The sequence below is a fragment of the Mauremys mutica genome, chromosome 2 (genome assembly GCF_020497125.1).
Source record: "Mauremys mutica isolate MM-2020 ecotype Southern chromosome 2, ASM2049712v1, whole genome shotgun sequence".
In the NCBI taxonomy this organism is placed as follows: Eukaryota; Metazoa; Chordata; order Testudines; family Geoemydidae; genus Mauremys; species Mauremys mutica.
In genome coordinates, this window is record NC_059073.1 from 111,523,476 (window position 1) to 111,595,564 (window position 72,089).

Below are 72,089 nucleotides of genomic sequence, written 5' to 3' on the forward strand. Positions count from 1 at the left end.
TCAGTGGGGGATGGAGGCAGAAGAATTTTTAAAACTCTCAAACAATACAGCACAGTACTATATTTTGCCAGATTTTAATAATTATATTTTTAAAAGATATCAAACAGAGATGAGACTGAAGCAAAACACCAGAAATTCCCAAACCATAGCAACATTCAAAATCCAAACCCAGATGCGGTTTTACTTTTGGCAAATTACCTCTATCATTTGAGTGGGGTGAATGGATACACTGGATCTGAAGCTTGGGGTTGGGGCCATATGATCCCTCCATGGGACACAAAAGTAGTCTTCCCCCATGGGAATTACTAGGAGTGCCTCTTATCCTGCGGGACAGGGGGTGAGAATATGGCCTCAGGGATCCAGTTATCTCAGGAGGGGCCTGTGCACAGCTTCCATTAGCTTCAGTGGTAGTTGAATGCATACATCTCATGGGTGATTGGACCCCACATTCATAGCTGGATTTTCTAGTTTGAGCCCATCACCAATTAAAAAAAAAAGAACGATAAAGGGAAAATCTGAGTCAAGTACAATCAGGAACCTGACTGAAGTTTGTCTTAAAAATACAGCAGGATAACACAGCTCTCTTTTACTATTACTAGACATCTTATAGAAGTCCAGATAAGAAAGATAACACAAGAGATATCAATCTCACTGCAGCAGTGATAATGAGATAGGTAGCTGTGCATAAATTTGCAGAGCATTAATTACTACACAGATAATATAGTGCCAGTGTGATGCTGCCTATCCCACACAAGTACACATGGAGGAAGAGGTGAGCTCAAATCCAGTTTTTCTTCAGCATAATAAACCCTGGCACTTTTATGATGAGCTCAAAGATTTTTACGAACACTAATTATTTTTCAGGTTTGAGCCCATCATCAATTAAAGAGATGAATGACAAGGGAAAATGCTGGTCAGATTTGCACAGTGAGCATCAACGCCAAGCAAACAAGATGCTTGTGAGGTAGGTAAATATTAGTATAATTTTACATAGAGAGAAACTGAGGCAAAGAGCCATTAAGTCACTTGCCCAAAGTTAGACAGCAGGCTAGGAGCAGAGCTGGGAATAAAAACCAAGAGTACTGACAAAGTCTTCCGCTTTCACCACTAGGTTACATTATCTTGGTTTTTTACAAGCTGACATATTTTGTCATCTTCTGTGTGGTATTCTGTGTCGGGAGACGGACACAGAGAGTTTCTTTCCCCATACTCTCGGCCTGATCCATTGTTGCTCTGTGGCAAATTTGAATCAGCGAGGTTCATGCAAAGCGGCCAGAGGGTAGGTACAAGCTAAGGGCAAAATTAAGCGCTTTGCTTATTGTAACCATAAATCCTAGTCTTGTGAAGTGATGATGTAAGATATTCAGTACCCTCAACTTTCATTAAAATCCAGGACATCACAGCCTAATACTGAGTTTTGGTTTCCCTACCTGAAAAAAAAAATCAAGATAATGTATATCTACAATATGTCACAGCAATGTCATAAGACTTCTTTCCGTACTATTTGTGCTGGAAAGTGCTTTGCAATCCTCTAAAGGAAGGTGCTATAGAAGTGTGACACCCTTTCTCCTATGGCCTTCCTCTCTTGGCTGAAGAATTCTACCCATTTCCTATTTGATGCTATGATTTAATATATACTTTTGAGATACGGGCTGTGTGTCTAGTGGTTAGAGCTGAGAACTTGGAAATCCTGGGTACGACTTCCAACTCCGTCACATCAATTTGATTTATGACCTGGTATAGGTCACTTAAGGTCTTTGTGCCCCCGTTTATCAATCTTGTCTATGCAGGAGACACAGCTTTCTCGCATTGGCAGTACTGGCTGTGCTATATTGCTTCACTACAGAACCCCACCACAGTGCCCCACCACAGTGCCTCAATCCTGTCCTGTGGCCAGTACGTCCCTCGGCCCACGCCGCTTCCAGCAGCTCCCATTGGCCCAGAGCAGCGATCCGCGGCCAGTGGGAGCCGCGATCGGCCAGACCTGCAGATGGGGCAGGTAAACACACCGGCCCGGCCCGCCTGAGGCTTTTCCTACACAAGCGGCGACCTCTGTTTGAGAAACTCTGCGCTGTATGATGGTGGTGGTACTTTCAGTCATTACTAAGCTGGTCTGGATTCAAACTGTGTTCCATTACTGTTCTGCTGAACCTACCAACCTCTCCTGTTACAGACAACTCTTATATGTAATCACTGTTAAACACAAAAGTGACTTGAACAATCCCATTACTGCTTGTGATCAAGAAATCCGTTTAGTGAGAGTTTAAAAGAAGAGTCAATGGAAATCTTAATAAATAATAAATAATAATAATAATTAACAATAATAAAACCTATGTTTTCCTTTTGCTCTTTAGTTCCCATTTGCAGATTCTCATCCCTTAATGAGTCATGATCATTAATACAGCACATATGTATAAAATAAAACTCATCTCCTTCTGCCTTTCCCTGGCTGCAGCTGCTTCCTCACCCCCATATCTCATTTTTATTTCCAGACCTAAGTCACCAAAATGTTCCTTGGAAAAAAAACAAAAAACTTCCCTTCACCCACTGTCTTTATTTGGTGTGGATTTAACTTGCTGCTTGTGCACAGAACTATGGACCTGAACTCTGACTGATGATGTGACCCATCTCTTTGCCACACTAAAGCAATCACAACAACCCAGCTTGAAGCAGTAATGCAAGCTGGACAAAAGCTAAAAGGAAAAAAACCAGCAGCCCTTATTTTATTCTGTGATCTTATCAAGGATTGTTCATCAGCAGTGACATCTCTGGCAAACACAGCTCAATGAAATCTGTAATGTCTTAAAAAAGCCAAGGCCAAACTTTCCAGTCGGTGCCTAAAGTCAGTCCCCTAAATCCAAATTATTTACCTCAGTAAGTGGCCTGATTTTCAATCGTACTGACCGGCCACAGCTGCTGTTGAATCTGACTGGCACAATGCCTCCAAAAACTCTCCCTCTGTTACACTGTCCCCCCAGCAGTATTCAGGTGAAAGATACTTTTATTTGAAAAATAAAGGTCAATGAGCCAAGACAAGAGATGTCTCTATTGCTTTCTTTGTAGTGTAAAACAGTGCTTCCCAAACTGGGAGCCAGGAAAGGCTTATGGGGGGGGGAGAATCAATATGCCTGATTATTTTTTATTTTCTGATTAAGAGATTATGAAACCAGGTTTAAAACTCACCTGTGTTTTATCTATGGGTCTGCTACGGCTGCTAGCACTGGGAATCTTTCTGTGCCCTCAGCTCCTGTAAGGGGCCTTTCTGCAGAGAGACTCCCTGCTGGGGGAAGTATTCAACAGGATGTCTCTAGCAGCAGCGCTAGCAGATAGGGGGAGAGGGCAGAGTGAGACACAGGTGTGTCTTATCTCTATAATGGAACAATTTTTACCAAGTTAAGCCTACATGTAGCAAATATTTGGCTGAAGAAGAAAATGCTTTTAAAACTGAAAAGGAAGAAAAGTGGACAATACAACGATAGTTAAATTGTTTGGATTTTTGTGTCTCGTTATAACGGTGGAAAGTCCACAGCCATAATGTGTCATTTGTTTTCATGTGTTAGTAAATGAAAATATGAAGCCAAGGAAACTTCAGATGCATTTAGAAACCAAACATCAGGAAATCCAGACTGAAGAACCATGATTTTTTCCTTTAGAAATAAGAAGAATTAAAGCAGCAAAGAAAAGGTCAGGTCTAAAGCAGCAACTGTTCCTCAGACAGCCTTAGAAACATCATATGTTGTAGCCACACAAATTGCAAAATGCAAACAAGCACATGCCATTGATGAGACCCTTCTACTTCCAGCAGCAATAGACATCTGTAGAATTATGATGGGGGAACAAGGAGCCAAGGCACTGAAAACTATTCCTACATCAAATAACGCCATCCCTCAATACTTTGATGACCTTGCAGAAAACATCCAGGACCAGTTGATAGAACAAGTTAAGAAGAGTCAATATATTGCAGTGCAGCTTGATGAGTTCACGACATAGTCAACATGGCTCGGCTTCTGTGTTATGTGACATTTGTCAAAGCAGTTACAATAGTGGAAAAACTTTTATTTTGCAAAAAGAGATCCCAATCTGAGCAACCTGTGAGGAAATATTTAAGACCACTGATAAATTCATAGTGCATGAAGGTCTTAACTGGGCTATGTGTGTGGGGCTGTGTGCCGATGGAGCAATAGCCATGACAGGAAAGAACAGGGGAGTTGCAACATGTGTAAACAAAGTGGCACCAGTAGCAATTTAGACACACTGCATAATTCATCCCCAGGCTTTGGCATCAAAGCAGTTGCAACCTGAAGTACATGAGGCCCTCAACATTGTTATTAAAATTAATTTTATAAAACTCTAGGCAGTGAACACACATTGCTCTAGTATACTGTGTGAAGAGATGGGCTCTTTTGACTAATATTTTCCTGGAGCTGAACATGAATGTCTAGCTCCCGACTGGATCATTCAAAACCCTATTGTGGCAACAGTTGGTTCCATTCCTACCTTAATTATCTCTGCTCAAGAAAATCTCTTAGAATTGTCAAGTGATCAGATGCTGAAGATCAAGTTTTCAAATCTAACAAACCACGAATTCTGGATTTCTGTTAAAGGAGAGTGCAAAGAACTCGGTGATGAAGCCATGAAAGTGCTGCTTTCATTCACTTCGTTATCTCAGTGAGTCTGGGTTTTCAGTAATGATTTCTGTGAAAACTAAACATAGAAATCATTTAAACTTGGAAAACAACTTACATCTGGTGCTATCTGAGATTCAACCAACACTGCACAACCTTGCAGTTCGAACCAGGCCCATTCTTCTCTCCAAAATCTTAGGTTGTGTCTGAATAGGCCCCAAAAGCCATATTTTCAAATTGTAGTTTAAAAACTTGGCTTAGGTTGGATTATTCAATTAAACTAACTGTATGTAGTTGAATAAAGTTGCAAACCATCCAAAATCTAGTATCCCTCTTGAATCTAGTGTCCTGAGTCAATAAACACAATAACAAAAACTAAACAAGAAAATGTTATTTGGTTGTTGGGAGCCACTGAGTCTTCAAATATCTGCAAAGGAGCTGCAGTTATAAGAAGTTTGGGAACCATCTGTGTAAAGTACAGGGTGGGGTTCATAGAGAAGAACTATGTATCTTAGAAACTGGAATTGTATTGTTTGGGTTTGCTTTCATTACAAGAATCCAAACAATTCTTATTCTATGAGTAAAATATCCTTTTCCAACTCTTTCCTTTCATTATTTCATCTCTTTTTACTTTTGGTACTATCCCATGCTTCTGGCATCTTGCCTCTTACTTCCTCTCCCGTCTTCAAAACTTTAGTTCGGTCCTCTTTGCTACAATATTCCCTCTCCCATCTTCTCTTTTCACTTTCCCCTTGGATTTTTTTCCCCCCAGTCACCCATCAGTTTCCTCTCAGACTTTTATTTCTCAGTTTTGTCCCTCCCATCTCTAGGCTCTAATTGGTGTTTTTTAAGTTCTAGCTTCTCCCATCAATTGTTCAGCAGCAGCAGCTTTCCTATCATCACTTTCTTTATTTTTAGAGCATAGCCAATTATGGTCATTTGTTTTGCGATCACAAGAGGCGTATATCCATTCCTCTTAAAAGGCCTTATCCCACAGCTATGTCAAATTACTAAAACTATTTGTATCATCTAAGATGCTTAACTTGTCACAGCCGAAGTGACAGCCTGCTAGCTAGTAGAGTTTACAGTGATTGATAAAATGGCAAACTTAAGAAGCCATACATGGGACTTTGGATATAAAATTATTCTCCAAGGACTAGTTCATGACCCAGACCATGCACCTGCACAGGGGGTAAGAGCCCCTCTCTATAGGCTACTTCAGGTCCAGGCCTGTAAAAGGGGAACTACTCACCCAATTACTCCCTTCTCAGAGCAGGCTGGTCAGGAAGTAAGAGCAATGGGGAGAGCCTTCGCTGCACACAATCCCTCCCCAAGCTGGGCAAAGTACTTTACAGCAGCAGTAAATTACTACCCCTAGGAGCAAGGAGGATGCAAAAGAAGAGATGGAACTCAAAAGCTGGGACTTGGTAACAATACCTCCCTGGTCTATTTCTGGGTTGATGCAATTAATGAACCACTCCTTGCTGAGGGCTGTGTCAGAATCAAATGTGCTGGGGGCTCCCCTCTTTCCCTGGTTGTTCCAAACTCTTACAAACTTTGAGGAGGCAGGAATTTACCCAGGAATCACTCCAAAACAGAGATCTAGCCCAACATTTTAATTAGCATGTACAAAACCCCACAATCATTACAAAAAGCAGTCAGTCTGTGAGGGTTGGATATAAACCTGTGATATCTAAAGGAATCTCTGCTTCCTCCCTTGGGGCAATGGACAATTCTTATGTCTGCTGCAGGCTTATAGGAACCACATGTTATCTTGGCCTGTTCCCCAACCCCAAACTCAGGCGCTCAACCTCTCGTGTCCCTGCACAATGAGCACATCCTTTCTCCTGCAGCCTGTGCATCACCTTCTTGAATGGCATTCCCATTCTCTTATCAGAGGATAGAGGCAGCAGCAGTAAGTAGGGATGGGGTTTCCTGCTAGCTCTCTAGCCTACCAGAGCTCTGAGGGGTAGAAGTCGACTTCTCTTATCTGTCTATACCCTACCTACCCAGTCAGTGTGTTATATCCTTGGGGGCAGCTGGTTTAGGAAGAAATCACTTGAGGCCAGACAGCTAACAAAACCACCATTTTATTTACAGACTCAGAGAACTCACCCAGCCGGCTGAAGCTGGCTGAGCTATCCCCTAATAATCTAACTCAGTTATCATAGGAACCAAAAACCATGACAACCAAATACACAACATATTCCTCCCCCCCAATAAGAACATCCCCAAAATAAAACACACACTAGACTAGAGAAGGAGGGTAGACTGCCTCCATTCCCGGCTAAACCCTGGGGATTATTTTGCCCCATAACCATGGGTTCGCCCTAGCTAAAGATCCAGCCGATGAGGAGGCCTTCTGTCTCTAGGTGGATTACGGCGAACTTCTGGTATTGTTGCACCTGAAAGTACCATGGGCTCAGGGTCCGCAGCACGAACAGGTGAGGAGGTGGTATCAGCTCGTGCTGGGCAAAGGGGCATCTCAGCCGCCGGCAGTAATGGAGGAGGACAGTCAGGAATAGGTGATTCGTGATTCGGTGTCTCACCAGAAGAGGTGAAGTCAGACCCCTCAATTGCAGATGTGTCCTAAATATTCAACAGAGGGCTTGAAGAATTCACACTTGTCTTTGCGAACTCATAGGCCATACTCTTCCAGTCTTTGTAGGGTAGCCTCTAAATTCTTTAAGTGATCCTCTTCATTTCTTCCAGTGACCAGGATATCATCCAGATAGCACTGAACTCCTGACAAGCCACACAAGATCTGGTCCATAGCCCTCTGGAACAGGGCGGGAGCAGATGTTATTCCGAAGGGTAGGCGGCAGTATCGATAAAGCCCCTTATGAGTCACAATAGTCAACAGCTCTTGGGACTTTTCATCGACGTGCATCTGTAAATATGCTTGACTCAGATCAATCTTACTGAACTTTTGTCCCCCAGCCAGGCCTGCGAAGAGGTCATCGATGCGGGGAAGCGGGTATTGCTCTGCACACAACACTGGGTTGACAGTGACTTTAAAATCACCGCAAATCCGGAGAGAGCCATCTTTCTTCACTATTGGAACGATAGGAGTGGCCCATGAGCTATGGGTAACTGGTATTAGGACTCCATTGGTGACCAGGCGCTCCAGGTCTGCTTCAACTTTTGGCCTGATGGCATATGGCACAGTTCGGGCTTTCAGATATTTTGGTGGACTGTCAGGTTTAATGTTCAATGTCACAGTGATTCCCTTCATACTTCCCAAATGTGTCCCTTTTTGCCACAGTGTCGACACACCAGGTCCTTACACCAGCATTCCGATGCCTGGTGACCCGGCTTACCACAGCAGTAACATTCTTGACTCTGCACCGTTTTGTGGGTCAGTTCTTGTGACACTTTTTGCACCCTAGCGGATGCACTGATGTATTGCGCCTCCCTTGTAGCCAGTTCCATGGAGACAGCAATATCAACAACCTTCTGTAATGTAAGCTGAGCCTCTGTCAGTAGGCGCTTCTGTATAGCTTCACTGTAGAGGCCACACACTAACCTGTCACGCAGGGCATCATTTAACATCTCCTTAAATTCACAGTGTTCTGCTAGCTTTTTTAAAATTGCTACAAATTGTACAACTGTTTCATCTTCCTTTTGGTCTCTTTTGTGGAACCTATATCTTTCAGCAATTACCAGTGGTTTTGGGGAAAAATGGGACCCCAGGATTTCCACAATGTCACTGTAAGATTTAGTCGCTGGCTTAACAGGGTGTAGTAAGCTGCGTAGCAGGGAGTAGGTTTTAGCCCCTACAACACTTAAGAATATTGGCACCTTCTTCGCTTCTGTAATGTCATTTGCAATAACAAAAAGCTCAAAACGCTCAGTATACACATGCCATTGCTCTATATTATCATCAAAAGTTTCCAGTGGCCTGGTCAGAGTAGCCATGATTTTTAGTTTCACTTTCACAGTCAGTGCAAACAAGCAGCTTTTTTGTTTGTTTGTTCTTTACCTTGACTTCTATTTCCTTCTGTTACTGGAGCAGCACCGGACTCCCACCCTCGTCGCCACTTGTTATATCCTTGGGGGCAGCCGGTTTAGGAAGAAATCACTTGAGGCCAGACAGCAGACAGCTAACAAAACCACCATTTTATTTACAGACTCAGAGAACTCACCCAGCCGGCTGAAGCTGGCTGAGCTATCCCCTAATAATCTAACTCAGTTACCATAGGAACCAAAAACCATGACAACCAAATACACAACACAGTGCTCTGAGGGCAAGGGGGTAAGAGCTGCTGCTGCTGCTGCTAATCTGTGGAGTGGGAGCTTCACACTGTCCATTAGTGATTTACACTTCTATGTCAGGCTCTTCAGGAAGAATTCTTAAAGCACACTGGGAAGCCATGGTTGGAGGATCAGTGAGATAGGGATGTGTTGTTCTCTCTACATGTACCAGGAAAACGTAAAGCAGCTGATATGACAATGGTAAGCAGATTGGTATAGGGTGGGATCTTACTATAGTGTTTTTCATCGGTAGAGCTCAAAGCACTTTACAAAGGTGGTCAGAATCATTATCCCTATTTTGACAGATGGGGAAACTGAAGCACAGGTAGCAACACCAGTAGTTAAGATTGCCCAACACCTTCCTCTATATCAGTGGTTCCCAAACTGGGGTTCGTGAACCCCCAGGGGTTCACGAAATGTTACAGGGGGTTCTCGGGAAAAAAATCCCTAATGGCGGACAGAGCTGTCCCTATAAGTTGCTTATAACTTTGCCAAATGTTACTTGTTCAAACTGAATTTTTCCTTGCTGCTGTCTGCTTCGGGTAGATTTTTTTTCCTTTTTTTTTTAAAATAATTTCAGCTAAACCAGTTCCGCTGTTTCTGAGAATGAGATTGTGGGGAGAAAAAAAACAAACATTGTTCTGTCCAAATTAAAAAGTATTTCAAACTGTTTCATGGAGAAACTCTAGTGACTCCATGCTTTGGAGAAAGGATTTGGAAATTTGGTGAGGGATGGGGGAAATGGAAGAGGTAGGGAGGGGAGTAGTTTGCCTTGGTTGGTAGAGTGGGCTGTATTTCAATTCTACCACTACTGTCTTATCCTTCCAGGCTAAAAATCACCTCCACAGTCTGTTCAGCCAGTTCTGAGGTAGGAAAGCTGGAAGATATTGCACTTTTATTGCACATGCTTTCATTGGGTTGTAGGTAAACAGAGGACTTTGGGGCTGTCAGTACAGCACTTGTCCTGAGCACTATGGACTTTAAAACCATGGCTAAAACAACATCATAGGGGAAGTTTGTGCTACTTATTTGGCTGGATTTTACAACCTCTTTGCATAGGCATAAATAACCACCAGTTTCAAGGCAGTGGGGAATCAGGCCCTCGGTTTACAATCCATGCTTAGGATTGCCTGAAGGTTTTAAGGAAATGGACATTATGTCTGAAAAAAAACCAACCAAACACTGGAGGTGCAGGGTCTGCCATGGAGTGCCTCTGAAATCAGTTCGGCTCCACACAAATGCAGGAGTCTGCCCACACATCTTTGCAGGATCTGGGTCATGAAGTCTGAATTTGGGAATATTTATTGATCAGCCCGAAGTGTGTGTGCAGGCTGATTCTCAGTGTTGTAGGCTATGAGGTCATCCCAATTTTTAATAGCTAGGTCAAATTCACGTCTCCTTTACACTGATGCAAACCCTAAATAACTTCATTGGCATCATTCCAGATTTTCACCAGTGAAACAGAGGTAAATTTGATCCATTCTCTCTTTCTCATCTGTTCTGCAACAGCTGCGCCCTGCAGCATTGTACATGTATTCCAAGTCTATTCTATCTATATTTTAAAACAAAAATTAGATGACAATCTCCCATTCTTTGCATGTCCTGCTAATATCTGTTTGTCGGTGTCACTGTAGTGATAATGAAAATCATCTTTTATTTCCACAGAAATGTAGGGAGCTTCCATTTTTTGTTTTGATGTGTATATAGGACAACAGATGCACAATTTATGTAAGGGGTCTGTGTATGAAAAATCTGTTGATGTTCACAGAACCTCTTTGGTAAATTATTACTTTGGATCAGATTTGCCATTATTTTTTATTCAATGTCTAGTCTTAATTCCCACAGCTGTTAGCTGCTACAATCCATCATTTTCTTGGTAGAAGACTTATACGTGCAAAAACAACCCCTCCACCCCCAAACCAGTCACTTTGCTTCCAGTTTCTGAATCTTGGAAGGGGGTTATAGGTACTTAAATGTATCAACAGTTTCTACTGGCAACTGCAGCAGAATAGCATGACACCAGTTCTACAGCTGACATGAAATGCCGTTCCATATGTAAAACCGTGTCTTAAACCCACAAGGGACACTCAAATAAACTTTGTACTTTCTTTTCCTTTTGTCTAACACCAAATGGGTTGCAAAGAAGTGCTGGATGCTTAAAAGAATGCACTTACAATTTTGGATCCAAGCTGTGAGAATACTCACTGGAGACAACTGTTCTCTCATGGGCTAGTCTTGAATAAACAATCGCAGCTCTGTGTGATATTACTTCTTAACCAGATTCTAGCATGGAGCTATTGGCTTGCCATGGTTACTTGCCTTTTAAACCAATGGTGCTTTTTCCTTCCCTTTTGCCAAGAATCCTGCTTACTTGGCAGTGGCTCGTTCTCATTTGAACTTTTGCCCTCTTTTAATCTTCACCAAATTTTAGTCTAAAAGAACCTTTCACGGATACCTTTTGTTGTCCTGAATTTCTATTGCTTGTGAGAACTAACTTGTGGATCTGGTCACTGGAATGAGCTCAAGGGACTGTCTTCTTCCTCTGAGTAACCAGCCCTGACAATGACAGGCATCTATGAGAAGATTAGAAAACAAAATCATGACAGCAGAAGATGCTATCCCATTCCTGAAATACAATTAAGTACAAAAGAAGGGACGGATATGGACACGGACATGCACACATGTATATACATACTTTACCAGGTCATTCACGAGGAGATTTACTTATGCTTGTCAGTTCCAGAAGCTGTCCCACTTAAATTCATCTGAGGATAATAGTTGAAATGTATGTAGAAGCATTGCTCTGCCACATGGGGGATCCAAGTCTAAACCCTTCACTTGTGCTTCCACGTCCTGAGCTAGCAGAACCGGAGGGGAACTGTGGAATGAATATGCTCAGCATGGGGGAAAAGGAAGTGCTTCTGGTTCCTCTTGAGAAACTCTCCAGACAACCCAGGACTTGAACTGACTGGCTGTATCAGGAGGGTGAAATACCTCCTCTGCCAGAAAAGTATTGATTGCTTTGATTTTTAGTGTGCTTATTGTCCTAATATGGAGACTTTTGGGGGGAGAAAATAAAGGGAAAAGGGTAGGGGGGGAAGCATAAAGAATTCCCTCCCCAATCCTGTTCAGTAAATTAAGGGTCTGGATCCTGCTCCCACTGAAGTCACTGGCAAAATCCCCATTGATTACAGGGAATAGCAGGGCCTTAATTACCTATAAAAACAAACGTTATTCTCCACCAAACTGACACATTGTGTGTCTTTTCTGTGTACAGTGGTATATACATATACATAGATTACACATACATAAATAATGGAGTCCTCTCTAACCAATATTCACTTATTTAAGAAAACACATTTTCTTGCATTTGGAACATTTCTGACTTTAGTAAGAAAAGCTATCACTATCCATAAATCTCTCAGGTTCAGTAAATTGGGGTGAATCATCTTTGGCTGGGTTTTTAATCTGAAGCAGGAACCTGTTAAAGTTCTCAGGAATTAAGACATCTTTACTCTGCACTGTCTAGAATGAATCAGAGTAACATATTTCTGATAAATGCATCATATGTGCTGATTAATCAGCCCAGGGACCAGGGTTTATTCTTCTTAACTCTCAGAATAATAATATTTTAACTCCAATTCCCCTTTCTTAGACTAAGACAAGCAAAGGACCAGCTCTTCATCAGTACATCTGACTGAAATCAGCTCTTTCTTGTCATATGAATATTGCCTACTTTCATTCTTTTCTTCATTTGACCAATATTTTTTATGTGTTGGAAGGTTTTAAATGAAATCATACAATTAAAACCAAAAAGAGTCTGCCCTTATGCACACACGTTCATTTATTTAATTTTAGACAGCAACTTTCTTTGCAATAGCAAAATCAAATTCTAAGATAATGTTTCTAGCAGCAGTTTTCTTTCTTGTAAAATTTTATTGGCAATCTACTTCTCCTTCTGTGCTGAAACAGTAAAATGAAAAGAGCATGCCCCTCTTATTCCGCTAGTTTAAAAAAAATAGTATCTTTATTTCCTTTGGCACTCATGCAGAAGATACATTTTTCAGCTCAGCTAAATAATTACCCATCTCCATGATATTTCTTAACATGCAAAGCATCCTGACTGATCAAAAAATCATGAGGTGGTTGTCAGAAGTGTCCCTTATCGGTAAGTATTAGTTATAGCCTGTCTCTCAATCTTCCTGTTTCAGAATTGGGAGCGGACAGTTTGTAGAACAGACAAGAAAATGTTAATACACAATTTAGGTCTGGCTTTATCTGTGGTGGGTACTATGCACTTCCTTAAAGGTGCTGAGCAATCTCAATTCCCAATGAATACAAGGGCATTGAGGGTGCTCAGCACCTCTCAGGAGGGCTCAGTACCACACAGGATTGGGTGCTTAGTTAAGGTACAAAGCAGCTTTCCTGTGTGAGTGATGCACAAAAAAATGACTTCTGGTTGAGTCAAGCTGAAAGCTAATCTATTTTACTGTAGGTATTTCTAGAGCAACAGTCACCATAATATCTAAGGCTTCAATCCTGCAATGAGTCTTGAGAAGCACAGGGGTCCACTGCATGGATCTCATTCTAGGACTTGGACCTAAGCAATTTTACAAGGGAGATGACAGGGATCATCAGATTAAGCAGCCGGAACTATTGTCAAGGGCTCCTCAGTCCATATCAACATGGGATGCTGCCAAGGTCTCTTCAGTCCCAAAGCAGGCCATGCCTGTGACAAGACAAGCGATGGGGAAGGCAGATGGATAGGAGTTTGAGTAGCCCTTTGTTTTGCACTGAAGTAATACAATTTTACCCTTCTCTAGTGCCTCTAATCTGAGAATCTCAAAATGTTTCACATACGTTTTCCAAAAACTCACAACACTGCAGAGAGGGAGGTAAATACTACCCCCGTGTTACAGATGGGACACTGAGGCACAGCAAAGTTATAGAACTTGCCCACAATCACAGAGTGATTCAAACAGAGGCTGGTGGACTTAACGCATCTCCAGTGGTTCTAGTATGCTCCCTTGTTTATCCTGCTAGAACTGCTCCTTTTGGATCACCAAGGTCCTGCTCCAAGTCTTGACTTGAGGCGCATAAAACAGATCCTTCCACCAAATGGGAACTCTACTAATTGATTAAATCCACTTGAACACCTGGCAACTGACCGACAAACACAATTAACATCAAATTATGTGTTGCAAAAGGGCAGGCTGAAGGTCAAATCTTATCCAGGTGCAGCTGCACAGATGGGGCCAAATCTTTCACTGCAATGGGGGATTCACTAAGTGAGCAAAGAACTTGGCCCATTGAGTGCAGGTGAAATAATCCTATATACTGACAACAAACCCAGTTCTGATTGTTCACACCGATACTTACAATAACACACTTGTGCTATTTGGAGTCACCTAAGACTTTAAACGGGGACTTTTCAGCACAATTTAAATGTGGGTCCTGATTGTGCCACTCTTACTCAGGACTAGTACCTTGAACTGCAAGTAGTCCTAATGACTCTACTTGCAGAGGATACTATTCATCAGGCCCCCTTTGTGAGCGTGTGGCCTCATGACATATCCATCTGTAACAATGACCTCTTGGAATCATTTACAATGCTTTTGGGCATCCGTGTTTAAAAACTCTGCTATTTCAATCCAGTGAGAGAGAATCCTTGTGATTTCCACTGTAAAGCTATAATTGTGTCTTATTTGTATTCAAAGATGAAATAAGAAATAGTGGGAAAAGTAAAAAAACATTAAAGGAAATAGACTTAGGGAAAAACAGGAGCTAGAAGCAATCAATAAAATGTGGAATAAAGTAAAGAGAAGGAACCTTTAAAGTGCCCAAGCTTAAATGTCAAGAGTATTAGAACAAAAGAGCTTGAAGCAGAAGTATGTGCGGTAGAAGAATATTCTGACACTCATACAGAAAGCAGGTTTACTCCTGAGGATGGAAAGGAATTTAAACTACAAAGAATGGTCGAGAAAGACAGAATAAGAGATGAGGAAAGTATATATTTTTCTGTTTCTAGAACAACTTGCTATAATAGGAGAACTATGATTGTTTCTAGAAGATTTTGAGCTGTACAATTAAGGAAAAAACTTATCTTCAGTGGTTAAAAGGATTGCCTTAAAATAACCATGTAATAAGCCTCTTTGAACATCTAGTGTAAGTGGAATAGTCTCTATATGCCATAAAATGTGACACCAATATTACATAACCATGTAATATTGCTTACATTATATTATACCAAAAAAGAAACTTCATTGCCAATCAGAAAAAGGATCGCTGTATTTGCCTTACCAATTACACTATAATTAACCATGAACTATACACTTTTACACTTGCTTTATCTTATTCCCTAGGGCAATGATTCAGCAAGGCACTTATACACACTCTGAACTTTAAACACATGGTATTTAAACATGAGCTGAAAGTTAAGCAGGTGCCTTAGTGCTTTGCTGAATCGGGGCCTATGTTCCAATGGATTACAGGGTTAACTGTACATAGGACTCTTGCAACTGGTTATGGTAATAGTCCCCAAAACATTCACCTTCTCCACCTGAAGCAAAACTATTTCCAGTTTATTATGAGTGTTATTCATATAGGACAACAGATCTGTCTGGCACCACAAGCACGTACTGTAAGAAGATCAAGCTGTCTATTCTGAGTTTACAGTCTAATGTATAGAGAGAAACTATTGTGAACTTTTGATGTGCAAAGGAGGGCAGAATTTGAAAAGCCTGCACAGTTGCTCCTGATACAATTTCACAGAGAAGCTGGGGCATGGAGAGAAGCAGGCCAGGGGAGGGGCAGAGACCGCAGTGGCTCTGTGTCTAAGACAGACTGGCCAGTTCCCACAGTGGAGAGGGAACATAATAGCTATAAGCAGTTCTGCAGCCCTGATGCTGCAGTAATGTCTTGCTGAGCTGCTCTGGCAGCTCCTCCCCTGAATTCCTGTGGAATTTCCCACTGTGCAGACCACCTACTCGAGCAGTATTTAGACTAGTCTTTGCAGAAAAAAATTCTCAGGGCGGGATGTGGTCTTAATAAGAGGTTATTACAAAAGATACATCCAGGCTATTTGCTGTTTCAGTAATAAGATGTCATCTAGAATCCACTTGGCCATCTCTGCATTCCAGTGGCACTTAGAGTGCAAACAATGCATTCACTGCAACACGTTGCCCATCTGAGAAAATCAGTGATACGGATACAGACCAAGATTTACCTGCTCTGCCTGAGGAAGACAATTTCAAATTTTTTCTCGAGATTAAACAATTTCCCCTCTTACTTTAAGGCTGGGGATCATGCTATTAGTATGGGAATGACCATACTCATGAGATGGTGTTAAGCTAGCATGTGAGTGACTATGCCGTAACCATAAGCACCGACTCCATGGGTGTTCCAGGGCTCAAGCACTCATGGGAAAAAGGTGGGTGCTCAGTATCCACCAGGCGCAACTGTTTGGCGGGGCCACCGATCAGCTCTTTGGCAGCTGGCGGGAGGCACTTGGGGGGAAGGCGAAGAGCAGCGAGTGTCAGGCGGCGGCACTGGGAGAGAGGGCAGGGCCTCGGGGCTGAGCAGGGGTGGAGTACTCCCGGGGGAAAATAAAAGTCAGCACCTATGTCTGTAACTCGTCTGCCAGGTGGAGTTGGCAAAACCAAGGGCTGGGTTCAATACCTCGGGTTCCTCTTAACAATACAAAACAGAACCCACTCAAGCCTCCACCCAGTAATCTGGGTAAACAAACACCATCTGGAGTGCCTTTGGAGGCAATTCTTTCCCACTCGCAAGCACTGAGACTGTGTATAACAAAAGAAAATTATTAAAGGGGAAAGGGAACCCAGCATTAATTTGGGAAAACATCACAACCACATTCAAAAAGCATGTGACCTTAAGCAAACCCGCCCCACAGTGCGTTGGACAGTGTCCTTTGCCTCAGTTTCCTACCTTGCAGTGGGAAAGTCCGATGAACAACTGCCCCTTTAACACATCACTCTCCTCTGCCTCTGCTGCACCCCACTCAGAGCTGACTGTCCTTAGTCCAGAGGTGAGTTCACAGGGGTTCACCTCCAACTGCTGGGGGAGCAGGGTGTCGAGCAATGCCTCTGCTGCTGCCTCTGCAACTGGTGCACAGCTGCTGCAGTCTCTCTGCCACCACGGCTCACTGCTCCCGCAACCTCGCACGCTGAGGTTCTGCCACTAACCCAGCTCTCAGTGGTTGCAGCAGGTAGCAGAGAACCTCACAGCATGTGCAATCTCTGTATTGTCTTTCACTGTCCCCACACAAGGCTTAACCCCTAGCCCCACTCAGCAGTTCTGTCAGCTCTAGGAATCACCAACCAGAAACACAGACTCTCAAATCTAATCAGCTCTGTCATTAAACATTGGAGAGCAGCAGGTCCAATTATGGCTAGGACTCTTTTGGCAGCATCCACACCACCCACCTGTCCCCACCCATTCTCCTCTTCAGTGGGATATGGCATCCCTACCCCCTGCTTAGCCAGTGAGGTTCAGTTTAGGGTGACCCCCTCCAGCAGGGCAGCCCAAGCACAGTTCTGCTGCCATTTACAGGTACAATAAAATTAACAAAATTTCATTATCCTGCATTCAAATACTAGTGATTTGTAACCAAAAACCAGCCAAAATTGATCATTTTGGCAAAGCAGCTCCATCTGCTACATCCCTAGGCAGAGTAGGCATCTATGCAACCACAGTCTGTTCCTGAAGTCTTTCCTGCCCCAGATCGCCACTAAATGTTGGGGGAGAGTTCATTCAGACCCTGCTTACATTGCTCATACATGTGTGACACCTCTGAGCATGCTCAGTGTGAATTCACTATTTCCAGAAGCCTGATCAAACTCATAGTGAGCTGAGTGCTGCTGCAGCTCAAAGCAGTGTGCGGTGCCTTCCCATCAACAAACCTGACTGCTGACAGTAAAAGATTTTGCAGTGTGTTTCAACACAAAGTTTAAAATCTCTCTCATAAATTTCTGAAATCACCCTCATTCTAATTGTCAGAGTTGACAGCCTTGCTAACAACATTGAGTCGAACGTCTCTTCATCTTCTTGCTCTTCCTTAACTGAATGATCTGTGAACAAACCAAAGCTGACAGCTATCGTGAAGGTAACAAGAACTAAAGGATATTCAGCAGAGGTTTCTATCTTTCCCTGTCTAATTCACCCCAAACAAAATGCCATTGAGTTCAGGAAAAGGTTGGAGAAGCAGAGAGAAGAGATCAGCTGACTATGATTGGGGTGGACTTGCAAGAGTTTCAGAGTTTGACTATTCAGTTCTTTCTAGGCAAGGGCCCTGGAACAGCATGTGGTATGCCAAATAATTTGACTATGGGTCAACATTAATATTCTCTCTTGATTCTAACAGTCCACTCCAGCCAGATGCTAAATGTCTCCAACAAGGTGCAGAGTGCGCACTGGAGCATGGAGTGTTAAAGATGTTCAGCATATCAAAGGAGGTGTACAGTAATTTGAAGAATTTGGGCTGTTTAAAGACCTACACACCATAGTCTCACACCAATGACTTTTTATTGGATTAAATATTTGACCTAAGTTAATATTTCAAACATTTTATGTTAGCTCAAATTTTTAAATGGATTTCTTCAATGTGCTCATACCCCATTTGCCTTCTTTCATTGGATATTCCACCAAATGAGTTTACTGCCGGGAATGTTTGTGAAACAATGCATTTTTCAGTGAATGTTGATGAATATTTGAAGGAAGCCAATTTTTCATTCCCAGATGCAAGTATTTGCACCTGAAATTGCATTCTAAAAGTTATGCTCATTTAATCAAGAAACAGGCCACATAATATGTTTCTCTGTGTCCAATCAAAGCAGCTGAAATTTCAAACATTAGAGTCTCACAATGAACTGGTCACAAATAGAGCCGGGATGGAAACAGTTTTCTCATCCTGCAAATATTTGGGAGTTTGACATTTTTTCCTGACTCGAATCAGGACACAATGTCAACATCTCAAAAATATTTGTGAATTGACAATCCAAAAGGTTTTTTTTTTTGGATCAATTTAAACTTTTTGTTCTTTGTTTTAAAGCTTTTTCTGTCCAGTTAGCTTAAATTTCAAAATGAAAGTCATTTTGAACTAAAAACCCACACAATTTTTGGTTTAGAAAATGTCAAAATGAAAAGTTTCAACAATTTCAAAACCTTTTTCTAAATACTTTTCTGAGTTGGGAAATTCAAAGAATACCAGGGTTAGAAAGGACCTCAGGAAGTCATCTAGTCCAACCCTTGCTCAAAGCAGGATCAATCCCCAGACAGATTTTTGCCCCAAACTTCTAATTGGCCCCTTTGAAGATTGAACTCACAACCCTGGGGTTTAGCAGGCCAATGCTCAAACCACTGAGCTATCCCTCCCTCACCTGCTCCCTGTCTTTTTGTCCAAATCATGATTAGCTGAAAAAATTGCCACTAGTTGGTCACAAAAACAACAAACACATCAAGTCTTCTCCGGGACAATTTGTGAACAGAAGAACAGTCAAAATTAATACAAATTATTCACCTCCCTCTGGCCACACCAGCAGAAGTTATGCTAAAGTTGTCTCAGCTAGAAATTTTTGTATAGCTTACATGTAGCACATTGTGTGATGCTTTTTCAGGGAGCCCAGAACTATGGCTCATCTTGTTACCCTTCTGCCTTAGCAAAAAAGAGCCTTGCTGGGGCTAAACTAGTGATGGTTCCCTATCAACCCAGTCTGTTAGCCAACCAATCTCTTCCAAAGCTGTGCCAGCTTTTGCTTTGCCTAGCACATAACACCTGATGCACTCTAGTTTCCAAACCCTATGGAAGAGTGTTCCTCTGCAGTATCCAGCACATGTCACTGGACACTCACAGAAATTACCTAGTCTGCTGTTTCCAAAGAGACACACCAGCCTATTAGAGCAACAGAGGATTCACTCTTTACTGTTATAATACTGAGAAGAACTTATAATAAAACCAAGAATAAGTTTACTAATAAAGAACAGAGATTTAAGTAATACCAAGCAAAGATAATGGAACAAGATATGGTTACAAACAAAACAAACATACTTTTACAAGACTAGAATTTAACTCTAGCAAGCTAATCTTAGGAAAAACAGTCTCTCACCTAAAACTTTTCTGTAGAGCTTACTGGTATTCAGGCATACCGAATTCCAGATTTTCATCTATGCCCTACAAAGGGTTTCCTCAGTAAAGGGATAAATATCGTAATTTTTCCCCCTCTTCTTATAGTCCAGTACACCTTCAAAATGTATCCTGGGAAGCATCCCCCAAACAAAGCTCCTCTGCCCCGCTGTCTGTTCTTTGGTGGTGTTGACAGCATGCTGTCTGTGTTGTTCTTCTGTTCATTTGCTTTTTCCTGACACCTCAATATGCAAATATAATCCCCATTATCTTTGGTTAACCCTGCTCAATTAACATTAGAGACAGGGAAATAACTACATTCCCTCCTCTTCTGGGGAAAACCTGTTTTCCCCTTTGCTTGGTTACAGAGTTTAAAGCATAATATCAGTGAGCATCCATAATTCCTCCTACAGTGTTAATACATTCTTTCACAATGATATTAATGCCCAGTGTATTACAAGTTTTCATTTGATACTTACATGACAAAATAGATAAATACCATGACAACAAGCTGTTAGGTGTAGTTAGTTTGTCAGGCTGTTACATGACAGTGAACCCTTTGCCCGTAGGCACTGCAGGGGCTCCTAGGGTCACACATGGATATTCTGAATGATATTTTCACTCTAAGGCTGTCCTATGCAACCAGCACTTTCCCCTAAAACGTATCTGCTTAACAGCATTTCCTTGACACATGAGCTGAAGTTACAACTTTATCACACACACACCCTGGTGTACATTATTACTTTCTCCTGCTCCTTACTTGATCAGCTTCACAGAGCACTCGATAACAATGCAAATCTACACTACATATCATACAAGGAGAGAAGGCAAGAGCCGATTGCCCTTCAGTACAAAGGAGCTATTTTGAAAGCTGCATTCCTTATTTCTTTCTGATGAGGCAGCAAGAAGCTCTACTTTCTCTGCTGCAGAGTTTTTCATATACTGTGTATATTACAATGTTCTCCATGCATGGGATACTGAAGGGCTGGACTGTCTCTTTACTTCTATCCAGGGTAAGAAATCGGGTAGGTTAGCAATAAGCTCCTGAGCCTGAGGGCTAGTCAGCCCAGCCTCCAGGCAAAGTAACAAGCTCAGCTGGGTTGCAGTAGGACCACCTGATTGGCCAGCCTGACTGATTGACTGAAGGGAGCCAGCAAGCCTGCTTTTATGCTCAGCAGCAGATGACTGACTGCTTAATGATTATGCATGTGTTTGTGATCACTCCTGTACCTATCCTTTCCCCACCATTGCGCCTATCTTTTTCCTGTTCTGCTCCAGTCCAGCTTCCCTACTTGGTCTGACTCCTTGGTTCTGGCTTTGACCTTTAGGTGGATTCTTGGTTCCCTTGGCTTGACTTCTAATCCTACCACTAGGCATGACTGCCTATGCCCTTGTCAATGACCGTGTGTAGTTATATTGCCCCAGGAAAAAGCCAGAGAAGGAACTGTATAATTCCTTTCCAGTTCTTCAGGGGCAGTAAGTTGCTACTGGAAGAAGCAGATTACTACCCTCCCCTCTCTCACACACACACACACATACACACATCTATTCAGATATTAGGAAGTGGAGCAGAGTCCATGGTTCCATCCATTCCTTCCTCCCTCTGTTCATTCCCCACACAGATGTGCAAGGGCTGAAGTAGTGAGCATGCAGTGCCTGCTCTCTCCTCTGCACCTGCAGTTTAAATATAGGGAAACTATGAAATACCATGAGAGGTCTTACTCCTATGGCATCAGGCCTGGCCATAATCTAGAACCATAACTTTCACAGCTTGTGTATTTTCTCAGAAATTTTAGGGCTGAAACATTCCATGCTTGGCTCAGCCAAATGTTGAAATCTCTAATGGCGGTTTGATTGTTTCAGCCATGTTTTGAGTTAGGTAAGCAACAATCATTAATTATGCTCTGATTTGCAAATTTTTGGGGAGTTGTGGATGCTCAGCATCTCTTAGGAGACGCCACTTTGCAAGGTGGAACCCAAACATGTAATGTTGCAGGCCAACGTGAAACCTTGCCTGAAAGTTATGTGCATTTACTTATAACTGGGGCTGTCGATTAATCACAGTTATCTCACGCAATTAATTCAAAAAAGTTAATCGCAATTAAAAAACCTTAATCACAATTAATCACAGTTTTAATCACACTGTTAAACAATAGAATACCAATTGAAAAGTTATTATATATTTTGGATTTTTTTACATTTTCATATATATTGTATTCTGTGTTGTAATTGAAATCATACAGTATCTTATTTCTTATTATAAATATTTGCACTGTAAAAATGATAAACAAAAGAAATTGTATTTTTCAATTCACTTCATATAAGTACTGTAGTGCAAATCTTTGTTGTGACAGTGCAACTTACAAATGTAGATTTTTTTTGTTACATAACTGCATTCAAAAACAAAAATGTAAAACTTCAGAGCCTACAAGTCCACTCAGTCCTACTTCTTGTTCAGCCAATTGCTAAGACAAACAAGTTTGTTTACATTTACAGGAGATAATGCTGCCCTCTTCTTATTTACGTCTCCAGAAAGTGAGAAGAGGCATTTGCATAGCACTTTTGTAGTCGGCACTGCAAGGTATTTACATGCCAGATATGCTAAACATTTGTATGCGCCTTCATGTTTTGGCCACTATTCCAGAGGACATTTCCATGCTGATGATGCTCATTAAGAAAATAATGCATTAATTAAATTTATGACTAAACTCCTTGGAGAGAACTGTATGTCTCCTGCTCTGTGTTTTACCCACATTCTGCCATATATTTCATGTTATAGCAGTCTCGGATGATGACCCAGCACACGTTGTTCATTTTAAGAACACTTTCACTGCAGATGTGACAAAACGCAAAGAAGGTACCAATGTGAGATTTCTAAAGATAGAAAGACAGCACTCAACCCAATATTTAAGAATCTGATGTGCCTTCCAAAATCTGAGAGGGACGAGGTGTGCAGTATGCTTTCAGAAGTCTTAAAAGAGCAACACTCCGATGAGGAAACTACAGAACCCGAACCACCAAAAAAAGAAAAAAAGAAAAACAGCCTTTTGCTGGTGGCAACTTTCATGGTAAAGAGATTGCACTAGAGTACTTGTATTAGGTGAATTGAAAAATACTATTTCTTTTGTTTTTTTACAGTGCAAATACTTGCAATCAAAAATAAATATAAAGTGAGCACTGTACAGTTTGTATTCTGTGTTGTAATTGAAATCCATTTATATATTTGAAAATGTAGAAAACATCCAAAAATATTACACAATAGAATACCATTTATTTAAACAGTGCAATAAGCACACAATTAATCGTGATTAATTTTTTAATCACTTGACAGCCCTACTTATAACTTCACTAGTTGTACTAGATGATTCTTCCTTAGTGACATGCACCATCATGCAAATACTGAAAGTTTAAAGTGAAGCCCTTTAGGCGTTATTTTTGTACAAAGAATTCTCAATTGTCTTTAAATTGGAGAAGTATATTTTTTCCTGTGTAATTAATTGGAAAGAAGCTGAAAGTACTTTAAAAGAAATCCCTGAGAACTGAAGGTGTTTACTAGGGGCCGTCTCCTGCAAGTCTTCCAGGCATAGATCTCAATCAATTTCCCAGAAAGTCTCCTTGCCTTCACAGGGAGTCTTGGTGAAACTGATCCCTGTGTACAGTGATACCACAAGACCTCTTAAAAGCCCTCAAAATAGCATGGAATTCACCCTCTTTGTGCACAGGGCTTGTAGAATCCCATCCTTGGAGTGCACACAACACAAATACAGAGTTCCATCTCATCATATGGCTGGTGTATATTGTCATCGCTCCATTGAAAGGAAGGGAAGTTATTTTTTTTAAATTGTCTTAAATGGAGCTGTGACAACTCACTCCAGCTTAAGCTCTGACCCATGGATTACTTCCTTCATTCTCTTTTCCTTCTAATTAATTTTCTCCTTCTCTTCTGTTTTTCAAAAGAGAAAATTAAATGTAAAGTCTAACCTGCCTATAATTTAGTATATATTTATGGTGGGTGTGTACACACACATATTCATGTGTTTGTTTATATTACTCTGTGCGTGTATCTATATGGCAAAATACTGTAGAACTGGAAATATTTGCAATAGAGTAATTTTTGCTTTCTTTGTGGATTTGAAAAGCCAACAACAGCTAATTTACAGAGACTATTTCTAGCACCAGGCAAGTAGTATTGCTCCCTAACTGAGATGGTTGGATAGCTTGAAAATAGCTTTAGGCAAATATGTCGCCCCAGTATCCTACAGTGCTTGTATAGAGGGCAAAACCCTGCTCTTATGATATTGCAGAACAGCAATTGCTAAATACAGGGGCCCTGAACTGTCTTCTCTGCTCAGGAGTCTGGAGGAATTGCACTCTGCAGAGCCCTTTAGTGCTCCTCTAAAAACAAGCAGTGCACGCTCTCTCCAATGCCTACGGCCAATGACATTGTGTGTGCAGTGATGGCTAGAGGTCTGGTCACCCCTGAGAGGCTGTGGACCATATCCCCTCTGGGCAATGAAGCACTATCAGGTCCAATTAGCCACCCCCTTAACCACAGTGCTCTGGGGAGTGCTAAGTCTGCCTCACAGCTGCACAGGTGTGCTAGAGAATTAATAGTGCTGCCCCTTTTTGACCTGAGCAGCTAGTCAAATCACAGGGCTTTGGAGATGGTCCAGTTGGAAACAGAAATTGAGGGAGTTCAGTGTTTTCTTTGATGCAGTTGTGACACTGCACCTCATATTCTTCACAGTAATATTATTATGATCTGATTATGACAATTATGATGCATTTTGTACAAGATAAGTCATGTGAGGTGTCATTGAAAAAGTTATGATTTGCTGAATGATTATCCTATTTGTATTCATGTATATGAAGTTATGAATATTGACTATATCAGTATTTAAAATGTAGTTACACCTGGGCAACACCCACTAAACAAGATGCTTTCAGTCTAGATAGATGGCTGGGAAGGGCCTATTCAGGGTAATGAGCCATTAGGGAAAACAACAGTCCTTAGGAGAAGCTTATCTCCCACCTGGTGAGCCTTCCTGAGAAGGCTCCATACAGCTTGTAAGTAATGGCTGCTATGACTCTATAAGGACATGTGATCAGACCACATGATGCTGGACTCCATCTCTATATGTCAGTATTTTTCCACAAACCAGTCTGGGAACCAAGTTTTGAAACCAATGGGTTCCCACCATCAGGGCCGCCTAGAGGGGGGGGGCAAGTGGGGCAATTTGCCCCAGGGCCCACAGGGGCCCCCATGAGAATCTCAGAGGCTCCCCCCTGCCTCCGCCTTCCCCCATCCCCCAGCGCCTCAGCGCGCTGCATCCAAGAGCAGCCCTGGACAGAGCTAAAGTGGCGTGGCTCCAGCGGGGCCTGAGCTCCTTCAGCTCAGAGCCATGTGGTAAGGTGGTGGGGCTGCGAGCTGCGGCTGAGCGGCGGGAGCTCAGGTCCCGCTGGAGCCACGCTGCTGCAGCGCAGTCCAGGGCCGCTCCTGGATGCAGCACACTGAGGCTCCGAGAGAGGGGGGAGGTGGGGGTAAGTGGCATGATAAGGGGGCTGGGACCGGGGGGAGGTTGTATAAGGGGCAGGGAGTCCCGGGGACAGTCAGAGGACAGGGAGGGGACAAAGGTTTGGGGGGGCAGTCAGGGGACAGGGAACGTGGGCATTCTGGGGGTCTGTCAGGACTCGGCAGGGGGGTGGATAGGGGTCGGGGCAGTCAGGGTACAGGGAGTGGTTGGAGGGGGTTGGGGGGCAGTCAGGAGACAAGGAGCAGGATGGGTCAGGATTCTGAGGGGGGCAGGAAGTGGGTGGGTATCGGATAGGGGGCAGGGCCAGGCTGTTTGGGGAGGAACAACCTTCCCTACCCTAAAGCTCATTCAACAGTTTGAGGCTTGCAGACAGCTATTTAACACAAAGAGCCAAGCTGTTATCTTTTCCCTTAGGGCTACCATCCCTTACACTTCTCAAATGCCAAATTATAGTCTACATTTAATTTTAGTGCCATAGGGAGATTCATGTCAGGGGACGGTAGCTTCATTTAAAATTAGCCACTTTAGATTAACAGTGATAGAGCCAAGAAAGCCATGGGGGAGGGATCACATGAGAAGAGCAATATCCTACACCACCTACCTCCTTCCCAACCCTACCAAGGGAGATCCCCCTCCCCTGCATTCCCCAAGGCTCCAGAGAGGTTAATTCAGTGATTCTCAAACTTCTGTACTGGTGACCCCTTTCACATAGCAAACCTCTGAGTGTGACCTCCCCCACTTTATAAATTAAAAACACTTTTTAATATATTTAACACTATTATAAATGCTGGAGGCAAAGCAGGGTTTGAGGTGGAGGCTGACAGCTCACAACCCCCAGTGACCCCCTGAGGTGTCCCGACCCCCAGTTTGAGACCCTCTGGGTTAATTTAATTTTAGCACCCTGTGTCCATTCATGTGCTATTTTGAGCATTTCAGTTTTCACAACATAGGCTCATCCCAGATTCTGGAACAAGCTCAAATGCTCAGTTCGTGGAGTATGTACATAAGCTATACTAAAGACAAACCCACAGTAACCATCTCCAGTTTGTGAGGGACTCCATGGAGCCAGTCTCTAGGAAACAGATAAACTCATGGAGGTTAAGTCCATTAATGGCTATTAGCCAGGATAGGTAAGGAATGGTGTCCCTAGTTAAATTTATATTATGTTTTAATCCAAACCAGTATGCATTTGACAAAGGTGTTTGGGGAAAATCTCTGCTTGGTTACCACAAGTGTGCATTGTTCTCTTCACATTGAGGGAGAGACATTAAACCCATATAGTGGCCAGATTTGACCAGGGCAGGACACTACTGCTCTGGGGTCCTAGGCTGGGAAGCTGGTGGTTAGAGAGCCTGCATGTAATTGCAGCTGGGTTTGTCTCTACCTGTAGGAATTCTGGTGAAAGTGTAGACTGGAGGGCTTTCCAGCTTGTCACAGCAATACAGTGTGAGGGGGAGCCCTGATGGGCTGGTGGGTCAGAGGGTTCAGTGGTACCCCAGTTCCAGATGGCACCCTGGGGGAACCCATCACAGCAATCTTGTTTCATTATAATAAATGTACAAAGTCCTGCTTCTCCAAATGCAGCAGAAACCAAGAACAAAAGGAGCAGTTTTTTGGTTTACCACCCCAAGCTTCTTTATCTAACAGACCCAAAAGTGCTTCCTGTAGCTTTCCTCAGGATCGCACTATGCTCACAGGCTACTACTTTGCTTTCTTGCTTTTTTGCCTCTGTCTATCTCTGTTCTCATCCATTGTCAGTTTGTGCATTCTCTCTCTTACACACACACATGTGCCTGGTCACAATACTCAGTGGAACCTCCCTGCCTGCAGCATGGTGCTAGTTTCATTGTTTTAGGTGTGGCCCCTTAACTGTCTCTTACAACTATCTTAAATGAAGGGCATGTTTGCACAATGGAAAACAATCCCAACTAGACATAAAATGTTGGGGTCTCAATAAGCTGTTACTACTCAAGAAAGATTTTGGAGTCATTGTGGATAGTTCTCTGAAAACAGCTGCTCAATGTGCAGTGCGGGATCAGCACCTACCTCTTGCAAGTGCCCCCTCTGATTGCGTGTGTCTGCATCCCTTCTGTTCTTTTCACGGGGGCAGCACCAACCTCTCATTAGCACCCCCCTCTGGTCCATGGATCTCTCACTGGGTCTTCAGTGACTCAGTTCTCAGGGTGAACCACCTACACTGTCCCTGTAGCCCTTCCCAGGCGCTGGTCCTCATTCTGACCAACAGGGCCTATCTCAGTACCCTACTTGGCCAGCTTACATGTGAAAATTCCTGCTCTGGTGTACAGCAGCACCCCCCACAGCTTCCTGCCTGGGGGATCATTGTCTGCCCTTTAGTCCTCTGACCTCAGCTCTCCAGCTGGGTCAAAACTAGATCAACCCCCTTCCAGGGGATAACAATTCCACAGACAGTCCCTTCCCTGGGCCTGTCTTCAGTGAGTCCTAGAAACCATTCCCTCACTTCCATAGTCCCTGCCAGCAACTAGGCAGGCAGGCAGCCAGGACCACCTTTTGATCCCCCAATCCCTGCTAGCAGACTGATCTAGCCAGGCCCTTTCAGCTCCTGCAGCTAGCCAGTTGCACCTCTTCCTCCCCAGTCCTTGCAAACAGACTGCTCTCAAGTTGGCCCTGCAGCTCCTTTCATATGAGCCTGCTGGACCCTCATTGGCTGCTCCCTGCAGCATCTCTGATTGGCTGCTTCTCCTGCAGCCACTCTAGCCCACTTGGAGGATCTCTCCACTGCTCTTTTCTTGGGATGCGTGTGGCAGGCCCCTGAGGCCTCCAGCAGGGCACCTTTGGGCCTTGTCCACCCCATTACAGGTAGTCAAAAAAGCTAGCAGAATGTTGGGAATCATTAGGAAAGGGATAGATAATAAGACAGAAAATATTATAATGCCTCTTTAAATCCATGGTACGCCCACATCTTGAATACTGCATACAGATATGGTTGCCCTATCTCAATAAAAATAAATTGGAATTGGAAAACATTCAGAAAAGGGCAACAAAATTATTAGGGGTATGGAATTGCTGCTATATGCGGAGAGATTAATAAAATTGGGACTTTTCAACTTGGAAAAGAGATGACTAAAGGGGGATATGATAGAGGTCTGTAAAATCATGACTGATGTGGAGAAAGTAAATAAGGAAGTGTTATTTACTCCTCATAACGCAAGAACTAGGTTCACCAAAGGAAATTAATAGGGAGCAGGTTTTAAACAAACAAAAGGAAGTATTTCTTCACACAATACACAGTCAACCTGTGGAATTCTTTGCCAGAGAATGTTGTAAAGGCCAAGACCATAACAGGTTAAAAAAGGCAGGGCTTTGGAGCAGAGCCCAGAGCTGGAGCGTGGAGCAGCTCCAGAGCAGTGGAGCTGCAGGTTTTTGCCTGGAGCTGGAGCGGAGCCGGAGCACAGCTCCAAAGCCCTGCAAAAAGGAACTAGAGAAATTAATGGAGGATAGGTCCATCAATGGCTATTAGCCAGGATGGGGAGGGATGGTGTCCCTAGCCTCTGTTTGCCAGAAGCTGGAAATGGGAGACAGGAGGATGGATCACTTGATGATTACCTGTTCTGTTCATTTCCTCTGGAACACATGGCTTTGGCCATTGTCGGAAGACAGGATACCGGGCTAGATGGACCTTTGGTCTGACCCAGTATGGCCATTCTTAGGTTCACATTTGTTTGAATGAGATTTTAACTCAAGCCATAACTCAACACAACTCATGACAATAGACTCACTGAGCCCTCTTATACCCCCACTCAGTGCATGTATTGAAGATAGGGCAGGATTTTGCTAAGCGCTTGTGTCAGTGTCATGTATATAAATATATGTGTGTGCACATCTGTATTTGTAGAGGTGTGTATATGTGTATAGTATATCCAGTATAAGACAATGTTCTGTTTTCTACATACAACAGAGTAAAGACATATTTTCTTCCTCTTCAGGTTTTGGGCATAAATCCCTACTTGTTTTCACAGGAACATTAGCTCAAATTTGCAGCTACTGTATGCAATAGATAAAACTGTTGCTTGGAAAGACCATATGTCACACTGAACTGCTCAAGAGGCATCAAGCCTTCCCTGCTTGCAGATCCTTTAAAGATATAATTTTATGCTCAGTTAAAATGGAAAAGAGCATTATGTTTAAAGATAAACCCATTTACTGTGCAACTAGTTTGCTAAATTACTAGTTAGTGAGACATTTGGACTGTCAAAAAAAAGTTACACATCTCCATCTCTGTGTTTATCAGTTGCTATGGCAATAATAATTATGATGTCACAAACAGCCTGATTAAGAACTCCTTCTAGAGGGAAGAAAAGACAAAATGGGCTATAGGGAGAAAGTTTCCTCTTTATTTATATTTATTCTTACCCCCTTTTGACCAGAGCAGTTAGCCACTATTCAGGGTCTTGCAGGTTGTTTCTATTAGGAGGAGAAATTGATGATGTAGGTGGGTATTTTTTTGGTGCAATCCTTTTTATTTATAAAGAAGGTACACAACGTCCTGTTTCCCTGAACACAGTAGGACTCAAACAGCAGGAGTTGATTTCTAATCATTCTAAGCCTCTTTCCAGCCACACACTGCCCAAAAGCCTTCGCTCTGCTTTTTCTCAGGGTTGTGCTACAAGTGCTTCTCTGGTTGTCAACAGTGCTTGCTTGCTGCCTTCATCCTGTCTGCTTCTGTGGTATTTCTGCGTGCGCGCACACCCACCCACCCACACCTCCATCCAACAATTCTCAATCCTTAACCTCCTACATCAGCATTCAGTCCCCAGTGAAACCCCATTGCCCACATAGCTCAAATTACTGACTGGCATTGCACGTGTCCTATATTTTGGTTGTGGCTCCCATTGTTTCAGTTATCTCATTTCCATAAATGAACTTATTTGCTTCTTACGTTTACCCTGTATGAAAGGTGGCTGTTTTGCCCTCTAGCTTCAACAAGGTTTCATATACACCCCCCATTATCATCGTATATTTTCTAAAAGTTGTTTTTAGGGATGTTAGTGCATGAAGAATTTAGTATCCTCAATTATGTCTATAGGCTTTTAGCTCCCAGTCACACCACCATTACTGTACATTAGTACTGCAAGGGGGCAGAAACTCTGTTACTGTTTCATAACAAATGAACACAAAACCACAATGTTAAAAGTTGTGAAGCCTGCAGGAGTAAAATGTATTACGCAGCATTTAATTTCTCTGCACTTAATGTTCTATCCTGCTTTGCTTTCCTAGTGTACAAAAGGGAGGATATAGTACACCTGAGCCGCATAAGCAGCAGAGCAGCATCCCTTCATAATGCAGTGCAAATGCACCAGTCCTGCAGTCATGACCCAAAGAGGCACCGTGTGAAGATTACATGATGTTCCCCCCTTCCCCTGGAACTAGCTAGCTCATTGGGGTCAAAGGGAGTTAGATCAGGGTCCAGATGAGCGACATTGCTACTGCCCTGGGGAGCAGTAAAGTTTTCCATGGCCATCCTTGTGGAAATTCATCCTGGTTGGCTGCAGCACAGTTGCAAAGGATGCACCAAGATGAGGTCTGGTCTACACTTCAAATTTAGGTTGACATTGCTACAGCACTCGGGGGTGTGAAAAATCCACACCCCTGAGCCCCACAGCTATTCTGACCTAAACCCCCAGTGTAGCTGCAGCTACATTAACAGAAGCTCAAGGAGGTGGAGTTACTACAGGGATGGGGAAATCTCTTCCGTCGCTACAGTAGGTATCCACACTATGGTGCTATGGCGCTGTAGCTGTGCTGCTGTAGCACCCATAGTGTAGACGTGGCCTGAATCTCCACTCTCCATCATTGCGTCAGTCAGGGCAAGATCAACTTATACTTGATCCTCAAGTGTAAATGTATATAACAGAAACTGTTTGTTCTGTTCTTAAAGAAATGTACCCCTCAGGACTCTTGTCTCCATCTCAGGTATCTAGGTGTGTATACCAGTCGCATCACCACGGTATCTGAGTGCTTCTCAGATAATGGATGGATTTACATCATATCATGAATTAATATCTCTAGTTTACATACCTACATTCAATTATCTTCATTTTTTGTCTCCATTCAGTGGAGGGTCAGAGGTAAGGTGTATCCTGAAGAGATTGGGAAAGAGGGAGAATGTTCCTCCTTTCTAGTGTGAATCCATTATTATTGAATGTATAGAATTAACACATCAGGCCAGAATCTCCCCTGCTCTACCAGCACCAAGTAGCCCTACAGCTGGCAGAGTTGGCAGTAGAGGAGGATTTAGATATGATGTAGCAGCTCTTACACTGTTCACCTCCAAATCAGCCATATCATTTGTTGGTGACTTACCATGAAGCAGCAATATGTCTGAAGCCTTCACACCCATTCAGATCTTTAGTATCCCTCACTTTGAATCAACCATTTTCAGATTGCTGATTCTAGCTGTGCTGGGATGGACATTGTCTGGCTGATAATAATTCATCTTTTGCTCTCCCAAATTGTTCCAGTTCACAACAATTTGAATTGTAGGAGTGGACTACTAGAAAAGATCACTATCATTCCATAGGCGCAAACCCCAAGTTTGCTATATATGATTTGGTATTTCATGAGCAGGAAGCATTGTATTTTGTTGAGAATTTCAGTTCTATTGACAATCAGACCAACTTATGTCTGGTCCCAGTGGAGTTACACCAGAGGTTAGTTTGGCGCCTTATGTCAGCCTGCATCTTGCCATTGTCTTGCATGTTGTGTAATCATTTACACTTGTGCTAAAGCACCATTATGAGTAAAGAATTCTGATTTGGTAGCATTTTACACCCACTACATGGGATGCAAAGCAGTGGAGGATCAGGCTCCATTTCTTCTACCTAGCCAAGTATCCCTGGATAACACATAGCCCTCCAGGGTCACTGCAGCCATTTCTCCATTCCCAAATGTTTCCAATTATTTGTTTTGTCTTAGCCTCCCTCTACTTTCGATGCACTGATGAAACTTCTGGAAACCCAGATCTATGGAAAATACTTCCTTTCCATTTTAAGCATAGTTTTGTTATGCCACTGTCAAGGTTTTTGATGTTTTGCTCCTAATCCTCATTTAGAACCATCTACTAATAAACTGACAGGTTGTGACATACCATAGTAATTTAGAGCCTTTTCATCTCTGTCTCTGAGTGCTGCTTTTAGTGTTTTCTGAAGGCTTTTATTCAGAGGCCGCATCCCTCTTGAGTTGCTCTCTGAATGTGTTGTCAAGACAGATATATTTTGTATGAATTTTTCCTGGAACTGTATGCAATTTCTCTGTAAAATGCTACAACTCTTGTGGCTGTAGCAGGTCTATTTCTACAATGGCTAACTAATTTGTGTAGCTTCCAGCCCTGCTATCTTAGAATATATTCCAAGAATTTACTTTTTACTGGCTGAACTTTAAATTAATCTGTTTTAGTCTAAGCCCTGTTTTGGTATCTGATTCTCTTTCATTACATACAGATCACACACTAAAGTCATTTCTTCTGTGTTATCGGAGCACTTGTAATATACTCTCTCTCCCGTGTACTGTTTGTTCCATACATAAGTTATAAATACCTGAATCTGAGGAATGGAAATTTGACAGGTTGGATCATCATTATTGTTTAATATTTGCATGTGGTAGTGGTTTACGACCCCAACTGTAGCCTGAGGCCCCACTGTGTTTGGCACTGTACATACACATAATGAAAAAACAGGCTGTCCCCCAAAGAAATTCAATCGATAAAAGGATTCTTCAGTGAATGTAGTTTACCAGTAGTGATAATTGGAATCAAGTGAGTTAAACTCTGGATCCGATTCTCCACTCACCTACACCATTGTAAAACAAGAGTAATTCCATCAAAATCAGTGTAAAATAGATGTAAGTGAGAAGAGACTCAGCCTCATGAATGTACTTCTGCTGGATCTAGTGTTGGAATGTCCAGGTATCCTCTGTCTCTAGCTTTGTTATCTTAGACCAGGCATACCTAGGACAGGGAGTCGGCAACCTTTCATAAATGGTGTGCTGAGTCTTCATTATTCATTCTAATTTAAGGTTTCGCGTGCCAGTAATACATTTTAAAGTTTTTAGAAGATCTCTTTCTATAAGTCTATAATATATAACTAAACTATTGTATGTAAAGTAAATAAGGTTTTTAAAATGTTTAAGAAGCTTCATTCAAAATGAAATTAAAATGCAGAGCCCCCCTGGACCGGTGGCCAGGACTCGGACAGTGTGAGTGCCACTGAAAATCAGCTTGTGTGCCGCCTTTGGCACGCATGCCATAGGTTTCCTACCCCTGCCCTAGGAGAATACATAATTTGCCATGCCTTAGTAATAGAATTCTTTACATTTTATTTCTTTCCTTTTAAAAAAAATCTTCAGTTTTCAAAGTGAACTGAACTTAATTATAAAGGATATCAGTTTTCATGCTGCTCTGCCAGTGTGTTCCAACTGTAAGTTAGAAGTTTCCAGGCACATTCAGGGCCCAATTCTTGGGTCCAGCAAAGCAGCATTTGGCACAGGACTTTATTTCAGGTAGACCACCAAATTGCCATGAGATACAAAAAAACTTTCAGTGACAAAGTTGGGGTTTCATGTCTTGTTACCAGTCAATCCCCTGAGCCAGCCACTCCATCTGAATGAACCTGTTTCCCCCAAGTAAAAAAATAGTAATAATAATAAAAAATAATAATCACATATAACCATGTTTTTCACCAGTTTCTTGATAACTTCATATGACCAATTCAATGCTTGTTTTCTTCATGGTTCCCTGTGTGTTCATCTGTGTTACTCTAGCATTTCATTCTGGAATTACATATCAGGCTAATTTCAGTGAGTATTTGTGTCTCGTGCAAACTCGCTGAAGTCAGTGGGATTTTACATTATTAAAGTCAGCAAAGAATTTGGTGTATCCTATCTCTGTTTTAACCTCGCTGCATTTTTATCATAATTAACTTAGAGGGAAACAAATGAAAGCTACTACTTATGTTGCAGTCTCAGAGTTAGCTCACTGACTTCCTTGTTCCTAAACTCTTTGGCAGGGGTTTCAATGGGAAAACCTATTATACATCTTTCCATAGGTCTCCTATGGGCTGCTAGCAAGTTCTCCTGCACAGTACCAGTTTTTTCACATCCTGACTCTCAGCCCTTGGCTCAGTTTTGGATTTTGGGCAAAGGCCATTTTTTCCCCCACACTATTATGTAGCTTATTTGTTTATTTAATCTAGGATTTTGTGAAACCTTTACTCTGCCACATGGCTTTCTCCCTTAAATGTCTACATAAAATCAGTGAACCTTATTCAGTCATCTCTATTCAGAAGTCAATATTTACCAAGTTATTAAACAGCGATATGTGAGACAGCACAGTTATTTCCTGTTTTGGTTACAAAGGGAGATTGTAAGTCAGGTTGTGTTGTAACTGTTGGCAATTGTTAATAGTGAAACCTCTTGCCACTAATAGCTGGGGAATTAGGTGCTACTCTATTTCCCCATAAAATTAACCCAACTTCTTAGTGAGGAGCCATAACAAGTGTCACACTTTCCAATAATGCACCAAAAAAAATGTAGCACCTTACAAACAGCTTAGTTAATCTTTTACAATGTGTAGCTGCTGCCCAAATGGATCCTGATGTGTGTACAAGTCGTATATTGGTAGGCCATGAGTCCAACCAAACACAACAAACTGTCTACCAACGGTGTCTTAATCAAATGTATTTATAATCAAAATAATGAAGCTTGCAAGAAGGTTTACGAAATTTGATGCCAAAAGTACTTGGAGAACATCACATCCTATGGTAGGACTCCAATGGTTTCACCAAAACAAGGGTTCTCAAACGTCAGTTGCACCATGACCCCATTCTGACAATAAAAATTACTTCATGACCCCAGGAGGGGGGAACTGAAGCCTGACCCCTCCCAAGCCTCATTGCCCCAGGGGGTGGGGCAAAGCCTGAGCCCCCCACCACTCTGGGCAGGAGGGCCAAAGCTGAAGCTCAAAAATTTCAGCCCCTAGTCAGGGGGCCTGCAACCTGAGCCGGGCAGCCTCAGGCTTTGGCTTCAGCCCTGGGCGAATGGGCTCTGGTTTCATCTCTGGGCCCCAGCAAGTCTAAGTCAGCTCTGGTGACCCCATTCAAAAGGGGATCACATCCCACTTTGGGGTCCCAACCCACAGCCTGAGAACAGCTGTACTAAGAAGTACATTCCCCTTTGCCCTCCCATCGGATGTAATATTTCCCAAGTATTTTTGGCAAGTTCATTTCCTTAAATTCTTTGTTAGCCTTATAAGAGGCACTGAGGGATATTAGGATGTTCTAACATCAGTGGGCATTGTTGGTGTTTAGCACTTTCCAGAATCTGGCCTTCATCTTTTGAAATTTAATCAAATAGCCAACTCTTTTCCCAGGAATGTCCCATAATATTTACTTCAGCATATTCAGGCAGAAGGTAATTAAATAATTTGTGCCACTTCAGAGTCTGTACATCTTTTCTAATAAAATCTCCTCCTCTCCCAGATTACAACCTTCATTCCACCTGCCCAATATTTACAGCTCTAACACTTTATAGACAGAATCCATTGCTGACAGCTGAAAAAAAACCCCAATCACTATTTACGGTGTGATTAGACAGGTCAAGATTAATTTCAGCATTGTACATGGATCTGTTACCCAATCATTTTAATGATACACTACTCGAGGCAGCAGTGGGGTCTAGGGTAGAATGAAAATCTTGATTGGAGCTTGTCTGCTGATGATTGGAGCTCTCTATGAAAGAACACTAATGTAACCTTTATTTGCATGTATCGCTAAAGAAAGGGAACTTCAAATCCTTCTGTTGCTACTGTACTTGTAGGTATATATGACAGATTAAAAAAAAGGGACATATGCCAGAGGGGTGTGGTATTATGGGAGTGTCACTTTCCCTCAGCCATGAACCAAACTGTCATGGGGTAAATATACCTCCTTAAGGGGTGTTGGATTGCATGTGGCAAATGAGGAACTACAGCACAAGTGGCTAGAGTAGGTATTGCTGTCCTCGCCTACAAAGCAGGGTGGCCCAGTGACCAGAGTCCTGGGTCAGTGCCCACACCCAATGGTAGGTGTGGGGCAGGGTAGAGGGACCTGGGCCCATGCTACCCCACCGGATTCCAAACCAGGGCCCCATAGCTGCAGCTCAATTTCCTATTTAAACAGTCACAGTCCCTGGGTCGCTTCCTACCCATGGTTCCTGTTCTGTCAGTTCTCCTGGGGGTGTTGGCTTTCCAGTTCATTCTCATCCTCTGGGTCAGCAGGGGTTCTGACATCAATTTCACTGGCTCAGCCTCCACAGTCTGTAGCTCCAGCCATTCCCTGGCAGGAGCCTGCAGAGTGCATCTGCTCTCCTCCTCAACCAGCCCAAACTGAGCTGGCACACTCCCTATTATAGTCTGTCTCCAGGTTGAGCATGACCAGCGGGAGCAAAGAGGTGTGGCCTCTTCGGCCCACCCTGTGTGGTTAACCCCAGCTGGATCGGTGCAGGGTAGATTCATCCTGTCACACCAAATAACAGATACATTAAGACAACACAATGTGATTCTTGGTATCTTGTGGGGCATTGCCTGATCAAGAGGGTAATGGAAAATGGAAGGATCTCACTAGCCAGTTGAGTCAATGGAACTGGATCAAATGTCAATGCATACTTGGCATGGCACAATCAGTGTTACTACACATCTGCATGCTAAAGTTTCTTGTAAAAAAAAAGCAAAAAATGCTCTTGCAAAAAGCATCCGAAGAAGTGAGCTGTAGCTCACGAAAGCTCATGTTGAAATAAATTTGTTAGTCTCTAAGGTGCCACAAGTACTCCTGTTCTTTTTGTGTCAGAACTAGATGGCTGCCTCTGAACGTAGTTGCTCCCTCAGGATTTCAGTATGTCTCTATGCCTGTGAATGTGTCAGGCCCAGAGTTTGGCCCTAAAAGCTCTTAGATCCCAATTGACTAAAGAGAGAAAATGGAATCTAATAAATTACAATAGTTTTTAAATTGATCACATTTCTATTCTCCTCAGAGTCAATCATTGACAGGTACACGTCTGAAAGTGGAATGGAATAAACCTTTAAAATCGCTACTGATTTCTCTCCTTAGGTGATTGTAACTATTGTGACTGCTATAGGTCTTTGTCCTCATTCCTCACTACTTATCCAAAGTGTTGGTTTATCAGACAAACACACACACACACAAGCACACACATATATACATACTATATATGATAATACATACTATGACAAGACAGTGCCGTCTGGAGAAGTGAGCATGGGGCTAAGGATCAGGTGGTCCTGAGGTCTAATCTGGGCTCTGCCACTGCGTCAACTCTGGGACCTTGGGTCAAGTCACTTCATCTATCTCAGTTTCCCCATCTGTAAAATGGGGATAATAATAGTCACACAGTGGTGTCCTGAGAATTAGAGTCCACATGCTGCTTTGAGCATATGAAGTGCTAAGTGTTATTCCATCACTTTATAAAAAATAAAATGTTCAATAGATTCCCCAGTTGTTGGTTTTTTAAACCACCTTAGGTTAGAACGTCATCCTCTAGTGAGAACTGTTATTTCATTCACCTGAAGCCTTTGACAAGAAGGAAAGATATATTGTACTAGGAGGATTAGTGGAGCTTTCTATGCAGAGCCCTTTCCTTTTAAAAAAGAGAAGTTATCCAAACTGGCCCATCTGCACTTGTCAGTGATTTAGCTTTAAGACCACAGCTCCAAATCACCAAACATTTACCTGCCTTGCAGTAGTTCATCTTCTCCTGACAGACACGCTAATTGTGCTCGCAGAGAGCTGGTCCACATCCCAGAAGGAGCTAGTTAAACAGCGGCTCAGCCGGAAGATGACAGCCAATGGGCTCCCCCTAGGGGTAGCTGTGTCTCAGTGGAGTGAAGGAAGGAGCTGTGGCATGTTGCCAGGAAACAAGCCCCATGGTTTGTTCTGACAGAAAAACACAAGGAGCAGAGAATTTTGCTTTGTTTTGTAGCTTCTTGCCAGCACTACCTCAGTGTACTACAAGTCATTGACACTGTTCTTGCTGGACTGCTGTGAACCACACAGCCAGGGAGTTAATTCTCACCCTACTGAACAAACTTTCAGATGCTGTTTTTCATTATTGTTTTCCTTGTCTTATTTCTCTATGTGCCGCCTTCTTATTTTTAAAAGTGCAGTGACGTTTAAGGGTTGTATTTGTGAAAAGATCTGGAGTAAAAGTAATTAAATGGCTTAACATTTCACCATTCAAACGTGGCTTAGGGCATGAGAGAAATTAGTTTGGTGACCTGTGGACACAGTTTAGCCCCACTGGGCACAAAATGCAGTGTCTGCTCATATGAGAGAAACATGATTCTGACAGGGATGTTGTAGGCCAGGACTGAGGAGCCTTGGCAGAGCTCTTTGGGGAGTGTGACCTGCACTGCACCTTATTCAAGCCAGGATATTCAGTCCCCACGTGTGAGGGCAATAAAACTTAAATGAAATATATATATTAAAAGCTGAAAAGGCAAATTGCATGGCTAGCACTCTTCAACAAGTCACAGGTGTGTATGTGACAACATAAAATATAGCATGGAGCACGGTCACCGGCAGAGACACACCTAACAGCTGGAACATGGCTTTCCTCTAAGTTCTGTAATCCTCTCACAAGCAAATTTTGACTTGAGGGCGAGGAAGCTACTCTGATGTTTTGAACGTTAATGTAGCCCCAGTGAGATGGACTTGTGGGCAGAGTGCAGGTGAGGAGATAAAAAGTGTATGATAAGATGCAGGCTTTGGCTCAGTCTTATCTCTTTCAGTAGGTTGTTACATAGGCAGGGTCCCCTGACTGAGAAAATGTTACCTTTAGCTCTCACAAGCCTCTACCTGGGCACTATTAGTTGCATTGTCCCACAAAAGTACAGCTGCCTTGGTGGATTGTGAATGCAGAGGTGGTTTCATATGTAGTCAGGCCTCAATCCATTTAGGGCTTTGCAGATTAAGAACAGGGTCTTGAATTAGCACTGTTAGGGATCTGGGAGCCATTGGAGGGTGAGGAGTATCCTACATGGTATGTTCTCTGCTGTCTTTCCTGCTAAGGAGGTGGGATGCTGCATTCTGCACAGACTGGTATTTCTGTATTGCCTCAATCTTCAACCCCAGTACACTGAGTTGCAGTAGTCTAACCTAGCGGTGACAAATTCACAAATTACATTGCCTTCCTCTCAGGTGAGGATCTGGGCAATCGCTTCTGGCAAACTAGAGGGTAAAGGAATTAATCTCTCAGCATGGTTGCTGCTTGGGTATCCAGGACTAGTGCAAGAGGTGGATCCCCCTGCTACATACTACTTTAAGAAAAAGAGGGTAGGTGCCTTGAAAAGAAGAGATGGTTAGTGTCTTGCCAGTTCTTTAAATGTTCTCCTCTTCTTGCCAGCACCATTTCTATCTTGCCTGGATTCAGTTTGAACCAGCTGCTCTTCATACAGGTGCTAGCAGGCTCTTGCAGGCACTGCAGCATATTTTTGAGGATGGTGGTCACGAATATTAAGAATACAAGAGGGCCAGATCCACAGCTGATGTAACTAATTTATATGGATCTGGTCTAAATTTTGGTGTCAACAGTGCAGTGCTGGCCAGTCACCAATCTCATGTCATATCACACCCTTATTAAGTGGTCTCAGATATTGAAAAGGAGAGAGGTAGCACTGATCTTTATACTGGAGAGATAGTAAGGCTCTATGCAGGACCCCACATGTCCTGTTCTCTCGTGAAATAACCTGTCAAGCTATTGCCCCAATTTTAAAAGTTCAAGGAGTATCTCAAAACCTTCATAAAATCAGGGGTCTGCAAGTAAATCACAATATAAAATCCATATTAGTTAATAATTTATTATTAATAGGTGCTGCACAGAATTTTGTGGGTTTTTTGGTTTATTATAAGAGGGGATGGCAAAAGTGCAACACCAACATGATACTCTCACAGTAGAAATTGTCACTTGTGTGTCCTTATTCCGTTGCACCAGCCAAGTGTTTGAGACACCTGGTTCATTTAGCTTCTGTTCTTGCCATGGACTAATGGGGACAGAAACAGGAAGACCACCCTGCACAATGCAGAAAATAACTGTTTTGTGCCAAAAGGGAATGTATGATTAGAACTGCAATGGGCAGGCAAGCAATGAGTCAGTGACCTGAGGCAGAACAATGTGTCAGTAAGAGAGAGCAGAAGCTGAGGGACATTGGTGGCCCACAGCCTCAATTTGTAATGACTGTGTGGCCTACCTGCCAAAAAGTTTGTCTCCACCTCCTCGCTCTAAGGATTTCTCATCATGTTCTTAACTACTTGGACATCATAAGAAAAAAGAGTCTGCCTGTTTCCAGCATATAACCCAAGGCATCTGCTCAAACAAAACAGAACGGCAGACCCTGAATCTAATTCAGAGCTTTCCAAACACCTGTGAGTCAGTCGATGGGAAATTCTCCCTGTCTTCACGAGCACAGATGAGTTTTGGACCTTCTGGGCATTTTAGCAGTTTACCATCTGTACATATAACCTTTTTTTTTGAGTACATAGAAGTCTTGTAGGAGGATGTAAAATCCAGGAACAAAGATAAGAAAACATGTTTACACCTGCTACATCTGTTCAAGAATTTCCAGCCTATATTACACTTTTGACTTTCAATCATTTTTTCCCTTTGGTCAAATGCCATCATTTTAAAAGCATTTTTATTTTTTCCAAGTCTCACAGACTTTCCATCAAAACTTGTACAGAACATATTGTAACTGAGCAAAATTGTGGCGCAACCTATTGGTAGAGGGTAGTGCTAGCTGCTACATCTTTTGATAGTTTGGATACTGAGAAATCATAGTAAAGAAAAATAATGTTAAATACCTACATGAAAATTGGTGATTAGATTTTTTTTAAAAATAAAAATGATGGGAGGTCTAGCACCATGTATAGTGGAGAAATATATCTGAAAGCCAATTGAAAAAAAAACCCATTTAACACAAAGTAGGTTATCAAAGGAACAGTTACAAAAATATCAGCACAAAGAAGAACATATCCACAATAATACCAACTAATGATAGTATTTACTAACCCTTTTTATAGAAGGCCAGACACAATGAAATATGCCTTCAGAAAGGGGATCAATCTCAATGAAAGAACTAAAAATATACAACAGCTACCAGAAAGGCAAACCGGTAGACTACAGTTGATCAAAATTATTTCCTTAATAATTGTGAAAAAAAATCAAAATTTCAAAGTTGTTTCTGCATTGGAAGATTCAAAACAGAACCATATCTTTTATTTTTGTGAAAAAATTTCATGGGATTTTTTTATCAGAAATGTTAGAGGAAACATTATCAAATATATGTGTTTAGTGAAAACTAGATTTTGGATAAACACCAAATTTCAATAGCCACTTCAATAATAATTTCTATAACATTTCTGATAAACATTTAGATAAAACTATTAATACAGAAATTTCAATAGAAACAAAACATATGTGAATATTTTCCATTTTTGAGAAAAAGCCATTTTTCAATGAAAAAACTTGGAAACATTGGAAAAAATGTTGACTGGCTCTAGTGTAGACATGAGCTGCCCTTCTAATGTGATGTAATGGGTCAGAGTGGAGGCAAGGGCGGGGAGGGTACCTCTACGACATAATCACACAATATGTCCCCAGTAAAATTAAGCAAACTGCTTTGACAAGTCAACAAGTAACTAAGTGAACGTAATTAAAGTCTCATGTATATAATTATGGCACTCAATTATTACAATGCTACCTGTTTTCTTGTTGTGAGTGTTTGCTTAACAGGTGTTCTGTAATCTAATAAAAATAATAATTAATAATATCAAGTTAATTCAACCAGGTACTAATTCTGAGGAGTGCAGAGTCAAATCCTGAAGTCCTTGCTCCATTTTTTGTTTTTTCTGACTCAGGCAAACTCCCACTGCAATCAATGGAAATAAGAATGTTATCCAATAAAATTTCACCCTATAAACAATAATAATACATAATTCAGTCCAGTAAATTTAATACAATATGATCGCTCTCATTTATCCCAAATCAAAACTCACACCAATATGTTCCACGCTTGACAATACGGCATAGTCCTCTACTGGAAGTTAGAGCGCACAAACACTGTGTAGGAAGCTCAGGCAAGGATGGGTTTTAACATCAACAACATAGTGATAATAGGAAAATGTGAAAAATTTGAGCTACTAGTTCTAAGCCCACAAGAGCCTTCACATTTTGCAAAGGAGGGAGCCCCAGCAAGCACCAGGTGCTAAGGGCTGTATTCAGAAAGAGTCTCACATCATAATCTCAAACTGAAGAGAAATCATAGTGAAGAAATGAGGGGTTTCAAATGTGAAAGTGTTTTAAAAATCATTTCTGCAACAATATTTTTTCTCTCGAGTGTGGACCAGGGACAGGAGGGAATATTGCAGGGTTTCTCTAGGAACAGTGAGAGGCTGCTGTATATTAGCGTCCCTGCCAATGCACAAAGTGGCCTAGACTGTTATTAAAGTGTACATCCATAACTGCTATACTCTACTTAGCTGAAAGTAAGTTGCCATATTGTTGGTCCCGCAAGACATTCCCTACCCTTGACATATCCTCTCCCTAGCATGAGTGGTAATAACTAGGATCAGGTCCCGCTGGCTCCTGCTGGACTGCTTGGCCTTGCTCTAGAGTAGTATCTTTTAATAATACCGCGTTGTTGGGGTTTTTTCAGTCTTTACTCTACACTTTAGTTAGTGACTTTAAAGCTCTTTCTAGACAGCAAATAAAGCCATGTCAATTCAGTTGTCCCAAAACCAGATTGTAAACCTGGTTCCAGTGTATGGTGTAGATTGGACCTTTGATGTTTCATAACCAGGCTGAAGCCTTGAGGTGAACACAAATGGTCATTTGTGTCCACATTTCAGGTAACTGCAGTGCAAATGTAAACCTCATGCCTAGTGCCTTATCTCTGCACAAAACCACCAGTTTGCACACCGAGACACAAAGACGTGCAAGGATCTGTGCACACACTTTTGCACCCAGTAATAGCAAAATTCTGACATCCTCAGGAATTTTTCAAATGGACAGAGTGGAGACTTTAGAATTTGAACCTAAAAAGTAGTACAGTAAATAAATAGTTTTAAATCCTTGTAAAAACTGTTAAATATTAATTCCAAAGACTAATGACAATGTTCATAGAACTGATGGTTTTAGCACAGTATCACAGCAGATGCATTCAGTACTTTTCCTCAATAGCTTCTTTGTGCCACCTCCTGAGTCTTATATTGTTTACATTTCATCTTGATCTGCCACTTTCTCCAAGGCCAGCAGAGCAAAGTCATTCTCCTGACTCACATAGCTCCAGATGGATTCAGACTCCAACACACTATCTTCCCCAGAATTTGGCATATGTCGGTTTATATACCCTAATCAATCAGGCTGATTTCAGTTAATCCTAATCATCCTGTTAGGGTTCCGAGCTAGCAACAGCAGAAGCTAGAAATCCCCAAGCAGCCTAATTGACACAGTCTAATTACATTCCTTCTTGAGATTTCTATTAAACTGCTCCCTGAATCCATTACAGCAGTTGACTGTATGTTTCGGTGATTTTTCTTAGTAAGCTATAGTCAATATGATATTTGAATTCTATATGATCTAGAAGGTATCCAATCTTACCACATGCATTTGTTTGCTGCCTGTCAATTGCCTTGTTCCAGCACTTATCTAATGTGTCATCTATCCATGGATGAGGACACCCATTTTGACTCTCAGCAAACATGGTCATTTCAGTCTAAACGCTGGCAGTGGTTCTTTCCTCAGAGCACTGCAACAACTGCTTGATTCAAAAACTGCCAGCTCCTATCAACCTCTTGTGCAAAGGCTATATCTCATAAACTAGGGAGCTGACATTCTTTTCAAAAACAGCTTGGAAAGGTATGCTCTTTTATCAGCATCTACACTCCTCTACAACCCTTTTGCTATAGCAGTGGTTCCCAAACTGGGGTTCGTGAACCCCTGGGGGTTCATGAAATGTTACAGGGGGTTCTCAGGAAAAAATTCCCTAATGGCGGACAGAGCTGTCCCTAGGGACCCCAGGCAGCATGGAGCCTGCAGCATGGAGCCTTGGGGACTTCCAAGAGTAAGCAGATCAAATCAAGCATATCTATCACACTGAGGAGATTTAAACTTCAGGACTCCTTTTATAAAATAGAAAGGGAGGTGGATATTTTTTGCTGTTTTTAAAATTAAATAGGCAGCTAGTGTTGTTTTTAAAATTATTATGAAGAACAGTTTAAGCTTTGTTGTAACATGCGTTGTTTGCCTGGACTGCTCAAGACCTGAGGAGGAACTCTTTGAGTTGGCTTCTTAAATATCTTCATGCTGTTTCATATCTGATACTCCTTGATGAACCATAGGAGCCAGAGGTGCCAGAATGAGGGGAGCGGGGGTGATGAAGGTCACGTGCCCTGGGGTGCATGGGGGGCTTTGCCCCCCCACCCCTTTTTTCTACTAGTGCCTCTGATAGGAGCTTTGTCTTATAACAGGCTTAATCAAAAGTGATACAAGCTACAAAAGTGAGATCTTGGAAGAGTATTGCCATTTTCATAATGTAATAAAAATACTGTAATGATAAATAATAATCAATAGTGTGTAATAAGCACATCATAATTTTTTTTTATATTTCCAACATCACTGCTTTTATAATTTATGCTGAGGTAAGGGAGAAAATCCCTGGAAATATTCATTTTTAGGATGGGGTTCACAAGATTTGACATTTTTGTGAAAGGGGTTCGAGGGTTGTTAAAGTTTGGGAACCACTGTGCTATAGTAAACTATAAACAGATCCATTGAGATTCCATCATTCACAGTTGGGCTTCTTTGGCTAATTTGATCGCCCTTTCCATCAAATTAATGTTTCATCTTACCAGGCTACAGAGAAGCAAAAATAGAGCTACTGATGCTTTATCTCTGCATTGTTTTACCAGATAAAGGCAGCATTTTCTAACAGTGTAGCATACAGTCATATAGTTTCATGCAACTCAGGCTAACTTTTAGACTGTTTGACTCTTACATTAACTATTGTGCCCTGGAGCAGGGATTTCCCTACAATGCCCTGAATTTCCCCAACACTTCCCCCCCCCCTCAGTTTTGTGAATTAGTTATATGCAGTGTTGCCAATTTAGTGATTGTTTGGAAATTTGAATTGAAATTGAAACATTAATACACACTTTAAAAGCATATAAAGTGTATGATAAAATATGTGTATCTGAAAAAGTATAATAGATTTGAAAAGTATGAACATAAACTAGCTTCCTTATACAGCTTTTGTTTTTATGACAATATCAATGCATTAATTTTGGTGATGTTGGCCAACCTAATAATTTCAAATGATGATTGATAAGCAAAGTCTAAATGAGCTCTCCCTGACAGCTAGTGATGAGCTGGGGGCTGAGGGGAAAGGCTTCAGGACCAGATTGTATTTATATTCACACCTAATCTACCTAGGTATCCAGCTAACAGAGCTGTGTTGCCCAAGTGGTAGATTTTGGCTGGGGTTGGGTTACAAATCACTTGAATGGGGGGGTGGGGATAATGAAATGTTGTTATTCTTACTGTATGAGTAAAGGGCAGTAGAACTGTACTTAGCCTGTGCTGACTGAGGGCATCAAAAGAGAGGGTGGGGACAGGTGTTTTGCTTGATGGTCTGCCTGAGTCACAAGTACTATTTGACCTGCCCCTCTCCACTGTTTAAAGACAGAGCTGATTAGGCTCCATAGGTAGTCTTTTGTTTTGTTAAGTGACCACTACAGCTGAAATCACTGATAATCAGGTCTAAGTGCTTAGACCTGCTGTGGGACAGTGTTTCTGTGGAAGAGATATCCCAGTCTGCACTAGCAGCGAGGTTCCCCCACTGAGAGCTCACCTGAAATCACTGAGAGCTGGGTGGAACCTCAAGAGACTAATTCACAGAGGTCACAGTGGCAGGTGGCAGCAGAAGATGATGGCTCACGGCCATTCGCAACAGAGCGATGGAGTGAACGGTGACACAGCGAACAACAGTGGCCATAGTGAACAGTGAGCAGCTGGAGGAATGAGCAAGGTGCCTTCTTGCCCCCCACCTGGGAGGTGAACTCATGTGAAAGCACCTCTGAACTCTGAGTCTCCACTGCCCAAGGACAACACTGGTGAGTGTTAATCAGGCTATTAAGAATGCTGGAGACACAACACAGTTCATGCAAACAAACATGGCTGTGGCATCATACTTTCTATTTAAGCAAGAGATACCACACACTACAAACTGGAGGCCAATATTAAATGTATTGTCACTTGTTCATCCTGAAGTTGAACACTGGTTCTGAACAAGACCAGCAAATGATCACTATCTTTCTGCAAGAAACTCAACTGACTGGCTAGAAGTATGTGGTGCAACAGTGAAAGTCTCAACAGTTAAAAAAGTGAAGAACTCTCTCACCACATTCAAAAAATTGCATACATGGCTGATGAATGCACCGATGCAAATGGGCATCAAGTACTAAGTCATTGTGTACATTATCTTGATGTCAGTGGTAGGCCAATAAATGCATTTCTAGATGTTCAAGTTATAGAAGACACATTGGCTCCATCTGTGACAACCCACATCTTAGAAGAGTTAAATGCTTGTCAATTTGACCCCAGACAGATGGAAGCTTGTGCATTTGATGGAACTGCAAACTTCTCTGGAAGACATGGTGGAGTACAAGCTTTGCTCAGAGAAAAGTGTAACCCTAATCTCTCCTATACACACTGCAGAGGCCATCTACTCCAACTAGCGCTAGTACAATCTGCAGACTCTTCAAAAGACATTAAAAAAGCTGTAAATGTAATGTCTTCATTATATTCTTTTTTCAGCAAGAGTTCAAAAAGACTGAATATCTTGGAAAATATAGAAGATACACTGGGACTAAAGTTCAAATTAGTCCAACCTGGGAAAACCCTCTGGCTTTCTCATGAGTGATCTTTGACTGTTGTCTTAAAATTACTCCAGCCATTATTACTGACTTTGGAAAGTATCTACCAAGATGGGATGGATCTAAGCAGTGAGGTTGGTGGATTACTTTTGCTACTACATTCAGGGAAGACTATTGACATTCTCTCTCCTAAGTCTACTGATGAAACCACTTGGGTCATTAAACAATGCCATCCAGGAATCTGCTACAACAGTAGTAGATCTTTGTCCAGCAATAAAAGCTACATTTGGATCAATCAGAGAGCTATCCATTGAAAAAGTACTGGAAGAAGCAAAGACTTCAGTCCAGAAGTTGACTAATGAAGGCGTTTATATGGAATCCTTATGTGAAGAGGACAAGAAGTGTTTGTTAAGACAACTGAACAACTTGATTCTTAAAAATCTACAACAGCGACACCTAGATTCTACTTAACCTCTACGTAGCTTTTACAGACCCCTGTCCTATAAAACACCAACAGTTGAGTGGAATGAGTTGAGCCCAGCAATGAGGCTGCCATGTGCTCAGGACAGAAGAGAAAATTTGAACACAGAGTGGAATATCGTATGACGAATGAATGAAGATTTGACTTCAACTTCTTTTTTATCATCACTAGTGGCTCGATCCGATCTTTATGCTATGTTTCCTGGGATGAAAGAAGTAGGAATTCATCTCTTGTTACTCCAAGTCACAAAAGCTACAGTTGAGGATTCTTTTTCATCATTGAATAGAATTTTGTGTTCTGAAAGAAGTTGCCTTCTGCCTGATCATGTGAATGAACTAATGAGCATATCAATTGAAGGAACAGAAATACCGGACACACAAGAAGCTACCAAAGATGAATGCATTGCATTCAAGAAGTTCATTAACAGAGCTGTGCAAAATTATAACAAGAAACCAAGAAGGATGTAGACGTAGTGCTTCATAGAACGCTTGCGTAGCCAACTTTAATTTGTGTGATGATTTTAAAACATGAGTTAAATCTAATAAAATGGTCATGAAACATTTTTCAGTTTTTACTCCTCCAAGCACAGCCCACCTTCAGCCTCACAGTCCCACCCCTCATCGGCCCTGACACTCTCCCCACCCCCGTAAATTTGAACACCCTCCTAATTTCAATTCCTGGGGAAAACACTGCCCTGGAGGTAAATTAAATGTCACAGAAAAAAGATGGCCTCAGTCTCTTTTCTAGCCAATTTTGCTCAACTCCAAGCACAATGTGCACCATTTATAAGGTTTGGGTTTTTTAATACCAAATTCTAAATACTATTACTTTAATTCAGAAATGTCTGGGGGATTGTCTGGTTGTCTAACCAACATAGAGTTGAACACCTGTTTTATGAATGAATTGTGAATTGAGTTCATAAAATCAAAACATTCATATAATTAACCATTTGAAAATTACAGTAGATGTAGCACATAAGTTGCAGGCTGGTGCACTGTGTTGCTTTCTTCTTGACCTTCAAACCACTGCCACGTGATTTCCAATGCACTGAAGGCATAGGAATGTGAAGGGATGTCAAGTTGTTCTTTACTGACATCACTTTTGTTATGTCCCTTCCCTCTCCCCTCCATCCCATCAGGGAAAATGGTTCGTAAAACCGGTCATTTGTAAGATTGGTGTTCATAAAATCGAGGTTCTATTGTACACAAGTTCAATTATCCAAGCTTCCATTATCAGAATCACCCTGTCATTCATAAAAGGATAAGGTCACCCCAAATCTATTAATTTTAGTCAACATTCCCTCAGCTATCCAAAACTCTGATCTTAATGGCATTAGAATACTTGATATTGTACTGTACTTCAATGGGATAGGCCTCAAAGAAGACAAAAACTATTACCTTGCAATCAGACAGGGCCAGAATGTAAATATACACCACCTCCAAGCATAGCACACCCATAGTATTCATCAATAGTAGGTATTTCAACTGAACTTGCTCCTTCAAATGCTCCATGAGCGGAACTCTCACTCAAATCAGTGGGAGTTTTGCATGTAAGGGACTGGCTGAATCAGGTCTATAAAAGTCTGGAGTGAGAGTGCAGTAAGTACTCACCCTAAAGTAGTTGAATAGGGTTGGACCAGGTAGACTTTTGTACCTACTACTGTCCAAGATAGAAGACTGTGGCATGAGAAAACATTATAATGAAATAAAATTAATGCTTGAAAATATGAGGATCAGAAAGGAAATTTGTGCAGTTGAGAAATGTTTGGAAGTAATGTTTATATAATTGCCAGCAATTTCTAGTAGCTAAATATTAACTCACTCATCTAGTGGCAAATTCTGCCTACCTTCATGTGTTCAGAGAGCCCTGACAACAGTGGAATTGGTAGACTTGATCTTTGCATGCCTGTAAAGCTGATGGACCTACCTAATTTGGCATCAAGAAATTTTAAAGGAAAATCTAAAAATAAATAAATAGAAGTGTCTACCCCTCATCCTTGAGAATATAAAATGTTGTAAACTGATGCCTCCAAGCACTATGATTGAAAACTTGTCACTGATTTTTCATAGGCCTCCTCATCATCATCCAGAAGGGCTTTAGGGTCCAGAAAAAAAATCAAATAATTGATCCTTGGAATACTTGGAAAGGCCCCAGATTGTGTGGTCCAAGCTATGCCCTGTTGGCACTAGGACAAGTCTCCAGCTGTTTCTGTGCCTTCAAATCAAACTTGGCCTGGAACTGAATCGATATATGGGGGACAGCTGGCTCTTTGGTCAACTCCATGGCAGTAAAGGGAAAGGGACAACGTTCTCAAATGACAGACCTGAGGGAGGTCTCTGAAGTGGTACACGTGCTTGTCCAGTCTGCTGTCAATTTCACCAGCTCATCATGCTGGCTGGCAGCTCCTTTGGGTTTACACAAAGCAGATCAGGATGCTGTTTTCTGTCATAACAGAACATATAAAAAATATGTTCCTGGTTTTGTAGACCCATTGTGAGCCTCTTTACTTATAAAAACTGTGACAACTGTGTTATTCATAGTAAGGCAGAGTATAATGGGCAAGTGTCAATTAATTTAGTTTCAGGGGAAGCTGGGATGGGGTCAGGTATTTTGGGAGGGTCGGGTGGGGAGAGGGCTTGGTGGCAAAAATTTTCATAGGTCTGACAATAAATGCTATGGTTGGCCCTGGGAATGGGTGTGATTCCACTGTAGAAGTAAGTTTGGAGTACAGCCTTCACAACGGTTCCCCATGCTTACGTAGGAAGGAGGACTGGGAAGTGCTATAGGCCAAAAAGGGTTGAGGGGATCCATGACTTCATGGAACAACTGGCCAAACCCTCCCAAGGTGCGAATCAACCACAGGAGCTAGTGGCCTTCAGTGGGACTGCTTGTGTGGGTACATATATGTACAGAATAAAGGGTTTGCATGACTATACATTGTAACCTTTTTTCTTACCATGATATTTCCCTTATTGCGCAGTAAGTCGGGGAAAGCTTCTGTTTCTGCAATGTGATCTCATGCTGAGCTGATCTTAGTGAGATAAAGCTTTATCTTTTTAACACATACCGCTGTATAACTGTTTCCTGGACTTATGCTTGCTAGTGGAGGCAACCCCCAGTAAAACAACTGCCGTGCAGGGGAGGCTACAGATGGCACGGTAGTAGTACACATACTGTACACCTGCACGTTTGGCTCACAAGTGTCTGAGTGCAGATTTGCTAGCTAAGAAGACAGATTTATTTTTCTGAGGAGGCGGGAAGATCAGATCACCTCCAGGTGTTACACTGATAAATACCAAGAATAACTCACCAGTCCTCCGCAATTCTTCCCTGATCAACTTCATCCTTGAGATATGAATGAGAGGCACAGATATGTTATCTGGGAAGTTGTCCAGATTCATTTTCAAGGAAGTTAGACACTCAACACAGGCCTGCCATAAGCAAGGCTTTTTGGTTTGTCACGGTGCCAGAGGCAGCACTGAAAGGCCAAGATTGGAACCATATAGCCTAATCCCCAAGCTGTGGGGAGTTCAGATAAAATGGGACTCGAAGTTCAGCAGTTCCTAGTTATGTTTTCAGTTCTGCAAACTGAAATCCAATCAATGAAGCTTTGCAAAACAAAAAGCTAAACCATCCATACAAAATAGGGCTAAGTCCTGTAACCCATTAGTGGTTACAGAGAAAAAATGTGCACTTGGGCCTTGATCTAAGAGTCAGTGGGAGACTTTCCACGGCTTTTAAATGAGGCATTACTGAGCTGTGCAGCAACTGCAGAGTGTGGTGAAAAATGCCCTGTGGCCAGTCCCATGAGCACAGCAACCAAAATGTGTTGGGGCAGAGACATGGATGGCTGAATCAATGGTACTCAGCTCTCATCTATGCTCTGGAACCTCACCCCATTGGAATGCCAATGAACTCTGTAACACTAGGTGGGACTTGGTCCTAGGTGTGTGCCTCTGCCTGAGACAGAACATCCAGTGATCTAATATCATAAGCAAACCCTAGCATCCTGTACGAGAATCTGAGTGGAGAATTACCTAGGGGAAAAGTGCGGCTACAGGCTTTATTTGGAAAGAACTTGATGGTAGCTAATACCAGTGCTGCTTGCTCATTTTACTTCTATTTTTTGGGGTCTCTTACAATACAAAACTGTAAAACACAGGCAAATAGCCTCCGGTCATGGAACTATCGTTATAAACTTGCCTTAGACACAAGAATTATTTGTTTTTGTTATACTTTTAAGTCGTTTTAACATGATTTTTAAAATGAAAAGCGGACATCTAGTATGTTTTTCATCTTAACACCTTTGAGCTGTGGTTAATCCTCCAGGCAATGGAGTAAGGGAGAATTTGGCCATCCTATATCTGCTAACATTTGAAATCTATAGAGTGGGACATGTGGAGAGAAAGATAGGTGACATGCAATTTTCAAAAGCACTCAGGGTGTGCCTAGCTGTTACCACTAAAGTCAATGGCTGACTTTAGTGGGAGCAGAGCAAGGCCTTGTCTACATGAGAAAGTTGCAGCAGTTTAACTTAACTGGGTTTTGAAAACCAGTGTTCAAACTAAAGCAAATCCCTGTAAGGATACTCCTATTTCAGTTTAAAAGTGGCATTTTTGGGTGTAGCTTTGCTGAGTCAACTTGACAGCCATTCTGCTGGGTCCCGATGCTTTCAAAGCAGCCCTGACTAGACTGCACCCTAAGGCAACATTACCATTCATAATTGCAGGTACTGGATCTCAGCAGAAATTCCACCAACTCTGCTTAGCTAAAAAACCCAGAAGGAATCAAGGCAGAAGAAGTGCATCCCATGTCTGTTAGTTGCCTGCCATTTTTCAATACATGCTGCAGACCTTGGCTTTAAGCTGGGGTTTAACATGCATGAGAACTTGGCACTATGATAGTACTACTACTACTACTACTACTACGGTGTTTCTAATTTTTACTTTTTAAAAATGCCAAAGTTTGCCTTTTTCCCCCTCTTGTTATTATTTTTGTTTCTCCTTCCAGGTGCTGATCACATGGGTATTAGCTGGATCAAAATCACATAATGCAGAAAGTTCAAATTATCCATTGAGCACGGCCTTCCTCACACACACTGATTCACAGAGCTTGGTAAATTTTAGCACAAGTGGGAAAGAAATCTCAGCTGAAAACAGCATTTTCCATCCTATGAGGCTTCATCAAAGGGGAAAAAAACAACCTTGCAATGTTTCCTTGGTTGTTACAGAATTTGGTAGTTGCACAGTGCTCCAGCAGAGACGTACCAACCTAACAAATAAAGTGTTTGCATTGTTCAGATGCTAAGCTACCACCATCCTTATGATTTGAAGACTGGTAAACAAAACATTGTTTGGAAAAGGCCAGGCGGGCCTCCAGCTTGGCAAAGGTAATAAAGCATATGCACAACTTTAATCAGAGAGCTCTTCTCTTTTTTTTTATTTCTCCCACTCCTCCCCCTCCCTCCCTTTACTTTGCTCTGGTGGGATGATGCATCCAGTTGCAGCTGATAAACAGAAGGAACCAAGGAGGAGAAGTGCATCTCCATTTCTATTAGCCGTCTGCCGCTTCGATACGTGCTGCAAACCCTGGCTTTAAGCTGAAGTGCAAAACCTCTGGGGCTTTCGCTCCCTGCTGTCAGCATTTGAGGCCTGATTTTTATTTCTGGAACAAGCATGGAATAAAGAGCTTGTCCCTTTAATACAAAGGCAGAGAGAAGGGCAAAGCTGTTCCCAAGAAGTCAGTAAAAGTGGTAATGCCTATTAATGATTGCAGCAGAGTGCTTTTCAGTAGCCCTATTAAAGAAGCTCTTTGTCCTAATAAATACCAGCAAAAGAGCTTGCTCTCAGAGCACCTTCCCTGCACTTTATTTATAATGAGTCTTCTAATGAGTACATAGTGTTTATGTTTCCTTGAGAGACTCATCACTCCCCTTCTCAGTCTGTTATTTAACTATAGGGTACTGTATGAAGGTTCCCCCCCACACACAAACACACTTCGATATACCTTTTTGCAAGGGCATATGTAACCCTCAAAGGACAAATGAATATTTGAGTAGTGGGGGGCGGGGGGAGAGAGTGTTCTTTCTGAACCTTAAGCATGGCATGGCAAAGGACACAGCTCAGCTTTAAAGAAGCTTTCTATGTGTACTTTTCAGAACTGGAACTGATGCGCTCCAATGTGAATCTTGGAATTTAATTTCATAGGATATCCAGGGCCTGATCCTCAGATTCACTAAGTCCCGTTTGCACCACTTTGGAAGCGTAAAGTGAACTTGAGGCTACATGTATACTATGAGCTGCGGCTGTGAGTCCCCTGCTCATGGACACATGCTTGTGGTAGGTTTCATTGAGCTAGCACAAGTATAAATAGTAGCATAGCTGCAGTAGCATGGGCAGCAGTGGCACAGCTTAGCAATGTCAAGTACAAACCCACCAGAAACCAGAGGGTCTGCATTCAGGGAGGCTAGGCTCATGCTGCCACTGTCCGGGAGACTGCCATTACACAGCTATTTATACTTGTGCTAGCTTGATGAGGCTAACGTGAGTATGTGTACACAAGCTGACAATCACATGATGCAGACGGATGCAAAACTCATGATGCAGACAGAGCCTAAATAGTGTTGTCAGCTCTCACACTTTCATTGAAAGTCTTGTGATATTTAGTAATTTGTTGTTTTTTTTGCTTAAAGCCTCAAATCACAGTGTCATATGATTACGTGACAATCTCACATTTCTTTCTTTCAAAGTAAGTTTCTAGCCCTTGTGGTTGTAGAGGAAAGACTGAAAAGATGCAACCAAGAAGGCAAATTAAAAAGAAACTAAAATCACATGATTTTAAGTCAGTTTCATGTTGGTTTTTTCCAGGCCCCAACTCTGATTTTTGAATGCCTGGAACTGACAATACTGCTTAAATTTATGCTCACAATTTATTGCCAGTATATTAGAATCAAGCCCCTTGAGTTCAAACACTTCCAACCAAGTGAATGCATAGGAAGTTGTATATAGGTAGAGTTTTAACCAGTCTGAACATTGTATTGTAGCTGATTTTTAAAAAAATGTTTAAAGTATCCAAGAGATGAAGAGGAGAAAAAGGAGTTAGGCGGGCCTGAAAAGAGCACTTTGTAACTTTTATTTTAATAAGAATTTAAGTATCCTGCAAACAAATAGACATAATCAGCAAAGGCAAAAAAGTTTGATGAACTAAAAAAATGCTTTTAAGTGCTTTTTCTCATGCCTGGAATTTTGTTTTGGCTTATAATATAGCTGAAACTAATCTGGAAGAGAAATTAAAAAAATAAATAAATTTGGTGATTCAAAGAAATGAAAGGAAAAATGGGAAATCAAGCAGGAAAAAGTTAAATTTTCAGACTTGGGTGCCTATTGGTAAGCACCTAAATACACAGTTAAATCCACAATATGGATTTTAGGCACCCAAATTTGAAAATTTTGGTATTGAATTTTTCTCTCACAAAAAATGCCCATTGCTTTTAAATAGCTTCCTAAAAACATGAATCTTAAACTTGCTCCGCATTATTTTATCCTTTTCTCCCCCACTTGGAAAAAAAACACTGATTTACTTCCTCCATTATGGAACAAATGCCAAACAACTTCGCTTTACTTCTTCATGGTAAACAGTCAGGTCATAAAAAGCTCCTGGGTTTGTAATGGTTCAGTAATGAAATTTCATTAGTTTCTAATAACAAGTTAAGGCTCAGAGAACTTTTCTACATTCTATTGCTACCTTTGAGGAGGAAGGAGAAGTATTTTTCATACTAGGGAAATACCAGAATGGGTACTAGGGCAGAAATGTCTGACTTTTCTCCAGTGTTATATGCAGTGTTGTTGTAGCTGTGTTGGTCCCAGGACATTAGCAAGAGAAGGTGAGTGAGTGAGGTAAGGCTGGCCTAGTAAGAGATATTACCTCACCCGCCTTGTCTCTCTGAATTTTCTCCCCAAGGGAACACATCAGCCCATTTAGGAAGCAGAGGCAGAACAGTGATGCAACAAAGTGTGACATGATGCTCAGATACTATGGTATCGACACTCTTATTTTGGTAACAAGTGCCATAGAAAACCCCATCTATACATAAAACATCATTTTAAAATTACATTTTCCAACTGGCCGGTGGTAGAATTGCCAAATGCAAGTATCAAAAATTAGAAGACAACCCAAAATAAAACCATGTCCTTCCTTGACAGCCTGAAGTAATACACACTAAATCCACTCTCTTTGCTGATGACATCATGGTCTAAAAAGAGCAGAGGAATGGGGATAGTTAACACAGACCCAGAAGGGTGCAGTTTGCATGGCACCCCTTCCATCTGAGGCACAATTCTGGCCAGAGCTCAGGGGCAGTGCACCTCAACATCTCCCACGCAGCAGACTAGCGTGTTGGTTTCTGTGACAGATCATACTGAGAGTTAAGGGTGCCCAGCATCTTGCAGGTTCAGGTATCACTGTGCACTAGCAAGAAACAGTGAACCTTTCCCCCTTAATTTGGCAGGACTGTGGAACTTTTAAAACAATGAGCTTGTTTGCCAAATAGTTTTTTATGTATCTTTCTGTATAAATAGCCAGTGCACATTCTGTGACAAGCTGTACCATGGTACAAAACAACTTGGTTTAAATATCTTTGTGAGGGCTCATACGATGCCTGTTTCTACTAGCAATAATAGCCTGAGGCAGTGGGTACTCACATGACACACCCATAATGTGAGCTTGTGACAGAATGGAATTAACTCATGTAATGAGTGTGGGTGAAAGAAATGTCTGCTACTGTGCTGCTCAGCTGCCCTAGGCCAGATGGCAGGATCTGAAGACTCTCTTTCATTCTCTGTGTTTGTCTTTTGTACTTGGACATGTAAGAGTGAAAGTTTCCCTTGTTAATTCTTTTTCTGAGTCTCCTCCAGGGCTATCTCTAATAAAACCAGGAGACGTGACGTGCAATCAACTCTCAATGGTAAGTGACATTATCTATCTATTTTTGCATTTCATACTGCCACACAACACCAGAGACTCTGAGTGGCTTCCATGTCAAATCTATAGCAAAGGCCCAGATCCAGAAAGGGGCTTAGGTATTGCAATGAAACGGAGTTGCAACTGAGTGTCGTGTTAAATTTTAGGTGCCTAGAAAAATCACAGGACCACCTCTGCGATCCACAAAACCTGAGTTGGGTGCCTATATTCCTATACTCTGAGTAGTGAGAGATAGGTACCTTAGACTGCGATTCACAAAAGCCAGCCTGCTAGTCAGGAAGCTGCCTCAGCTAAGCAATGGGAGATGCCAACTAGAGGGGTGTTTCCTAAGCCCTGTTCCTCTCGTGGAGATAGGTGCCTATCGAAGAGATGCCTATCTTTGCTTAGTGACCCACAAATTGAAACCCATTGCCTGGAGTCGGGCAGCTTAAGTGCCTACGTAGTTTCTTGTGGGAATGAGTTAGGTGCCTGCCTCACTCCACACAACATGGCCAGAAGACGGGATGCCATCTTATAACTTTCAGCCCAGTGGTTAGAGCAGTGGCTCTCAACCTTTCCAGACTACTGTACCCCTTTCAGGAGTCTGATTTGTCTTGCCTACCTCAAGTTTCCCTCACTTAAAAACTACTTGCTTACAAAATCAGACATAAAAATACAAAAGTGTCACACACACTATTACTGAAAAATTGCTGACTTTCTCATTTTTATTATATAATTATAAAATCAATTGGAATATAAATATTGTCCTTATACATTTCAGTGTATAGTATATACAGCAGTATAAACAGGTCATCGGCTATATGAAATTTTAGTTTGTACTGACTTTGCTAGACCTTGTTATGCTCCCTGTTGTAAAACTAGGCAAATATCAAGATGAGTTGATGCACCCCCTGGAAGACCTCTGTGTACCCCAGGGGGTGCGCATACCTCTGGTTGAGAACTACTGGGTTAGAGCACTCACCTGTCAGAGAGGTAGAAAAGAGTTGAACAAGGGATCTCTCACTTCTCAGGAGTTGTTCTAAACATTGAACTCTGGGATATTCTGATGTGAGGCTTCTTCACTGGGGATAAATAATGGAAGAGTGATTGGAGCAGAAGGACTGGACCATGGATCTCCCAGGTATGTGCCCTAACCATTGGATTGCAATCATTCCCACTCTCTCAGAGAATGCCTAGTGGATTGGACCTCACATGTGTCTTAGATGTTTGTCCACTTGTCTTCCCCTGATTTGTGGATCGCTCTGGGGCTGAGAGATAGGCATGCAGATGCCTAGAGGGATGCAACGGTGCACATCTAAAGACAGGAACATAGGCACCTACGGCACTTGCTGCCAGCTTACACCAACTTTACCCAACATTGAGAGAATGTTCTAAACAGGGAAATGTAGTTCTTCTGTGAAAAGCAGTTCTGGAAAATGGTACAGTGTTCATTGTGTCTCAGTGATTCCATATCAAGCATTTGAGTTTACAAGTAAAATATGTCTTTGTCATTCCTGCCAATTTAACCTAGGATCTGAGAGTCAAGCTGAGTTTTTCTCTTTCACACATCATCATCAGTGGTGTTCTTCAGGCCAAGTTAGACCCTTATTTAATTCCCACATTATACACGTAGCGTCATCCATTTTATCATATGATTGTTGTTAAAAATGAAATGTTTGGCAGTACCCTTTACCCAGTTCATTGTTTGTATGTGAGAATTTTCCCATGGTCCTCCCCGGTGCTCCATTAAAAAGGCAGTGTGTGTGTGTGTTTGGAGGAGAGAGGTATGATGTCTTGTTCCTCTGGCATCACATGGTACTGGGATTAAATGTTCCTGCTGTCTCTCCACTTTTACTTGGATGCAGAGAGTGCTGTTGGTTAGCTACTGAGGGAAGCTCTTCCTTAAAATGTTCTTCCCCCTGTACATTCTATTTTTATCCAGGTGAAAGGGTAGTATTTACTTGATTGGAGCCTCTCATTCAGTCTACTTTGGAACTTGATGCTCAAGTGGCTGCTTCTTTATTGGAGAGTAGACGACACCATTTTTAAATGCAGAGCCTTCACAGCAGGCATCTCACTGGATGGCCGGATAGTAGGATTATTAGTCAGCAGTCCCTATACTAGTAACTATTTAGTCATTAAGAGTCCCCAATTATTGTCATCTCCCACTTACACATGTTTCAGTTTATTCATGTGCTATTGTAGCACTGCTTGGACAGAGAGCTACAAAACACTTGGTGGCAAAATGCACGGTAATATTAATTTATGCTAGCCAGAAGTGCCTCCTCTACTGGAATGCAGTTTGATCAGTTTACTCTTGCCATTTCTCTACTACTCTTGGAGCTCCAGTATTTCTCAGCAAATGGCAATCAGCATCCCTAGTTACTGTGCAAAGAACTACCAGCAATAAGAGATAAGTGGCAGACTTCTCCAAAAGTAAGAGTGACAGGAAATACCTCTTAATTTCATCCAGATTCAAGCTTTACAAACGTTTAATGTATATACTTTGTTTGTCTGCGGCTTGAACATTTATAACAATTCACAGCATCTAAGATGTGACTGTTTCCCTGATTCCAGATTACAAACAGTCCAGCATCAATACTTAGCTGCTGCTTAATTTATATCAAAACTTGCTGTGCTGATGCACTACTGGCAATTTCTCCTCAAGCATTTGAGCAAGCTGTGGCAGAAGTAAATCAAATGAGGAGCATTAAAGCCACTGTGCAATTCTCACCTAGGCTAACTGCATCACAGGTGTGGTAAGTAACATCCTTTTACTGCTGTTCCAACTGATTGGTAATTCTTGATTGAAACATCAGCAACACAAGGTTTTAGAATCTTGAATCATGGCTGAAAGTTGTAACTGAAGAGCAAGGAAGTCAATATTAATTGTCTTTAATGCTATGGAACCATAAAAATCAATTAACCCTGGTTAACTGGAACTGTAGTTGCTTAGGTCTGTTAATTACCCCACATATTTTATCAACAGGAAAATGAGATCTGACAACTTTTCTGTAGGAAAAAAACAGAGGAAGTAATGAAAAGCAGAAAGATTATTATCTCTATTTTTAAATATTTGGCAGATGCTTAGATGCCTCATCAATGGGCCAATAGAGGTAAATAGATACCCCTTGCCCAGGGTAACTTTAATTGATATATTTACCTGCAATGACCTCAAATTCAAGACCCAAATATATTGCCCTTCTTTGGACAGGGAAAATACCTGTTTGATCTAATGAGTCTCTCTCATCTGCAACGTCTCCAATTCTGTGATTACCCACAAAACTTCAGTGGAAATGACTAGTAGCTTATCACGAATTGAAACCTAGGAGACTTTAGCCCTAACCATGAACCTATGTTGGAATGAACCTAGTATTACCAGCCCCAAAAGTTCAAAGCATTATTCAGACACCAAACATGATGACATTGACCCCAAAATGATGACTTTTTAAAAAACAATCAGATTGCATATTTGTAAGTTTTCTGATTTTTAAGATCACCATACCGGTTATGTGTGAGACAATTACATGTAGCCATCTTGCATGTTTATAGTGACTAGACCAATCTTGGCTCTGATACTCCCTACTAGCCCGTATTAATCATGGCCCCACTGTCCTAGCTACTGTACAAATATATAGTGAGAGACACTTCCTGCTCTGAAGAGGTTATAATCTAGTGCAAAGCGAAGTGGTGAGTTTGTGACATGTTAGTTGGAACTGGGACTCATCAAATTCATCTTCTATCAGGACTACCAAACATCCATTAGCTCAGATGCACAAAACTCCAACTGGTGACCTACAGGTGAAAGGTTGATTAGTAATACCTAGAGGAATCCCCGTTCCCCAACAACTGCTAATGTTACACCTTTGAGAATCTGCCTTGCTTACTGAGAAGTTTATAAACTCAAGTTCTGACCTTTTGGGAGATTACAGAGGCAGAATCTTCCACTCCCTGAACACAAGCAAAATCCCACACATCCTTCCTCTTTGTCTCAAACACACTCTTACCTTCTTCTTAAAAGACAGCTTCCATTAAGTGAAGTCAAATAATAAAAGTGAAGCAGTAAAACAAATATTAGCACAACATCAAAATCCACTTCTAAATGAAATTATATTTTGCAGTATAAAACAATGCCAGCAATTACCCCAGGGCCCTCATGCTAACTTTTATACTTATGTTTACTTTTTTCACCCCCATATGGATCATGAGCAAGGTTCAACCCCCCCCAACCTTCAAAATCACAGCTCAAGCCCATTCTACTTCATCTGTAGAAGTAACTAGTAAATGGGAAAACAGAGCTGCATGTACATGTGAACAGAGAATTGTCATCCCTATTTGGCTTCAGCAACCAGTTACTTGTAGTATTTTCTGTTCCCTAGAAATGATGGGTCAGGAACATTCTGAGCCCCATCTGATGTGACATAAATAGTGGTGTAAATTACATTTCAGTAAATTGACATAAGTGAGCACAATCAGGGGCAATTTATATGCTGATGGTTCAGCAGGTATGATATGGGAGACTTTGCAGCCAATAGAAAGAAAAAATATGATAAAAGAAGCATTTCCACAAGAGCCCATTTCAGCTCTAACTCTGCAATTCCACCCTCTCTTTTATCTAATTAAACCATTTTACACTCACATGCTGAATTACACCAATTTACATACATTTATCAATGTGTAATTTATCCCACCATATATGTCACCTCTGAATTTGATCCTCCATACATAATGCACTAGGATCAGTAAGCTGTAGGCAATGTGACAAATTGCCGGTACTGTTATGCTGGGTCTCGCACTTTCTCTTCTTTGGGGAAGGTTCAGGGCGCCATTGCTTGCCTCTGAACCGGTATTTTTAATTACACCACTAGTGTCCTTGAGGAGTGGAGTGGAGAGGGAGGGACCTGGGCCCGCCCTCTTCTCCAGGTCCCAACCCAGGGGCCCTGAGGTTAGTGGTGAACCACTTGAACTGGTGGTTCCTTCCCCTGGGCTACTTCCCTCTCCTGCCCTTCAGCTTGTGGAGGGGCTTCTTGCCTTCCTTCTACACAAGCCAGGTGCCCCTTACCTAGGGTTTTTGGACTTCTCAGCCCACCGCAGCACTCCTCCAAACTTTCCTTTTGTCTCTCTTCAAAACTGTTCTCTGCTTCAACTCTTTCAAACCACTCTCTGCTCCAACCAAACCTTCCTGCTCCAACCCCCACACTGTCTGACTGAGGCAGGGGTTTAGAGACTGCTGGTGCTCTAATTGGCTTCAGGTGCTCTAATTGGCTTCAGGTGCTCTAGTTAATCTATAGCAAACCTTCCTCCCCTTGCAGGGAATAAGGCTCCCTGCTAACACTCTCCTGCTGCCCTCTAGCCATGCTGTATCACATATTCCCCCCACCCCCCGCTCAACACCAAGGGGTTGGGCTACTTGGGACGAGAGGCAGTGTCGTCGCGATAGGCCATCAGCGTTGCCATGTTGGCTTCCAGCCCTATGCTGGACCCGGAAATGGAAAGGCTGCAGAGAGAGGAACCACCTCGTCACTCTGGCGTTCTTCTCCTTGTTCCTGTGCATCCACTGGAGCAGGGCGTGGTCTGTCACGAGGGTAAATCGCCGCCCCAGGAAATAGTAGCGGAGAGTCTCCATAGCCCATTTTATTGCCAGACATTCCTTTTCAACAACAGCGTACTTTTGTTCCCTAGGGAGGAGCTTCCGGCTGAGGTACAAGATGGGGTGCTCCTCCTCCCCTACAATCTGGGAAAGGACGGCACCAAGCCCCACCTCTGAGGCGTCTGTTTGTAGGATGAATTCCTTCTCGAAGTCTGGGGCTATGAGTACTGGATGGCAGCATAGGGCTTTTCCGTAAATCAGCAAATGCGTCTTCTGTCGCATCAGTCCACTTAACTATCTTGGGGCCCCGAGCTTTTATCAGATCCATCAATGGCCCTGCTCTTGTGGCGAAATGAGGGATGAATCTCCTGTAGTACCCTACTATCCCTAAAAATGCTCTGACCTGCTTTTTGCGGATTGGTCAAGGCCAACCTTGTATTGCCTCCACTTTGTTCCATTGGGGTTTCACCAAACCTCTCCCTACTACATGCCCGAGGTATCTGGCCTCAGCTAGTCCTATCACGCACTTGAGAGGGTTAGCAGTGAGACCGGGCTTTCACAGGGCGTCAAGCACTGCTCCTACTTTTCCTAGGTGCGTTTCCCAGTCAGGGCTATGGATGACTATGTCGTCTAGATAGGCGGCGGCATACTTGGCATGGGGTCGTAGTAACTTATCCATAAGTCGTTGGAATGTTGCAGGGGCCCCATGGAGTCCGAAAGGGAGGACAGTGTATTGAAACACGCCATCGGGTGTAGAGAAGGCAGTCTTTTCCTTGGCATCCTTGGCCAGGGGAATTTGCCAATATCCTTTGGTCAAATCCAGAGTGGTTAGGTATCGGGCCTTGTCCAACTGATCAACTAGCTTGTCAATGCATGGTATTGGGTAGTCATCAAAGTGGGATACTTCATTCAATTTCCGGAAGTCGTTACAAAACCTCAGGGTGCCATCAGGCTTGGGGACTAGGACGATCGGGCTGGACCACTGACTGTGGGATTCTTCAATGACCCCAAGTTCCAGCATCTTCTTCACTTCCATCCTAATTTCTTCCCTTTTAGCTTCCGGTATTTGTATGGTCTTATCGTCACCCTTACTCCGGGGCTGGTGACAATATGATGTTGGACTAGTGTCATTTGGCCCGGTTGTGTACAGAATACGTCCTGGTTCTGGTGGATCATTTCAATGACCTCTGTTCATTGTTCTGGGGTTAATTCAGGAGATATCTTTACCTGCCCCTGTGGGTCGTCTGTCTGAGATGGAGCTCCTCGAATGACCAGACACGTCTTTCGGTCATGCCAGGGCTTCAGTAAGTTGACGTGGTAGATTTGCTCTGGCTTTCGGCGGTCTGGTTGTCTAACCTTATAGTTCACCTCCCCAATGGCTTCCACTATCTCATATGGTCCGTGCCAGCTGGCTAGAAGTTTGCTTTCTGCTGTTGGCACTAACACCATCACCCGTTCCCCCAGCTGAAATCTCCGTACTTTCACCCGATGGTTGTAATACGTCCGCTGGGACTCTTGTGCTTTTTCTAAATGTTCCCGTACTATTGGGGTTACTCGAGTTATTCGCTCTCTCATTGAGTGTCACGTGCTCAATGACATTCTTTCCTGGGTTGGGTTGTTCCTCCCAATCTTCCTTGGCGATATCTAATATCCCACGTGGGTGACGTCCATATAGTAGTTCAAAGGGAGAAAAACTCATGGATGCCTGGGGAACTTCCCGTATAGCGAACATTAGATATGGTAGGAGAGTATCCCAGTCTTTTCCATCCTGTGCTACCACCTTCCGGATCATACTTTTAAGGGTACGATTAAATCGCTCGACCAATCCATCTGTTTGTGGATGGTAGACTGAGGTCCATATGGCCTGGATGCGGAGCAGGGCACATAAGTCCTTCATTAGTTTTGACATGAACGGGGTTCCTTGGTCTGTCAGGATCTCCTTAGGGATGCCCACTCTGGTGAATACCTGTAATAGTTCCTTTGTTATTGCCTTGGATGTGGGTTTTCTTAAAGGAATGGCATCTGGATACCGCGTGGCATAGTCAAGGATGACTAGTACGTTTCGGTGGCCCCGTGCCGATTTTTCCAATGGGCCCACTATGTCCATGGCTATCCCTCTCGAAAGGGATGTCAATAATAGGCAAAGGTACTAATGGGGCCCGCAAGTGAGGTCGGGGGCTATGCAACTGGCATTCAGGGCAGGAGGCACAATAACGCTGGACTTCTGCTCGTATCCCTGGCCAATAAAACCTCCTTAGGATTCTATCCAGTGTCTTGTCTACCCCTAGATGTCCCCCAAATAGATGGCTGTGAGCTAACTGTAGTACTGCCCTTATGTGTTTCCATGGGACTAAGAGTTGCTCTACTTCTTCCCCTCGTATTTGCTCTATTCTGTACAAAAGATCGCGTTTGAGCACATAATATGGCCTTGGGCCTTTGATCTTTCCTTCCACAGGCACACCGTTTACTTCCACTACCTCCTCCCTCACGTTTGCATATAACGGATCATCGGCCTAGTCCTGCCCAAAAGTCTCACGTGCAGTACCGAACTGACCTAATTCTAGGGGGCCTATTTCTACTCTTCCCCCCGGGGTGCTCCCACTTGGGCTAGGAACTGCCTCCGAGTCTTCCTTGGCCTGAATTATCTCCTGGTCTCCTGAGCAGGTTCACTTACCCACAAGGGAAGTTTTTTGATTCTCTGCTAGAATCCGGGTCCCTAATCTTTTATCTGCCCTTCGTTCTCGCCTAGACTTTCAGGGTTTCCCAGGGGATGAGAATAACTCTGGAGCAAATTCGGCAAACATTGGGGTGAGGCTATCTATAGTTGCCTTCGTCTCAGCCTGGGGGTTGCTACCATCCCCTGGCTCTATTGGGGTAAGTAAGCTCTCAAACCTGGGGAAGTCTCTACCAATTAAAACAGGGTAGGGGAGCTTGGGGACCACCCCTGCAGAAACCCTGGTAGTATTCCCCTGGATCTCAATCCGTACCGGAATTGTAGGGTAAAAATTCACGGTGCCATGTACGCACGTTACCCCTGTGTTTTTGGCCCGGGTTAGTTGGTCTGTTCCCACCAACTTCCCCGAGATCAGCGTGACAGCACTACCGGAATCTATTAATGCTATGGTCTTTATACCATTCATTTTTACTGGTCTGGTATATCCATGTGAGGTCATTGTGACCTCTACCAGGCCGATTAGGCCATATTGCTCCCCATAATTCCCCAGATTACACTGCATAGGTTCTTCCTTGTTGGGGCATTGGGCTGCTATATGCCCCAATTCCCCACATTCATAACACCGCCCCCTTATTCAGGTTGTTACCCTCTGCCTGGGGCTATTTGGCCGGCCCCCCACTTCTTTTCCCAAACCCCCAGGTCCCTTCCTGGCCTCGAGCCATTCCTCGATGTCTTTCCTCCCAGTTACAGTTCTCCGATAGGTCTCAACAGCCCGGGGCCTTGGGTTTGGGGTTGACTTCCTGGATTGCCGTGTCTCCCAGCCTGGGGTCTGGAACAGTTCACGGGCTGCCAGCTGTCTTTCCACGAGGGAGACCAACTCATCATAGGTAGAGGGATCATTCTGGCCAACCCAAGACCTGAGACCTGGTGGTAGCCCTCTCATATATCGGTCCAATACCAGTACCTCCATCATCTTCTCAGAGCTAAGGGCCTCAAGGCGCAGCCATTTCCGGGTCAGGTGTATCAGGTCAAACAATTGTGATCGGGGTGTCTTGTCCTCCATAAAACGCCACTCATGGAACCTCTGGGCTCGCAATGCCATCATTACTCCGAACCTGGCCAGGCTCTCTGCCTTCAGCTGGGAATAATCTGCTGCAGCCTCTGCAGCCATATCGTAGTAGACCTTCTGGGCTTCCCCACACAGGAATGGGGCAAGGATACCAGACCATTGATCTTGGGGCCAGGCCTCCCGCAGGGCTGCTCTTTCAAAAGCCAGGAGGTATGCCTCCACATCATCCTCCCGTGTCATTTTCTGTAGGCAATGGCTAGCCCGTATGGTCCGGGCCCCTTCACAGTTGCGATTCTGTTCCATAGGGGCCTTCATCTGGTTCACCAGGTCTTTCAGCAGGGCTCGGTCCTGAGCAGCCTGACTCATCAACAAATGATTGGTCTCCTGCTGCATTCTAGTTGCCTCCTGTTGGGCGGTTGCTTGGACCCGGGTAGCCTCCTGCTGAGCCGCGGTGGCTTGTATAAGGGCTTTGGCCACGTCGTCCATCTTAAGGATGGGAGGGTTTTGCCTAACTCTGGTCTGTGTCCCCAGCGCGCAGATCCCACGTCTCACACCACGTGTGACAAATTGCCAGTACTGTTATGCTGCGTCTCGTGCTTTCTCTTCTTTGGGGAAGGTTCAGGGCGCCATTGCTTGCCTCTGAACCGGTATTTTTAATTACACCACTAGTGTCCTTGAGGAGTGGAGTGGAGAGGGAGGGACCTGGGCCCGCCCTCTTCTCCAGGTCCCAACCCAGGGGCCCTGAGGTTAGTGGTGAACCACTTGAACTGGTGGTTCCTTCCCCTGGGCTACTTCCCTCTCCTGCCCTTCAGCTTGTGGAGGGGCTTCTTGCCTTCCTTCTACACAAGCCAAGTGCCCCTTACCTAGGGTTTTTGGACTTCTCAGCCCACCGCAGCACTCTTCCAAACTTTCCTTTTGTCTCTCTTCAAAACTGTTCTCTGCTTCAACTCTTTCAAACCACTCTCTGCTCCAACCAAACCTTCCTGCTCCAACCCCCACACTGTCTGACTGAAGCAGGGGTTTATATCATGTGACTGACTGCTGGTGCTCTAATTGGCTTCAGGTGCTCTAATTGGCTTCAGGTGCTCTAGTTAATCTATAGCAAACCTTCCTCCCCTTGCAGGGAATAAGGCTCCCTGCTAAAACTCTCCTGCTGCCCTTTGGCCATGCTGTATCACAGCAAGGAGAAGTAAATACCAACGATCCTCTACTACAGAAGTGATTTTACTCCCATTTCATGCAAACGGTTTCCTTTAAGCTGCCAAAATATGAAAAAATGTCATTAAACTCGTGGTCTTGTGAAGAGGGGAAATTATCTCCTTTAGCCTAAAATTCATCAGAGTTTTATTGAAATTTCAACAACAAAAATAAAACCTTTAGCAATCTTAGCAATAAATTAATCGAATTGAATCTAACTTAAGCTTTTTCTTCAAGCTACACTTTGAAGTTACTAATGTCTGCAGCAGTATGTAGTATCACATCAGCCTGCAATTCAGGTAAAGCTGAAATGATGTAGCTGAGGTTCAAATGGGCTTGTAGCACATATCCCAGCAAAGCTAAGTAAAAAGATATTTAAAGTAATTTCAAGAGACAGTGGCACAGATTCTTCCCTTGGTTACATCCAGATAATCCTACTGAAGTCCAGTGAGAACTAAAGGAAAGATTTGGATCAATGTGTTGATTTAATAAGACACATGCTTTTAATATTCACTATTACATTTTGAAAGTGGTCCAGTGGATTTTAACTAAGTGATTCCCATAATAATGATGTAACAATATTATTTTTTCATTTGGTAGGATTCTAAAGCACTTACAAAATATAACACACACATTCTCTCTCTCTCTCTCTCTCTCTCTCTAGACACACTGTAGTGAGGTGGTGTGGTTCCCCGCTGCCCCAGAGAGAGATGAGTCCCTCTGGACACCAGAGTGGGCAGAGCCAGGGAGCTCTGAGCCCGTCCCCCAGGGGGTCAGGTGTTGCCCTGGAAGTATAAAGGCCCGACCTCAGAGCTCACTGAGAGAGCAGCAGCTGGGCAGGCCAGATGCCTCTGGCCTAGCTTGTGATTGGGAAACCCCAGCAACCTGCCGTAAATCCAAGGACTGACCCGACCTGTCCCGCCCCATGCCAGCTACCCAGAGGAGTTGCCGAGCCTGCCCCATGCCAGCTACCCAGAGGAGTTGCCCAGTCTACCCCTCTCCAGCTATCCTGAGGAACCCATAGTACTGGACCACTGGAGGACACCACCCCGACCCAGGTACCTCAAGAGGGTAAGTCTGGAAGTAGCCCGGGGGCAGCCGACCCTAATCTGGCTGCAGCACTGCCAGAACCCATGTCAGTGTGTTGCGGCCAGGATCCTCACTGATGCAGCAGCAGGTCTTCCTCTGCTACTAGGGCCCCGACCTGGAATGAAGTGGAGTGGGAGGGGCCAATTTGTGGGTGGCAGTCTCCCCCTATCCCAGGTGCTTTGGAACCTAGGGCCTGGGCCTACCACTTATATACTGTTATTGCTCAGCCCCTGACTGAGCGCCTGACTCACCATTGCCCTGCCCTGACCTAGGGCCTGGGCTATTTGTATTTATTTCTGCCCTCACAAAGGCCACTGAGAGACTCCCATGGCTGAACTAATTCCCCACAAGACATCTTCCTGAGTTTAGTGAGGCGGTGTTGTTCCCCGCTGCCCTGGAGAGAGACGAGCCCTGGCTAACCTTTCTACACACACACAGAGAGATAGCTATGGAAAGGTGTGTATGCATATATATATATATGTCACTTCACCCACCACTGAAGTGTGGTCAGTTCTGATGTGGAATGTTGCAGCTGTTTAACAGTGCACAAAAACAGCAACACTACACAACACACATGCCAATTCATGTTTATGATAGTCATGAAGCTAATTCTGGACACTGCTACTGGTAATTCAGTAGCGTCATTAGAAGGTCATGCTATTAAATTTACAGTCAGGAGAGATGTTTCACTGATCCCAATTTAAAGCTTGCTCAATTCTATCATTTCCTTTCCCTACAAACAATGTGACCTCAGTTGAAGTTCAAGCACTGAATCTATAAAACTTATGCTGCTCTAGTTTAGTCCCTGTTTGGAAACATATTCCCTTCTGTGGGATATTTAATAAGTTGACGGTACCATACTAAATGGTTTTGACCTCATTAACATTACCTCCCTTTTCTCGTTTATAACCTGATCATAAACCTTCACAACTGTGCAGTAAGAAAAAATGTGAGATGTTAATGGCACTCCAAGGGTATATCTGATCACTGATGCCATGCCACACATGTCTTTCCACAGAAGACGCCTACAAATAGTCCTTATGCTAAACCATAAGCTGGTATATTAAAGCTCTACAGTCAGCTTTCCAGAGGCAAGGCCCAAGTCCCTTACACCAGCAAAATTCTAAATGATTCCAAGGATGACACCTTAAGAAATTGCAGCTTGCTAATTGGAGGAAGGGGAGTGAGAAGAAGATGATAATGGGAAAACATGTTTTGGGGGCAAAAAGGGATGAATAATAAATAGCCCCAGAAGCAGTCTGTCAGTGATTATCTAGAAGAGCCCACCTTATTCGTGGTGTTGATCTTGTTGGGGAATATGTTGAGTGCATTCTGCCTAATCAATTAAGCAGATGATTTAGTACCCCCCACCTGAGTATAAGAGTGATGGGAGTGGGAGAAAGAGGATGCAGGTTGAGCAATCCTGATGGAGGAAACTTAGGAGCAGTCAAACCTAGAGAGAAGGAGTTCTGAAACTGTCATTTTCCATTGTGACTATGCATACAGTGATACCTCTGTGTGTTTTATGAGTAGTTGCTGCCATTGTGGTCTTGAGGGGGTCCCCCTTCACACCTGTGAAATGCCTGGCCATGATAAGGAGATAAAAGAGATAAAAGAGGAGAAGGGAGGGCTTGAAGTGAGAATATTGCAGACAGTGTGGAGAGGGAAAGAGCAGACAGGAGAATGTCATAGCCATACAGCTAAGGGTAGCATAAAATCCCTCCTGAGTAGCTGTACTGAATTGTCTTACCTATAAGGGATTAATCAGTTCAATAAACCTAGTTGGCACCTGACCAGAAGGACCAATTGGGAAAGAAGATACTTTCAAATCTGGGGGGCGGGGGCAGGAGGAAGGTTTTGTTTGTGCTCTCTTTGTTGTTCCCTCTCTGGACAGAGAGTCCAGGCAGAAAAAAACATCTCCTAAAAGCATACCTGAAATGAGCATCTAAAATTACAAAAATTGTAAGTAAGGCAAGGAAATGCATTAGATTATCTTTTGTTTTAGCTTGTGAATTTTCCCTATGCTAAGAGGTAATTTCATTCCTGTTTTGTAACTGGAAAGCAGAGCCAGAGGGGAATCCTCTGTGTTTTAAATCTTTTTATTTACCCTGTAATGTTACCTTCCATCTGATTTTGTAGGTGTGATTCTTTTACTTTTTTAAAAAATAAAATTCTTCTTTTAAAAACCTGATTGATTTTCAGTGTCCTAAAAAAACAGGGGTTTGGTCTGTGCTCACATTGTAACCAATTGGTTAGTATATTGTTCTCAAGCCTCCCCAGGAAAGGGGGTGAAGGGGCTTGGGGGAATAATTTCAGGAACCAGGGAATCCAAGTGGCCCCTTTTCCTGAATTTTTGGCTAAATCACTTGGTGGTGGCAGCAATACCTTCCAAGGACAAGGAAGGGATTTGTGCCTTGGGGAAGTTTTTAACTTAAGCTGCTAGAAATAAGCTAGGGGGTCTTTCATGCGGGTCCCCACATCTGTACCCCAGAGTTCAGAGTGGGAAGGAAACTCTGACAGAGATGCACCAGGACATCATAGGACTTCTCCAGCAGCAAACACAGATGCTGAAGACTCTCCTTGACCTACAGGTCCAACAATCATGGGTTCACCTTCCTTTGCAGTCTAGGAAGAACTCCATTTTAGCACCTCTCTGCATCCTCCAACATTCTCCGTGACAGCCGGGATCACAACCCTACCTCTACCACTCCACACCAGAGTACAATAAGGAGAACCACAGCTTCACATACAGCAACCATGGCTCTCTCAGTGTATGTGTAGCCAAAATGAGCTGAAATTGACACACGTTCTTTCTCCATGCTAAATTGTGTTCCATTAATTTATTTCAGAAGTTATTATATTTGTTTCCTAGCTACACCTTGGTTTGGTGGTGGGGATTTTGGGGTGGGGTGGGTTGCACTGGTTTTGGTATGCAATAAAATTCTATTTTTTGGTAACTTCATCTTTATTACTTCACAACATACGCTGTGGAATGCCTAACCCTACCAAAAACACCTACTACTTGTTCTATAGGGCAACAGAACTCATGAGATCAGTGACAAACACGGTGTAATAATTATAAATGTTCAGCAAGCACTGCAAAATTAAGAAGTGCATAATAGACAGTGTTCCATCCATAACTGCGCACCAAGCACCATCCAGTTCCTAACAGCCCCCAAAACTTCTGGGCTAGATACAGCACTGTCCATCACAATGCATGAATGCAGGTGATTTAAAATGCTCTTTCAAGGCCTCCCTCAGTCACACAGCACTGTGTTGAGCTCTTCTAAAGCCCTTGTATCTGGCTGTTGAAATTCAGCAGAGTTTGCAGAGAAACTCAAAATTCACTTCTGCCCTCCACCCTGGCGGCAACTTTTCCCCCTTTGCCTCACAAATATTATGCAGGACAAAACAGGCAGCTATAACCATTAGGATTGTAGTGATTCCTTAGCCTCAGGCTCAGAGGGAGGCCACTGACTCGCTGCATGAGGCATCAAATAACAGTCAATTAGTAGTCTAGGGCTGTGG

The 72,089-nt window shown here is 42.7% G+C and overlaps 1 long non-coding RNA gene across 1 annotated transcript; it reads left to right on the top strand.

The window, feature by feature from the left end:
• Window positions 1–8,866: 8,866 nt before the first annotated feature.
• LOC123364633 lies at window positions 8,867–53,385 on the top strand. The gene is made up of 3 exons (XR_006577188.1): window positions 8,867–9,080; window positions 9,708–9,747; window positions 52,995–53,385. It is a non-coding gene; the product is annotated as an uncharacterized LOC123364633 (long non-coding RNA).
• Window positions 53,386–72,089: the final 18,704 nt, after the last annotated feature.